Here is a 72,089-nt window from a genome sequence, read left to right as displayed (position 1 = left end):
TAGGAGGGATTGCTAATCTATTATAAATTAATTTAAAAATATTAAACAAGACTCAAGGACACAAAACTAGGCTAAAAACTCTAATAACTCGAAACACACTTAGAATGACTCAAAATAATGAAAACAATCAAATTAGACACTAGGAACTGAAATGGACGGAAATTGAATTAAAATACTAACAACAATGAAAACTAACTAAATAATATAATTTAATAATGGGAGGTTTGGTTTTGATGAAAAGTAAATTAAACTTAAATAAATTACAGAATTGACAAAAACATGAAATTAAGGTGAAAGGATAGGTGACGGACTAGCTAGAGGGTTCTTCTCCACACATGACACATATGCAACCTAAATTGATTTTCAGTTGTTCTTTCAATAAATTGTAAATCTCAACGCCCTAAATTAACCGTGAATTGCACTAATTAACCCTCAGTTTTTCCACAAGTTATTGGGTTGGATGATTGCATACGACAACCCAAAACATTCCCTACAAGTTCCCTACATGAATTGCATAATAGAGATACAAGCAAGAATCATTAAGTTCTATAAAAAACATAAGCATTGACGAGGCACTCGTTACTATGATTTGCATGAAACTTATGCCAAGAATTTACTTAACGTGATTGTGACTAGCAACCTTCACTACTTGTGAATATAAGTTCATAACGATTAGGTGAAATTCACTTATATTCTAGCATCAAATTCATGCATGTAAATTAAGTATGCATCCTTAATCGACATACAAAAATAAGTTATAAATCAAGCAGTTAAGCAAATTAAATCACAACTCAGAAATCACAACTGAAGGTAATCAATTCATATTACAAATATATTCATGGCTTTGAATTATCCTCTAGCCAACATAAATTTAATTACACATTATTAAAAACAGAAATAAAAGAGAAGTTTGGAAAAATTAAACCGAAAGAGAGAGTGGGCATCTTGCTGCTTTCTTCACTGGCGTCCTCCCTGTCTTCTTTCCGTCTCTGGCAGCCTTGCTGCCTTTCAGGCTGCAAAACCGTCCCTGCTCCTCGCGTCAGTCTTTCACATGCGCCAGTCTCTCTACCTCTCTCCCCGCTGTCCGTGTCAGTCTCTCCTGCTTTTTCTTCGTTTCTGCGTGCTGACCCTGTCCTTCTCACCATGCCGCGCCTTGGGCCTCTCTCCCCGTTCTCACTCCTCCCGTACTGCCTTCTGCCTTTCCCCGTACTGACCACAATTTCCCCGTGCTCACCTCTCTCCCCGCGTCTGCTTCTGTCCTCTCTTTATTTTATTCTTCCACGTTTCTTCTTATTTCTGCGCCTCTCTCGCTGCCAAAGGCAGCGCCTCTTCTCTGCGAGCTGCCCAAAGGGCAGCCCCTTTCTCCCGCTCCCAGACCCCCTCCTTACATCCTGTCTTCTCCCTCTTATCTTCCCGCTGACCTCCCACTTATTCACTTTCATTTTTTATTTTATTCCTTCCCATTTTTCCACTACCGTCCCATTTCCTCCAGCTGCAAAAGCAGCTATTCCTCTCTCCCACCGACGCTCTCCCTTCTATTTTCTGCTATTCTTTCTGTTCCACTACCTTCCCACTGTCTCCCCACTAGCTGCAAAGGCTTATTTCTTTTTGTTTCTTTTCTTTACTCACCAACTGCAAAACACTTCAATCTTAGATATATCATATAATTTTTAATGCATACCTAATAAATTTAGCCTAACTTCTATAACCTATAATCCGTGACAGAATTCTACCAATAACCCATGACAGAATGAGAACGACTAAAGCAATTTTCGACGAATTTATTATTTAAAACTCATTTGTGCCATTTTTATTTTCTTTGCATAAACAAATCCTATAAACACAAAAATAACGTAAATAGCTCAAAAATATAAGGAACTAACTAAGAAAAGACGAGTGAATTGGAAGTAAAAATATATATAAATATGATCCGATCATTTCCTCAAACTGGGAATCTCCAAGCTAGGTCGAAAACCCCTTTGAAATTTCTGGAGTTGAAGACCGTCTCCATGGCTTAAGCAGCCATTTCCATTTTCAATTGGAAAACGCGGCCATGGAAGAGCAGCTCTTTTTTCCAGATAATGATCTAAAGTAGAAACTCAGTTATGGTCTACCTTATCAACTGTTTGATGGGGGTTATATGTCACGCCTCGTTCCCGAAATACGTCTTGAATTGACATATGACGCAAGAATGTTCATGTTCAACTATCATGCATCACTTCCGAGACATGATAAAAAACAAACCAATGACTCAATATTGTAGTATCTTTTCCCGTTATTTTATAACCGTATCTAACTTTTGTGTTATACTGCCTATGTACCCAAAGACTAGATCAAGCCATGCATAGTTTACCAATCCAAACGTTTTCATGGCTTATCTAGTGGAAAAACATAGAGTTCTAGAATCACTCAATAGAACTCCCCAGGTATGAATCACTAGATTCCAAACTACTTGACGAACCATATAACAATCAGCATTGTCATTTTGTCTTTCACATGTCATAATATTTTCCAACAACAATTCCATAGTCACAACAAATAATCGATTCCATGAATCAAAGATGCAGAATATTAATATTTAACTACATTGACAACCAACAAGATCAAATATCTCTTCACTAATTTTAATAAAGCCAACATCCATAAGGTTTGCAGGATTTCCCTACCTAAAATCCAAAGTAATAGCATTGTAACCCTAGTTTACAAACACAAGCAAAGACCTTGAGCAACTTCTATTCACAAGAACCTAACATTCCGGACTAACTCAATGGAATCAAATAGAAAATGGGATTCTGAATCATGCAACGAAATCCATAAGAAATAGGATTCCAAATCACTCAACGGAATCCAACTAGCAAGTTGTCGCCTATAGCAGATTTACCAAGCAGAACCACTCCTTATAAAACCCTAGATAAGCAGTGATCACCTATCGCAGATATATTAAGCACGATCACCCCTAGAATGCATATGGTCCCCCATCACGAATTAACCAAGCATGCATCTAATAATGTGGTCCCCCATTGTGGATTAACCAAGCAAGACCATACTATAGTACTTGGCAGTGATCTTCCTTTGTTATGTGTATGGTCCCCCATCATGGATTAACTAAGCAGGTACACAAAACATGATCACCCCTAGAACACGTATGGTTTCTTATCGCAGATTAACCAAGCAAGACCACATCCTCGAATACTAGGTGGTGTTCACCATTGCGGATATTTTAAAATATATCTTTTACAAATAGGGCCATTCAATAATCAAGCTAGTTTTAATTCTGATTCAAGTGAACTAGTAAATAACGTTAAATAGAATTAACATCTTTCCTACTATGATTCCAGATAGTTTAGTAAACAAGTTTAACATGAATATAATTCTAATTATGCTCAACCCAATTTCTCCTTAATTCAATTCCCCTCATTTTGATTACAAATTAATAAACAAGCCATTAATCTATGCCAATCCTTTTTTGAACAAATTGGGTCCTTCAAGCTACCAATACTTATTTGGCATACTATATTCTCTTTAAAGAAATACAATAGGGCTTCAAATGTATTAAATTGAATGTATATTTAACATTACTGTCGATGAAATTATGTACTATTGCCCGACGAACTGTACCTATTTCTTCGGGCAAACATTAAAATAAAAAAAAAATTCTTACTTTTTTAGTTTAATTTCAAACGGTTGAAAGATAATCGAATGTGATGATCAAGTCCCTTTTATCTATGATATTAACTTTAGACTTTTGGTTATAATTTATTTGTACTTTTTACACATCACTTTCACTTAATGAATTCGTCACCCTTCAGGTGTCAACTAGCATGTCGACTTTGATGTCCACGTGAATATTCGAGTAAGGGTGTGTCAACCTAATGGCAAAACGTATTATGGGTGGCCTGGAAAGCTCATAGAGCATGAGTGGCATAAAAGCCCAAATTACCTTACGGCAAACTACGTCTTATTCTTTAGGGTAATTTTGTGGTCTACTCACAACGTCAAGGGTAAAACCATCATATTGAGCATATAATCTACGTGTCTTTGTCTTATTGGATGTGTGTTGAACCGTATATTTTTACAAAGAAAACAAAAAATATAAAAGAAGTGGAGTAGATGTGGAGATGTGGGGGGATTGTAAATGCCTATTTTTAAGGGGTGAAAACAGTATGGAGGTTGTTGGTTTTTATCCCTATATATATATAAAGTGGGATAATAAAATCCCTTCATAATTGGAGACGTGGGTGGTTTTATACGAATATGCCACTGTGCAGATTACGTGGTAGCACTCACCCACTAACCACAACTTCTGTTTCCACCGTTCGCCTATAAAAGGCATTAAGCCAAAAGCAAATTGGGAAGAAAAAAAACAAGAGGAGGTATGCTGTAGAAATTGAGAAAGGAAAGAAGCAACGAAGTACTGCCGGGAAAGAAGACGAAGTAATTCCCTTACCTGTGATTCCGAACCAAGTCTTTCAAGGAGGGAGAGCAAACTACAAGCAACAATCAGAAGGTACAAAACCTATGTTTCTTGTCTCTTCATTTTCTCTCCAATAAATTTATTTTGCAGGCAAGTGTCGTCTTGAGTAAACTTTGGCCAGCAACACAAACCTATACGCTAGCAACTGCCGACGTCAGACGGAAGCCCAAATGAGATCAACAACCCTCGCTACCACGTTGTCGACACCTTCGACTTCTCTACAATCCTTTGCCAAGATCCTAGTACCAGCAGTGGCATCAACAAGGAAAAACATTACTGTTGATGTGCCTTCGCTGTCATCAGCACCGTGCAACCTGTGATGCCCAAAGAAGTTTCTTTCCAAGACATGGCGATGACTCTAGCACTACTACCATTGCACCAAATCTTCTAAACCGTTACAACATGTCCAAGCTACTCAAATGCGCCAAAAAAAATATGGCACCGAAGCTGATGACGACAGCGGCACCATTGTGATCAAGCTCTTAAAGTTACAAAGCCTCGAAGGCAGCCGCAGGATCCCATTAGGCAAGAGCCCAGACACGAAAAATCACTACTTCATCATTGTGCCAATTTGCCATCTTCTATCTGCAAGCCCAACGACGCAGCATGCTCCATTTTCTCACCGATGGCATAAAAGAAAGTGGTTATGAACAAAGTCCTCCGCCGTGAAAACAATAACCGTAGTGGCTGCCGAAGTTAAAATGGTTGCTACTGCTCCATTTTAGGATCTCATTTCGAAGAATTTGGCGGTTCCTACTGCTTCGTTTTAGGAGCTCATTGGGAAACTTCGAATCAAGAGGAATACGACTCGAAGAATTTGGCACAAAGTCGGATAGAGAAGTCACACCAAAAAGAAGGATGCTTCCAGCAAAGAAAAAAAACCCACCACAGCCGTTATCTTGGAGTTAAGAAGAAGAGGGGTGGTTGACAATAAAGAAGAAGAAACAAAGTCCACCTAAATTGGTGCCTCTGTTCCGCAAAGAAAAAGATCATTGGTTATTGAAGTAGGAGAACGCGCATCCGTGGTTCGAGATGTCGACAGAAAAGAAAATTACTTGCAAAAATTACAAAAGGGTTCCCGTTCGAACCAAAGTCTCTTGTTGGTGCCGCCGCTGTCCATGTTTCACGCTCTCTGCCATGATGCCTTCTTGAATTGCTAAGAGTGGTATAGATCACTCGGATGAAACTCGAATCCAAAATCAATCCTGCAATTCATTCCTACAAGAAGTGCTATCTACCGTCTTGTCGAGCCATTACTGACCTAGCACGAAAGCCATTAAAGACCTTGTCGCTATAAATGAAGCAGTCCAAAAATGGCAGCAATAAGAAGTTTTCTTTCGGTATAAATGTGAAGAGAGCAAAAGAACCTAAGAACTCCATTCACCGCCGTCGACATCAAAACCTAGAGAAACATCAAAATCTTGGTATAACCTATTGATCATGGTGTTCTTCCTTGACAGAAACCTGAAGAAAGCCCAATCAAAGAAAAATGGGCGTTGCTTGTTGCTGACAAAGTTTCTTTCAAATTCTATCTAAATTAGGAATTGGAAGAAATGATCTCCAGCAAGCAAATAAAAAGGTGAAGAGGTGAAGTTTGTTGTGACTCTAATTAAAGACTGGATTGATCCTACAAGAACAAATCCAAACAGGAAGTTGTAGCTTGAATTAATTCATGGGCATTAGTTCATGGACAAACGAGAGCTTGTTTTAAATAAAATAAAAAAAGCTTAGCACATGGTGATTTCCAAATGAGCAGCTCACCGTTAAATGTTGGTTCAAAGTTTAATCAAAAGCATGGAGACAAAAGCTACAAGCCAAAAGCAAAGGAAGGGAAAGAGTTTAAAACTCAAAAGGAAAGACAACTAAACAAAAGTCTTTTTCACTAAAAAAAAAAAAAAAAAGGGCCAACTTTCATGCTTTCAAAGACCTATTTCAAATAGGATTGAATTCCTACAAAACCTATTTGAGAAGGAAGCTGCAAAGCAAGAGGAAAAATAAAATACCTCTCATGTGAGTTTATCACAAGTATGACCTCCATCAAGTTAAAATTAAACATGGAGCAAAAAATTGTACCAAGCCAAAGTCAAATGCCAAACCAAATATTAGTGGGTTTATTACAAATATACCCATTAATTTCATTTGACAAATGAAGTAATATAAAACCACAAAAGCTCTTCAATAATCATCCAACCATCAAGTTTTCTCATATGGCACAAAGCCACTCAAATGGCACGAAGCCACATCAAACTTCAAATGGCATAAAGTCGGTTCAAATTACAAATGGCACAAAGCCACTCAAATGGCACGAAGCCACATCCAATTTCAAATGACATGAAGCCGCATCAAATCCAAAAGACACGAAGCAGCATCAAATGTCTAATGGCACAAAGTTATGTCTTGCTCCAATTTGCTTAAAGTCCTCGCCCACACGAGCTAAAACTGCACAATGCATCCAAAGCTCTAATGGTTAAAAGTCTTCGCCCGCACAAGCTAAAAATTGCACAAGGCATTAATCGCTTTAACGGCTTAAAGTCCTCACCCGTACGAGCTAAAACAAGCTAAAATTGCAGAAGGCATCAAAAGCTCCAATGGCTCAAACTCCTCGCCCGTACGAGCTAAAACTGCACAAGGCATTAAACCCCAACAAATACATCATGAACTACAGGTGACTTAATCCCTCAACGAGGGTACGTAGGCAATCTAAGGCTTGACCTAGGTGCAGTCGCAAAATCAAATAAACACCTAAATCCCCAAATTACGATTTATTCAAATTAGAATCAAAGGGTATTCATTTCCCAAGAGAAGGGTTGTAATTAATAGGTGCGTAGCCTAGAATGGGTCGAACTCAATTTAATAAAACCATCTTCGAAAAATGAACGAGGGTGAAATTGTGTCGAGTAAATTATTGGTTTACATATTGTGTACAATTTTTGCTCAACAATGTGGTTAATTTATGTCGCCATAACAAGAATCTCCAATAATATAGAAAAGCAATCCAATCCCCAGTTGGATTAGGTTTTCGTGTCTTGAGGAGCAAATAGGTCTCCTTCGACAAGGTTGCGGGCCTTGCCTACCTTTTAAGAGCCCAACAAGATGTGGTGGCATCGTGGGTCCGTTTGTTCAGCCCAACACTATTAGAGCTATTAGTCCATATTTGGATTACAAATGTGCATTTACTTCTATCCGCCTTACTCTGGCTAGTGAAAATTCATAGTCCCACACTTAAGGTAATATTTTTTTCTTTCATTCAGAAGCTTTTTTCCCACTAGGTGTTTGGTAACATGGCAAGGTTTTAATGTAACACCTATATTGGGCTGGTCATACCTTTTAACGTGAATGCCGATCGCCACTTGATCATCTCAAGCATCTATATTGCATGACTCACTCTTTTCTACTTTGGTTTTTTGTCCTATTGATATTCCCATGGTTAAGTTTTGGCACCGTTCTAAAAATCCATCCTACGCGCTAGGCTGTTGGTCACCGTTCAGATTAATTCATAGGTGTTTGAAAATTAAGAAAATGAGCCTAGACCTCCTTAGACATCCGCCTAGCTCGCCTAGGCGCCCGCTTAGCCCACCTAAACCCACCTAGGCACTTGTCTAGACCCGCCTCACCTGCCTAGGTCAGGACTTTCACTTAGATAGAAAATCGATAATTTTCATTTTGGATTTTAATTTTGTTCAATAAATTGTAAGAGACTTGTTTAATATTTAGGTGAACCAATTATATACTTGTTCTTCATATTTTCAATATGTTATAATATTTTAATCTACATATCATTTTATTGTGCAATTTATATATCCTAATACAATTATGTATTTTTGTTGGTATAAATAGGCATTGATTTATACGATATGTAATAAATTTACTTAAATCCACCTAGACTCCTGCCTAGGCTTCGCCTAGCCGCTAGGCCCCAGCCCACAGTGTGGAGCAAAAAATGATCAAGAAAATTATAGAGGCGATACGTGGATTTTTGGATGAAAATGACAAAATTACCCTCAAGGCACACCAGGATTCCCACACGCATGCAATGGACAATAACAACTCAATTAAGGAATAGTCAAAGGTGATCAAAATGATATTTATGCAAAACCTTATCATCACTCCTCATCAAATCTTTACCCACAAGGTAACTCCTAATTATTCTTTTCAAATTGGGATTCAATACCAAACTAATTGCAAGATATTATTTGACATAATATCTTGCAATTAGAGCCAAAATTCCATCATAAGTGGCCAATCCCTATTTCTCCAAATAGGGACGGCCACACCCCTATATATAGCCCCATATTTATCCAAAAACCTAAGTTCATTCTTTCCCTAAAATTCCCTAAACACTTTCTCTCTCAAATTCTAACTTTGCTATCGAAGATTCTTCTACCAAAGCCCCCCCCCCAAAATTCAGCGTGGGCGCGTGAGGCTTTTAACCTTAATCTTAAGTGTTATTATTTTGCAGGTGCATTTTCGTCAAAGGAGAATAAGGCAGAAATTTGCATCCATAAATTGGTGCTTTCATTGAGAGTCTTGATTCACATCTCGAATAAGACTCTTGCATTCAATGTTTCTAATTTTTCGTTCACTTGTAGATTTTCCCACGCGTTCCTATTCTTAGATTTTTTTTTCTTTTTTTTTTATATAAATTCTTTGAAATAGCCCTGGGGAAGAAAGACAATGACGAATAATTTTGGAACGACGACGAATGGTACTCTATATGGATTTTCACCCACACGGAAGACTGATGAGTGGAGGAATGGCAGCCACCATCGCTGCCAACAACGACCCACATGGAGGCAACGTGTAGTAGTAGGTCTCTTACGTTATTTCTATCCATATAGCCCTTGTTGCCCAATCAGAAGCCCAGGACCATGACGGCCACGGAGTTCCATAATGCGGTTTAAGCCACAAGACACAGCCAAGCAATGAGCCTAGCTGATGCCTAGAAGCAAGCTTCCAAAACATGCTGATCTAGGAGCCCATTTGTAGGCCCAAGGTGCTGATCTCACACGGCAGCAGGTGGAAACATTTCCAAAGGGCATAGCTTCCCAAATCAGGAGCCCAAGCCCCAGGCACCGTAGGCCTCCCTACATGTGAGCGTAGCAACGGTTGTAGCAGCAATCCCATGTGGAAGCAGCCTATTTCAGCAGCTTCCCAAGCTCAATCAGCGCGTACTTCAGTAGCCCAGTGGGTTGACCTATGCCCCAGACCCACGCTTACGCGCCCTGACCCGGATTTGCGCCTTTTTACGATTGGGGCAACCCATTTTGGTGATCCGGATGCATTTTTTCAATGGTTTTTACCTATTTTATGTATATTTGGCCTATTTTAGTTCAAATCTCGCGCTTGAAGTCCATTACACTTCCACCACTCAAGGAGACGCATACCGTCCAAGCTCTTCCAACCTAAAATGGCAAACAACACTTGTCCTGACAAGTCATATAGTTAACAAGCGCCCTCATGTAGCAGACGACCTTGGTGAATCAACTCTTGCAGCATATCGAGATGCAGCGTGACCTAGACGAGGTGTCCCGAAGTAAGGACAATGGCAGACGACGAACCTCTCCAACAACGTCCTAGCAAGCAACCACTCAACTAGTTATGAACCGAGTGTTCTGGCAGTATACACTCCCACCTAGGCTCCCGAGATAGCGTATACTCTCGTCTTAGTGTGCGGAGGAGCGTGCACTCTCGATTAAGCCTACATACGAGCATACATTCACGGTTGGGGCCACACTTCGATAATCAACATGAGCAACCTTCCAGGTAAAGTTTTCATTCGCGACTTGGCATGCAATGAGCATCCTCCACCTCACATCGGAATAGGCAACACGACGGACGGAGAGAAACAGTCATTCAATTAGGCTTAAGTTCAACTGGCAGCCTAAGAGAAATTCGCTCGCCTGCTTGAACATATGGAAGAGCAACCTAGACCAGTAGGTCACGACTAGGGGCAGCCGAGAGCTCCACTACCTCTAGTAAAGGAAAATCCAGGAAAAAGTAAAGAAGCTCATGACCGAGCGATTGCTCGATTTTCAACACCACAAGGTCATTGACAAGGCATTAAGACGAGACATGACCAACATAAACAGGTCACCTTTCACAGACGTAATCGAACAGGCAAAACGTCTACGTAAGTTCATCATGTCGCATTTCACATTATTAAAAAAGGATGCAGACCCGGAGAGACACCGAAAACACTACCGAAGCGCAATGATCCTTTATCGGAACAACGACATTTTCATGTGCACGATATTCGCCACCACTCTACAAGGCGAGGCGCAAGATTGGTTCCACACCCTACCGCCATAATCCATCCAAAGTTTCGGCGAATTTTCTTTGGTTTTCACTAAGGAGTTTTCATCATATTGCTCAATCAAGAAGAAGTCTGACCACTTGTGGGACTAGGCTCAGTGAGCAGACAAGGCACCCGAGCAGCCTCGAAAAGAATCAACAGTAACTTAAAAGAAAGAGGATGGAAAGCCGTACAATAACAAAAACAGGCAGAAGGCCAAACACAAGGACTAATCCTCTACTAAAGGAAGCCCAAAGCCCAAGAACTACTCTAAGTTCTCAATCGCGATCCACCAAATCCTCCGCGACATCAAGAGCGAACCATGGTTCAAGCTACCAAAACAATCAAAAGGAGATACCTCTAAGTTGGACCACACCAAGTACTGTGGATTCTATCGAGGTCCCGATCACACAATTGACGACTGCTACACTTGAATGAACTACCTAGAAAAGCTGGTGAAAGAAGGCAAAGTCGACGGACACTTAGACAAGCCAGCTATGCAGCCTAGAAGGAACGCAAATGCCGATAAAGATTCGCCAACTAAAACAATTTGGATCAATGGCATCTTCGTCGAATTCGAACAATTAGGGGCAACCAACAGCTTCAAGAAGAGGAATATCCAGCAAACTCTACCAGTCTCACAAGTCTAGAAAGTCAACACTCAACCTGGACGCATCGTTGGTTTCACCGAAAATGATGCCAAAGGTGTCAACTTCTCACACGACGACGTACTAGTGGTATTTGTCCAACTTGCCCACACTATAGTTGACAGAATAATAGTTAACAATAGGAGCATAATTAACCTACTCCAACTCTCAAACATTTAGTGGATGGGCTTGGAAAACACAATCATACGCCGAGTGGAGATACGCACCAGATTCAACGGTTACACTTTGATTGCCATCGGTAAAATTACACTCAACATGAGAACACCACAAGTGATCTCAAAGTAGACGTTCACAATAGCTAGTGACCCATCTCCCTATAACAGGATTCTAGGTCGGCAGTGGTTAGTGAAACTAAGCACGGTAACCTTTATTGAGTATCAGAAAATCTGATTCCTTATCCTGGGAGGAAGAGTCGGAGAGATCAAGTCAAAACAGGCCATATCTCGATGATACATTGTTCAAGTACTAAAGGAGTCAAAGAATAAGTCATTTACCCCCGTAGAGGCTACTGAAGTGTAGAAAGACAACTATACCTTAACCGAAGATGAGTCAAGAGATGCCAATCACATTTTTCTTGACCTAAAGTAGCAGTCATACCATATCAACAACTTGGCGGAAACTTTCGACATCCTTAGAAAGTACAAGATGAAGCTTAATCTCACCAAATACACATTCAAATTATCTTCAGGCATTTTCTTAGGCTACCTTGTAACCCAACGAGGAATCGAAGCACATCCCAAGCAAATCCAAGAAATCCTAGAGATAAAGCCTCCAACTTCCTTGAAGAAGATCCAAAGCTTGACAGGACGAGCAGCCACGCTTAACTGCTTTTTCTCACGGTCCACCGATCGATGCAAGCTTTTTTTCAAAGTAATCAAGATGGCACAATGAGACAAATGGAATGATGAATGTGAAAGAGTTTTCCAATGCCTTAAAAAGTATCCCACATCACCTCCCTTACTATCCAAACTGGATGTAAGGGAAAACTTATACATCCACTTAGCAGTCTCGAAAGTAGCAGTGAGCTCTGCCCTTACACGAGAAGTGTTAGGGGATTAACTACCTGTATTCCACAGTTCAAAAGCTCTCATCGATGCGGAAACCAGCTACTAAAAATTCAAAAGCTAACTTTGGCGACATTTGTTGCAACCCAAAAGCTCAAGTTATACCTTCAGACGCACGCAGTCATCCTCATGATGCACTATTTCACCCAATCCAAATGCGCAACAATAAAGGCGCAAACACTAGTGGATGTAAAGTTTTCTGACAAACATAACAACTCATCCTAAAAGGCGCGCCAAGGTAGACGAACACTAAAAGGACACACTCGAAAGCAAGTTTTGTCTTCGTCACCTTAGAAGATTCTACATAGAAGCAATATGTACCGGCAATTGAGCACCACTTCATGCTGCGCGTCACACGGCCCCAACCGACCCTTGCTCTATAATTCAGCTCTAGAGTGGCTCAATACCAGCAGTTGAGCATCTCTTGCTGCGTGTAACATGGCCTCAACTTTACGGCTACCTACCATGCCTCATGCCTAGCATAGGCGATGCAACAGAGTGACCTAACGACGCCTCGGAGGCAACCGAGCACACCCTAGCCACGCCTGCTTTACCCGATAGAGACTTCTAGCATTTGCACGTTAATGAAGCATCCAACTACAATGGCTCGGGAGCAAGCATTGTCCTTGTCATCCTAGATGGTTCGATGCTCGAGCAGGCAATCATTCTAGGCTTCAAAGCATCTAACAACGAAGTAGAGTATGAAACCTACTAGCAGGCCTCCGAATGGCAAAAGACTTGGCTGTGAAAAATTCCTAGCTAATCACCAGCCAGACTACTGGGGAGTACATAATAAAACATCCAAAAATGGCGCAGTACCTAGAGAAGGTACGAGAGCAACTTGAGGCATTTTAGACTTACACCCTTACTCAAGTTCTGTGGGCGGACAACGCTTACGTAGAAGCGCTAGCCAGCCTAGGCTTCGTCACCACCAACTCAAACGCATTATTCTGGTGGAATATCTAAACAAGCCAAGCATAGAGGCAGAGCCAGCAGTCGAGGTGTTACAGGTTAGTATAACTCCAAACTAGCAAGATTTCATTATAGACTACCTAATTAATGGCACACTCCCCATAGAAAGATTGGAGTCTAGAAAGCTCCAAACAAAGGCAGCACATTACCACATGTGGAACGACATTCTTGTTCAAAGATCCTACATTAGACCACATTTCCGCTGCTTAGCGCTTTCCAATGACCTAAATGTTATAAATTCAATCCACGAAGGTGTTTGTGGAAATCACTCATCAGGCCAATCCTTAGCGCATAAGGCTCTTAATGTAGGCTACTACTGGCCTATTATGCATCAAGACGCTAAGGAGTTAGTATAAAAGTGCGACCGCTGCCAACACTACAAGCCGGTATCAGCACTGCCTGCCAGCGAACTACACTTGCAGATGAGTCCTTGGCCATTCATGTAGTAGGTAATCGACTTGGCAGGGCCAATGTTGTTCGCTATTAGTAGCATAGGCATGATGATTGTGGCAATTGACTACTTCACCAAGTGGGTGGAAGCAAATCCCATGATAACCACAACTCAGACGGACGTAGAGCGCTTTATATGGAGGAATATCATTTGCCGATTAGGCATCCCTCAATCCATCATCACAAACAACGGCCTACAATTTGCAGGCAAAGATTTAGCAAAGTTCTTCCAGAAATATGGCATCAAGCATCACATGTCTATGCCGAGGTATCCTTAAGGCAATGGGCAGGCTGAAGCATCCAACAAGATGATTCTCAACTGCATCAAGAAATCCCTCTCCGACAAGAAGGGAAAATGGCTAGACGAACTTCCCGAATGTCTATGGGCGTATTGCATAACCAAACGACGAGCAACTGATGAGACTCTTTTCTCTTTGACATTTGGTTCATAAGTAATCATTCATCCTAATGTCATCGTGCCAAGTATCAGCACTCTATTGCCAAACACTGAGCAGAACAAAAAGTAGATGACCATAAACTTAGATCTGGCAGAGGAGAAACGCGAGAAGGTCATCACCCATATCATAGCTTACCAGCATCAAATCCTCTTTAGCTACAACAAAAGGGCCAAGATTCGGCAGTTACAGCTTGGAGATCTAGTCCTAAAAAAGTCTTCATCACTGCCCATAGAGAAGGCTAAAAAAATATGGATCCCATCCGGGAAAGTCCGTACAAGATTAGCAGAATAGGTGGCAAGGGTAGTTACACCTTCCCCACCATGAATAACAAAGAGATCAAAAAATAATGGAACACTTACAATTTGAGAAAGTACCATGCGTGACCTCTCGCTACATTAAAGCCTGAAAACTCAAGCAACTCGATGGGCACCACCTCATAAGCCGAGGACTATCCAGTTGTTATGTTGTTCCTACCTTACAATTAAGTTTTCGTTCGTTTCACTCACTTTTCAATGAGGAATTCAGAAGTAATCTACAACTTGGCATGGCTGTGTGCTTACAACAACTTATCACTCCTACACTTCAAGAAGACCACACTCTTCTTAGGGACTTATTATAAGAATTACACCCTTCTAAGGACCAACCATGCTCTCCAATGCGAGAGGGTAAACCAATTCCCTGACACCTACTTGGGTTTGCTCTCCAATGCCGAAGGATAAACTTACACTCCAAATATCCAGACGTGGATGAGTTGGGTTGCCCTAGTGTAAATGCATGCATAATGGCTTGCACCGGGATTCCTAGAAGTAGCCATAATGGTCTTTTTCAAGGCTTAGCTAACTGAATGATTTTGGGTCTCTTAGTCTAATCCGTGGGGAACCGGGCCTCAGTGACGGATGAGGCACATTACGCAGTACCCCTTATGAACAACTTCCCTGGAACCTTAAAGCTGTTACCGAATGCACTAAGGTAGCTTACAATTTCCAGAAGAATGCCTACGGCTTACTCTTCGAGCAGTAAGCCACGCTAAACTTATACAACCGCACATTTTTTGTGAAAGGTTAAACAGTTAGTGTGCATATATGATGTTCTATCCATTGCCGACATGCTACGCAGTCAATAAGCTTCACCTCTGCCAAGCGCGGAATGATCGTTTAGATCTACACTAATTCCTAAAGTGTTGTGATACTTAATACGCAACCTATTGAATTGGTTACATAAAAAGCAAGGAGTTATCTCGAACCTTTGCTTACGAAATTCCATACAACCGCGTACTTTTGATACGCAAGGTTAGTGAATTTCATGACCCAAAAATATTTAGTATGTTGTGATGCAGGCCACATAGCTCAAAGGATTGAAGAAAGCCAAGGTTAACAGCCAAGTGGTCACGCGGACTCGTCTGCTCTGTAAGTAAAGTGTCTGGTTGCTAACCCTATGGCTAACAACTTTGCAAAAGTTCTACACCAACACATGAGGAAGCTTATGCTACATGGGCTTGTCTGCTTATAGAAAAGTAGCACGCCTGTCGCTGGTCTAAAGGTCAAAGGTTGGGCATAAACAAAAGAAGCAAAGATAAAGAAAAGTAAAGGAAGCAAGTTTATTAAATTTTCAAGCAAAATTGATAAACAAATAGCAAAGGTTGAAGGAGTTCAAGCAAAGAAAAAAACAATAAGGAAAACAAAGAAAATCTTAAAGGCTACATAGAAGACTACTCTTCAGTAGTTACTCGGTCGCCAAAGTTTCAGCAGTCGCAACATTCTCAGCAGCGACATCATCTAGCGCTTCACCCTCGGCTACTCCAGCTTGGGAACCAACTTCTCAAACTACTTCACCAATGGAAGCCTCAAAAGTAAAAGCAAGCAAGTCTTCTGGAGAAGTAGAGAATGTTTCAAAGTCATTCCTAACAAACTCGAAGTTAGATGGCCTACCAAAAAGATGATCTACATAACCCAACTTGTAGAAATCGGCTTGACTCTAAACAAGTAAAGCCTCGAGCCTAGCTTTCTCACCCTTCAGCTGCTTGTTCTCCTCGAGTAAACCAACACAGATGTGTTGCAGCTCATCCACTTCCTTTTTCAAATTTTCGTTGATCTTCAGTGCACCTTGGAGTTCCAACATTTGGGGTTCATGCCTATCGACGACTTTCTTGAAGTGGATCACTTGATTATAAGCAACAGTTAACTCTTCACCATTTGCGTAAGCAGCAAAACGAAGCTTAGAAACGGCACGCTCAAGATCTTAAATCTAAGGTATATAACAGTCAACCTCCTTCTCTGCACTTTCATACTTAACTTAGATCACGTCAAGCCTAGTCTTCAAGTCAACGATCTCCTGGCGAGTGGTCTCAAGCTGCAAAGAAGTGGGGGCAAAGATATTGGACCCCTTCAAAGCGATGAGCTCAGACTCCAACTTTTTTATCTTCTCGGTAGAAGAATAAGCTTCAGCTGCCATAGTCTTTGCCATCTCCTTGGCAGCCTTGGTATCTTCTTGGTCAAAGAGTATAAACTCGGCTGCCAGAATTGTCATTTTCTGCATCATAGCAAGCAGAGCAGTCCTTCTATATCGGTCATATGCTTCGCAAAGGAACTTGGGCAAATAACCCTTCTAACGCTATCAACAAGCTTGCCATACGTGTCCATGTCTTCAAACAGATCTGGCTTAAAAAACGCATAAAACTCAGCAGCTTCTCTAGAAATAAGCTTGGTGGATTTCTCACAACTGCCCACTCGAACATTCTTATCTTTCTCAAAAGGTAAACCAGTCTCAGTAGCAAGAGGAATAGGCTTTGGTGCCACTTTAGCAGCAAAGTCCACTTTATCGCCCTTCATAGTAGTGATCCTCTCCAAATATGAACTGGACTTAGCTCCTAACAAACGTCTTTGTACATACTTCGGCATTGGGGGCATGATAAAACCTTTACACTGAGCAATCCTATCAGCAATCGTACTAGCCATTTTTGGCATGGTAAGTATCACAGGCTCAGATCTAGTAGCCTCATTTTTCTTCCCTTTAGAAGAAGTCAAGTCAATCGCAGGTCTCTCAGCAATAGGGGACCCTCATAAGCAGCGGAGGAAATCTTCAATTTTTTCTTAACCGACATCTCTTGAGCAGACAGGGAAGATCTCCCACCTTCATTCATAGTAGGCTTCACGACAACAATCAGACGAGCCAATGCATTCGCCTTAATCCTCTTTATCTTCTCTCTCGGGAGCAGCCCACCTTTCTCCCGGCAAAGATGACTGAGCAGCCAACGCCATTCACGGTACTTAACAAGGGAGCTCAACCCATACTGGTTTTTCCCTCATTTTTTTCTCTTGGACCAGTAGGTAGGAAGCCTGCATGCCTAGCATTCTAGCAACCAATGAAGCATGTGACCTTCTTATTTCTCTCAATCGTTGGCCTGGCCCGCATCAGGTCCAAGAGCCTAAAAGACATGAGCCATGCGGCTTGCCTAGCAATGCGGCCCAATGCCTCAATTGCCGCCCCAGCTGCATAACTGCCCTTGGCTCTAGCCAAGCCAAGCAGCCCAAGCAATAGTATATGCCACAACACTTATCGCCCCATACCTAGCCGAATCTTGGCCCCTGCCAGCCGACGTGCCACACCACATCTACAGCTGCCCCGCAACAACACTATCCAAGAAGAAGACAAGGAAAATTAAATTTTTCTTACCTCGGTGCGACATGGAGAAGATGAAGAAAGCAACGAAAGATGGTCCTTTGCACGGGCAAGTGTAGAAGATTGCTAGGGGAGGGGGAACAAATATCCTCTAACTTTCTCTCTCTTGTATGGTAGAATAAATTGCGCTCTAAAGTTGATTTAATCATCTACTTAATGTAGACTTAATAGACTTTAGAAGTGATTTATTTCCCTTTCCTAGAAAGATCTAATTTCCAATTAAAGATGGAATCTACATTAAAATAAAAAACAATCTTATGTTTCCTAAAGCAAGAGAAGATCTCTACACCTGCTACCCTTTCCTACGAGCAGCCCAATAGGTATGGGGACATTTGTAGAGCAAAAAATAATCAAGAAAATTATGGAGGCGGCACGTGGACTTTTGGGTGAAAAGGATAAAATTACCTTCAAGACACACCAAGATTCCCACGTGCATGCAATGGATAATAACGACTCAATCAAAGAAGAGTCAAAGGTGATCAAACTGGTATTTATTCAAAACCCTCTCATCACTCCTCATCAAATCTTCACCCACAAGGTAACTCCCAATTATTCTTTTGAAATTGGTATTAATTACCAAATTAATTGCCAGATATTATTTGACATAATATCTTGCAATTAGAGCCAAAATTCCACCATAAGTGGCCGGTCCCTATTTCTCCAAATAGGGCCGGCCACACCCCTATATATAGCCCTACATTTCTCCAAAAAACTAACTTCATTCTCTCCCCAAAATTCCTTAAACACTTTATCTCTCAAATTTTAACTTTGGCATCGGAGATTCTTCGTCCAAAGCCCCCCCCATTCATCGTGGGTGCGTGAGGCTCTTGGCCTTAATCTTAGATGTTATTATTTTGCAGGTGCATTTTCGTCAAAAGAGAAGAAGGCGGAAATTTGCATCCACACACAGCCTGACTAGTGCTAGTGTCTGTTATAACCTTAGTTTGGTGAGAATGTATTTTTATATGCACCCGTAACTTAGATTCGCCTGTATTTTTATACGCACCCCAACTTAGATTCGCATTGCCTATGCCGATCAAAACTACACCAATCGCTCATACACTTCGTCTGCAGCCTTGATGAGCCTACTTATTAAGTTCTACAAACTCAAGAGGGAGTGTTGTATATACTATTGATTAAATATGTGATTGTGTAAACTAGAAATAGAATTCAATAGAATTTTAGAAGATCAAATCTTTGTATAAGTAAAGTCAAGAAGAGATACATACATCATCAAAGTTGAGCCTCTTCTCCCTGTTATCCCTCTCCTACTTTCACCCTCTAAATTTGTTCTTTAGCAAAATCATTTTTATATCAAATCTGGTAAAAATACAAAGTTTGTACCAGCCATGGCCGCGGATACAGACCTTACCTAAAACAAAAATCCTCCGATATCCGATGACATCGGCACAGAATCATATGCTTGGATGACAATCCAATGCATGTTCATATTTTATAGGCATCAAAAAAAAAAAAAGTATTCGTTTTTTATATTCCAACAAGAAAAGAAAGTAGATATTTCACATATCATACCACCAATAATTGATAAAGGCAAATCAACTACCAGCAAATAAAGAATCAAACAAGAAAATAATTTAAGTTAATACAACGGGGAAGAGGATGGGCGTAGGGACCTCGTTTCAACTTTTATTCAGTTTTCACAGAAAACAGTCCAATGAACGGAGGAGGATTTTCTCCCCTCTTAATTTCTTTCCCATTCCCTTCCTTTCTATTTGAAAGGTTCCGATTTAATTACGTCAACATCTTATATTGATTTTTTTTATAGAGACAATAAGACAAAAAAAATATGTAAGAGGAAGGGAGGGAATGAGATGGGAATAGAAGGGGAGAAAATCATACTCCCCAATGAACATCGTAAATGATTGAATGAGTCGTATTGGGGGGGAGAGAATGACTACATGAAACTGATTCACTTTTATTATATTTTTATTTGATAATTAAATGTATGTAGATAAGTAAATTTCGATGAAATACACACTCATTAAAACATTAGATTTTAACATGACAAGGCTTACATGATGATATACACCGTGTGTCTCACAAATCGCACACATCGCACATGACTCATCAAAACTAGACAAGTCATTAAGAATTACATGCATAGATATTTGGAGGAAAGTAATCAAGAAAATTTTAATTTATATCAAACAAATTAATTGAGTTAAAATGTCAAAAAAAGGATTGCCAATTAAGTATGAAATGTTGTTGATTTATTTGATTTAATCAAAGATTAATTGATGAAGTCAAGTCGCGAATCAAGTTTCAAATCAAGTCTTGGGTCTTTCGTCAATTAATTATAATTCAAAATCAAGCCTCGATCAAGACTTAGGAAGCTTATAAATACGGGGCTCAAAGATAAAGAAAGACCCTCCTAGAAATTCATTCACACACCTGAACACTCAAACACTCGGAAGATTCAGAAAGCTCTCTGCATCCTTAGGAAGAACCATCAAGCACCACTACACGTGCCGATTCTTCCATCACCACAAGCCAACTTGCGGTATTCGTTTATTTGAGATAAAGTTATTACAACCCTCATATCAACAACCACCTACAAATGCACTTATACAACCCAGAGATCGAAATAGAGGATTCAAACTTTGTAATTAGGGATTGTAACCCTACATTTACATTAAAATAAAATTTATTTTGTATACGTGTTCTTGTTTGATTTGTTACAGAAATTTCATGTTTACAGTGTCATCCTTAATGGTAATCCTATGTCGTATAAGTTGTTCATAATTTATGTGCGTTTTTATTTGGGTAGACTGTGTGTCGGTCCAGTTGTATAAAGATGATCTTACAGTCTTTTTATATTTAGCATTCATTGCCCTCACATGATCTTAGGCCAAGTGACACATAAACAAACCCAACAAATAACAAGTACAATTTTTCCTTCACTTTTATTATTCTAAAATATTAAATTAAGACTTATTAGTTTCTTATGAACTATTTTATGGTCAAATCAAAAGTCTTCCTCATGTTCACTGTGAAGCTTTCTCTTAATTTTTGTTTTGATAGAAGCTTCCTCTTCATTCAATGGTGCAAACCATTTATTTTCAAGTCAATTAATGTTTATTTTTATAATAAAAGTTCTATTTCAAAAGTGTTTTTAAATAACTAAAAGCGCTATTTAAATGAAATGTGTTTGAAATTATTATTTAATAAAGTACAAGTTGATTTTGGAAAAGTGTTTTTAGCGGGAAACATGTCAAATGTTTTTGGAAATAAAAAAATATTTTTGCTTAAAGCGCTTTCAGTCTTCCTCTTCACATGTAAGTGAAGGGTCTTAAATTCGATTCTCATCAAAGAAAAATTTAAACCACGTTAGCTCACTTTCCCCCTTATTAGGGATAATATCGTTTGTTCAAAAAAAAAAAAAAGGAAGACATTTTCAATCATTTAAGAGCACTTCCTAAACAAGTCCAAAGTTATTTTGATTGGATATCATTAAGGCACACATACGTGACCAAAGAAATAGTAGTGGATACATGCAACTACGAAAAGAAAAAAAAAAAGACTTTAAGAATAGATTTTTTTTTTTTTTTGATAAATGATAAGATAATTTTACAGTTAGTCATTTAAACCACGGAATAAAAGATTCAAACACAAAACTTTAAGCACAAAAAAAAATATTTTTAAATAACTGAGCTACAAACTATTAGCTGAGGATAGAGAGTTTGTTTTATGAAAAACAACATTAGAAAAGTATCCCAAAAAATCATAATTTAATTTGCCAAAATAACGAAGATTCCTTATCTGGAAAAGGGGTGGTCTAATTAGTTTATTTTTGGTATTTGTTATTATTATTTGTTATTTATTTTGATCGAACATTATATATATTTGTCTCCGTGTTTAAATTTGGCATTTCATCATCGGCGGGTAAGCGCTGCTCTGCACTTCAGCCTTAATGACACAAAAGAACAAACCACCATCTCTCTCTCTCTCTCTCTCTCTCTCTCTCTCTCTTCCCTTTTATTCTATTCTTTCCCTACTCTGTCTCTCACATTTCTCTTGAATTTTTTACATTACAGTTTAGGTATTGATTCTCAGACAACCTCCCTGCCTCTCTTCTCTTTCTGTGACTTGTGGTGGAGGAGTTCTCATTTGATATATCTTTCCAAGAACCACCACCGACCTGGTTTTTCTCTCTCTTCCTCTCTCTCTCTCTCTCTCTCTCTCTCTCTCATCAGGGTCAGTGTTTCTCTAATTCTTCACTGCATTTTTGCTCTTCTTATTTTTTTTTCCAAAATTTTCTGACCAATTATTTTTATCTGAAAGAGAACTGAGCATGGATTTCATGGTTGACTTGTTCCTTGTTTCTGATTAAATGGGTTTTTAGGTTTCTTTAATTGCTTCAATGAAGATTCAAACCTTAGTATCTTTGTTAATTAGGTTGGATTAAAACGCAGTGTAATGTGGGCAAAAGTAGAATTTGATTGAGGATTAAAGATTGATGCTGGTATTTAAGTGCTGCTGGGAATCAAGGGTTTGAAGCTCTTACTGGGGTGCTGTAATTATTGTTGATTTATCAGAATATTAGAAATTTAATATTCTCATTTAAGCAGTCTTAGGTCTCTGGGTATTTGACCAGAAAGAAAGAATAGGACCAGTCACTTTCACACAGTGTCCCTAACCTTCTGTTTGGTTACTGAGAAAGAAGAAAATAAAAGGAAGTAGGATTCGATTTTACTTGTGAAATGATGAAAATATTACCATAATTAATTACTCCATACTTCTGTTGGGTTCTGTTGCATTGACTTTCTCAATCTTTGGTAAATACTGAAAGTTCAAGTCCAATTGCTTTATTTGTTTGCGGGTTCTCTGGGCTTCCAGATGAGTGTAAAGCCACATCCATCACTATTTTTCAGCTTGATAAAGTAGTTGATCTCAAATAATATTTGATCTTAATTTATTTTGTTCGATGTTAAGTAGGTTAATTAGCACACCAGCATGAGTTAAGGGAGTTTTAATGCAAAAACTTGGTAGCTTGGGAGTAAATCAATGCTCAATTTGGAAGTACATTGAAATAGATACAGTTTGTTTAGATCCAAAATCTCTAATCTTCCCTCGTTTATGTTCTTGTGATGCAACACATGCAAAATAATCATTTAGATGTCATTTAGAAGACTGGATTCATCTCAAATCCTATGAAATTAAATAGGTCTGTTTCCCTGAAGTGTCAAAAGTGTTTACCATTCGTTCAAATTTTTATATCAAACCGAAAAAAATTGCAGAAAGAGGGTCTAAATTTTTCAATTGAGTATGTTTTTTTTTACTCAATCAATTTTCAATCGGTATTTACACTCTTGTTTTTGCAAGGATTGAGCGGCTTATTTATCATTTGTTGGTTCATAGACATTGTGTTTTAGTAGATTTAGTTTTCTTAGTTACCTTTATATTGGAACTTTATATTCGACAAAGTCACACACTGGATCACTTTATATATGTATTCTCTGTTATTTAGCGTCTCTGGTTCCTTAGTTTTTTTTCTCTGGAATGTAATTTGATTAGAACAAGGTGCTTTGCAGGAAAGAAAATTATAGCACATGATGCTAAAGAATATGATGGAAGAGAAGCAGTTAGATCTTAATCAGCCACTTCTGTCTGTAAGACGATATTCACCTACAGTAGTCTCCTCAGAAGCTGATGACAAAAGGAAGGCTGATAAGTCACTGCCCAAGCTACCTCCTCTTCCATTTTACAAATCAGAATTGAAATCAGGTCCGGTGAGGCATCCAGGTACTGTTCCTTTTGTATGGGAGCAAATCCCCGGAAGACCCAAGGATGAAAGAAATTCACAAACTCAGGGTCTTGAACGGCCTGCCACTACACCGAGGCTTCCGCCTGGAAGGGTTTCAATTGCTAAGAAGCAAGCATTGGATAAAGGTTCTAAACGCACTACAGCTGCTCAATCCCCAACTGGACATGTACTTTCCAATTCTAAAAATGATTCAACCTTTGATACAAAAGAAGTTACTAAGTGTGACAGCTCTAAAGAGGGGATGGAGGATAAGGATATTTCCGATTCAGAGGATGGTGATGAGACCTATTTAGATGCACTTGACGCACTTTCGAGGAGTGAATCATTCTATTATAACTGTAGTGTAAGTGGTTTGAGTGGACTGGATGGTCCAGATGTCAAACCAACTGGAACCTTCTCGACAGATCCACAGACTCGCGATTTCATGATGGGTCGGTTCCTGCCTGCAGCAAAGGCTATGGCTTCAGAAACACCTCAATATAGTACCAGGAAGCAACCAGTTGCTCGAGAGCAACCAATTTGTCAAGAGCAACCAAGAGGGATGAAGGTCGCCAGTGGGAATAAGCAACATCCACTTAATCAATATAAGCCAAATGATTTGCCACATAATGTTCAAGATATAACTGGGGACAAAAGTGAGAATGAAGGTGATTATATAAAGATCTGAAAATTTATTCGGTAACGTTTGCGAGTCATTTCCTTGATTTCACTTAAAAAATTATTTTGTCTTCTGAACCTTGTTCCAGGTATGAGAGCACAAGCGCAATTACCCATTTCTTCAGTTAGGAGTGTGCGAGCTAAATCTTCCTATGCCAGTGCTTACAGAGAAGCTAAAAATGAGGTATTTTGCCTTATTTACGTGTGTTTCCCCCAGTTTCTATGTGTTATTATTACGTCAAGAATCTTTATTGAACAGTTTCCATATTTTCTTTAGCATTCTGGGGGCGATGCTTGTGAACAAAGATTAATGAATGGACATCAGGAAGCTGTGATACCTAAAGATAAGAATGATTTGAAATGTGAATCCAACCAGATCACCAAAATAAGTGAATGTGAGAAATTAGATGGGTCACCTGTACACAGGCGTCACCAGGGTAGTAACATATCACCCTACCGAAAGGAATGTTTTCATCATGAAGAAAAAGGTTTTCTTGGTATTCCTGAAAAAGCAAAGAACTTCAGAGAAACTAGTAGCTCTGGAAAGTATCGAAAAGGCCACAACAATTTTAGGGAAATATTGGCTACTGAGAATATTGCTGAATGGAAAATGGGCCCAGGGAGTCCTGTAGTTGAGAAGACTCTGTATATTGATTCTGTGCATACTGTAAAATCTCCGAATTCAAATTCACATTCCTCAGATACAAAGGGCAATATCATTCAGTACAGAGGGAATGATAATGAAATTCCTGAGAAAAGTAATGAAGTGAAAGAAACCCCTTCGGCAGAGTTTTCACTCCAAGATATTGAGCACTTGGGTGATGGAAATGAGAAGGCTATAGTGCCGTTTCAAAGTTTGGAGTTTCCTGACTCCAGCTTTCTATATTGGTCTGGCAGATCCAGTAAGGATGATCAAACAGATATGAGAAACGGTTCCATATTCGATCAGGATTCCAGCAGATTTGCAAGCTTAAAAGTGGTTGACCAAGAAACAGTCAACTTGAAAAGCCAACATTTAGAGAAATCAGTTCACTGGAAAAATTGTAATGGCCTTACTCGGGACCTTATTACATCGACAAGTGAAAAACTGAATGATGAGAAAAAGAGTGATTTAAAAGGCCAACAGCCTAGAAAATCAGGAACAGAAGAAAGTTCGCATAGCCATGGTCAGATTTCTATTACATTGACCAGCTCAAAAGTGGCCTACAGGGGAAAGATTGATTTAGAAAGTCGACGACTTGTGAAATTTGGTAATCAGGAAAGTGCCCGGGGCCACAATTCACGACTGCCTCTTGGACCACCTTTACCGAAATCTCCATCAGAGTCTTGGTTAAAGCGCACCTTACCTAGTATTTCCTCGAGGAGCTCGTCTTCACAGTATTCTTCTGGTTCACAGATTTATGCTAGTGGTCAGCCTTCGAAGACGTCCTCTCTTGATCCCAAATGGGAGACAATTGTTAAAACTTCTAACACACACCATGGACATTGGCGGTTTTCAGAGGTAATTCCTTAACTCTTCACCTTAACTGCTTAAGTTTACCTGTTTGGTGATGGGATTTGTTTATGAAACTCAGTTTATATTGTCAGGACCTTCTGACACCTATACCGGAAGCTTAGAAGTCGGATGTTTATCTGAAGCTCACCGGCCTACCTGAATATCCATGCTTTCTATGGTTGTAAAGGTGCTGAATATAGTTTTTTATTTTCACTCTTTCTATATGTTTCTCTCGAATGTGTTGCCTTCATAAGTTTATACCCAGAAGTCAGTACATAATGAAAACTGTATATCAACAAGCCCATTTCGTATCATTTTTTTAACTTAACTTTCTTTTAGTGGGATTCTTGTGTAAAGCGAACCAACAGATGTATTTGTTTCTTCATTTCCTTAATAAAAGAAAACTCATGTAGTTTGAGCCGCTCTCATATCTGCGGATAAATCCTTGCGTGGTTAAATTTAATATTTTTGTTGAGTTGATGCGGTTTTAGAATGAACATATGAGTTTGATTTGCATGAAATTCCAGGCTTAATTTCTTCCGATCGATTATTGAGCACATTTTGCGGCTAGTTTGAGGGGGAAGTATTTGTTTATGTTTTGCTTCAAAAGCCTAGGATTCTTATGCAGCGTTGCTAAGAAACTGTTGCAAAAGTGAATCATTATCACATCAGTGGGGTTGCTATATGTGATGTCTCGTGTATTCAAAAGGAATAGTGATTAGGGGTGGATTCGGTACGGTTATTGTACTAAAACTCTTGTACCGATTATTATATCAAATTTTCAGTATGGCAAAATTTATTACTATTACCGTACTAAACTTTTGGTATACTGAAATTTGGTATACTCCAAATAGTTCGATTGACATGGTATGATAATGGTAATTGCACTTTGTTAAACATATATATATATATATATATACACACACACACATGTCTATAGCGATTGGCAATGGTGAATCTAGTTATTTTTTCTTACAACATGCAGATCGCACCTACTCCTTCCGTATTACAAGAATGTTCATAAGCCCAATTAACCTTAAATCAAAATCAATTAAAAGAGATGGATGAGTGTGGAGTCGACGGCGGAATGGAAAAGTTTTCAAAGAGAGAGAACCTGAGTCACTGAAGTAGTATTTTTCTGTTTTTTTTGGTTTCTGCCATTAGTTAGGTCAGGTGGGGAATCAAACCAAACAAATATTATAGGTAATATTATAAACATATATATATATATATATTATATAATTTATATATTCTATATTATTTTTTTTTGTATGATACGATAATGTCGTGATAATGATATTGAATACCAAAACTGTACCATAAAATTTTGGTTCGGTACAATACGGTGCCATTAAGGATAAGCAAAAAATCAGTCTGATACGGTTAGCAAGTCAATTAGCACGATAATTTAGTAATAGAATCCACCCCTAATAGTGATGCTTTTGGGTCAGTCGGCCGGGCACGAATGTGTTGATGTGTAGATGATTTTGCAGATTATTTCTTTAGTGAGTTCTTGATGATGTAATATGGACAATTGGAATAATCCAATTGTACCAACTAGTTTTAGTGGTTAGGTGAGTCTTAGCTCAAGCATGCGTAAGACTCCCAACGCCCTTCACGAACCACCTCCCAACATGATCACCTAAAATCACCATCTAGAACTCCAGAATTGATGAAGCAAGAGGCTGCAACATCCTCAAAGAACCAGCAAGAACCGCCGCCATGAGAACAAGGAAGCACGCAGGGAGAACCCACGAGCAGCATCACCGACAAGGGTGAACAACAGGTAGGAGCAATAATGATCAACAAGACCCGAGCTAAAGTTCTACACACCCTGCCAAATATGCGCGACAAGTCGCGATAAACGTAGGCGGTAACCGACCGGAATTGAGGACAGAGGTGGTGGAACCAAAAGATGTAGACGATGGAGGGGGATGGGTCAAAGAGGGGGTATGGGTCAAATGAGGGTGGATGGGTCAAAGAGTATGGAGGAAACGGGGGAATGGGGTTTAAGTCTCAAAAAGGTGAAATCAAAAGCAAAAGGAGAATATAGAGGATGAGATCGTGAAAATTGCAGGGGAATGGGAGGAAAATTTGCAGGCAACTGCAAGAGCAAGAAAGAACTAAAACCAAGCAAACCACTGAAACAAAACACGCATTAAAAAACATGGGACTGGACGCAGATCAAAGAGAACGAAGATCACTCACACGACGGTGAGAAAGTCTCTCACGGGGAAGAGAGAGAATTTTTTTCCTTCTATAATATTTCAAGGCTCTCTTGTCTTTTGTAACGGTCATTGACTGTGTGTGATGATGAATGCAAAGAACATTCTTAGAAAATTCTCTCTGCCATCTTCCTCTTCATTCCCAGAAATCCAAAGAGGAAATCCTTCAATCTTGTTCAAATCTTTTCATAAATCATATACGTACACACATACATACATACAAACACTAACATGGCTTCAGAGTTAGGTTTCTTTGCTTAAATGGGCGTTGAATTTATGTATTTGTTGTCTAAAATCTCAAGGTGAATCGAACCCAGGAAACCTCTCGTTTCTTCAAATTTGTGTAAAAACCGAACAAATCACACCAACCAACAACTCAGCCAACCAAACTTCAATACGCAAACCAATCAAACTTTAATATACACACATACCAAAATAGGCAAACTGTACAAGATTACCATAGTAGAATTTAAAATTGGTACCAGGTGGAATAACCTACAATTTAAAATCTATATATGTACTTATCTGACTAGTAAGCAACACTCATAAACTAATATCAGATATGTTAGTTTACTCATAGCGGAAGGAGTTAAATTAAAGCTCAGTTTACTAAATTGTTCCTAGTTTACTAAGATCCATTTAAGTGCACAATTTAACTTTGACAATCTTAGTTGCATGGACTTATCTCTTTGCAAATAATGACGAACATATAACACAAGCAAATGGTAAGATAAGTAAACCAGAAAAATGATAAATTGCACGGGATGTTTTTGGCTGGAAAAACCCACCTTTGGGTTAAAAAACTGGGGATTCTCCACTGAGTCCAATTCACTAGTGAAATCAAGATTCTTACAAAGTAACCCTACTAGTGAAATCAAGATTCTTACAAAGTAACCCCACTAGTCAAATCAACTTATGCAAATGATGTTATGGTGAAGTTGATGCAAATCAGGATTCGATGTCTAATTAGATTCACCAGTCAAACACTTGAAAGATGAAATTGACGCGAATCCAAAAAGAGGTCAGCTCAAAATTTTGAAACTAGAAAAGCTTGACCTAAAACAAAGATCAAAATTACATAAATAATGCAGCCCTAATATGGAATGATCTGGGTATCTAGTGCATGAATGTGATTTTGTGGCTACGGTTTTCAAGTGAGAACAAAGGAGCAGCTCCTAGCTGAATACAATCATTCTCAAAAAAAATATAAAAAAAATAAATCTCCTAGCCAACTGAAAATGAAACCCTAAATGAAGATTTTATAGCAGGCTTTGTTTCAAACAAGAAAGAGGACAAGAAGAGACACGTGTCATGTGCAAACACAATCTGAAAAGATCTAGAGTTGAAAAACACTTTTGAGAAAAAAGCTGTCAGAAAGCCCATGTGGATTGTCTTAAAGTGTGTACCCAGCTCGCATGAAAGCATCGAGAAGTTTTGACCAAACAGAACCACTAGACAGAATGAACTGAAAATAATGGCATAAAATGCATATGTATGAATAAACCTTTGATGAAAGAAATTAAGCACTTAAAGTGATATTTCCAGCAGTGTGATCCCAAAATAGCAATTAAACCTTATATCAAACTAGGGCATCTGTGGTACAATTTACAACATTTGACAAGGGAAGCCAGACAATAAAACTAGACTTCACAGAATTCACGCTCCAAATGTGCATTTCACGCTTTGTAATAATCTACTGAATCACCTTTGAAGTCGTGAATGAAATGGGGAATAAATGAATTCATCAGGAGTTGGAGTCGTGAAGGAAATGGGGAATAAATGGATTCATCATGGGTTGGAATTATGTACTTTTTTTAAGTGGATCTGTTTTAAAATATTTATTTTATTACTTGGACTGATGAATTTAAATTTCAATCGCTAGATTTTTTTTTTACCATTGGATTTGAAAAAGAAAAAATATTTGGACTGTTGGATCAAATTCAAAGAGTGCCCAAACAAAACTTTGATCTGGACCGTTGATAACCAACGGGCCAGAAATCGAACGACTGCGTTTGAACCAAATTTGCTGGGGTCCCTACCATGTAGGGCCGAGCCGTCGATCACTACCCCTCAGTCTTCCGCCAGTTTTTTTTTTTTTTTCCTTTTAAGTGAGCCCCCATACAATTTGGGTCTACCAAATAGAAACTAAAATTTGTGTTTTAGTTTGGGTCCAAAGCCAAATTTTTGGGTTTTAATTCTCCTTGTTGGATTGAATTTTTTGGGTTTGGGTTTGGGTCTCCTTATTGGAGTTGGTCTAACATGGCAGGATCGGGCAGTGGTGGGCTACAAATGGCAATTTTCAACAGCTAGAACCATAAATTTTGGAGTATAAGGATAAGAACTATATTCAAACCTCACGACCTCTGGGATCTTGTCGAAAAAGGGCTTGAAAACCCATAATCAAAGAAGGAGAAAAAAGAGCTCATTGACGAAATTGCAAATCGTCCACCCTCTCCACTCTCTCTCCAACCATCTCTCACCCCACTCCGACAAATTAAAGTGATTTCTTCTCATAATTTACACTTTTGCAGGTTGTAGATTGAAAATTAGGGTTTTGGCTACTTGCAGGTTAGGCTTTTGTTTAATTGCATATTAAGGTTGTAGATTAGTTTTTAGGGTTATAGATTAGGGTTTAGGGTTGTAAATTAGGTTGAATACTGTGTATGGTTCCCCAGTGTGGATTAACTAGGCGAAATCATAGGTAAGCCAATAGTGTGGTCCCCAATGCGGATTAACCAGGCATATGGTCCCTCAATGCTGATTAACCAAGCAAAACCATAGGCATACCCCTAATAGTGTGGTCCCCAATATGGATTAACAGGCGGAACCACCTATGGAAGTGATATAACAAGGTAAGCAATGACTTGCCAATATGGATTAACCAGACGGAGTCACCCTTAGAATGAGTATGGTCCCCCAATGCAGATTAACTAGGCAGAACCATCCATGTACCAGACTGCTACATGGTGCAATCACATCATCACACATCATAGCTAATACATTAATTCGACATGAACCATAATTGTAAACACGCACACTATCGATTCAACGTGACAAACAAATACCTAATCACATTGACGTACAAGTTTTACGAAATAATTCTAATATGGTCCTCAACTAATCACTTCATTCTCATTGCACATTATTATTCTTGTCATCTAGAAGTTCGATACACACGTATATTCCGATAAAGTGCCACTCGCACGTAAATCGAGATACACATCCTCTAGGATGGCCCACTAACCAAGGTAGGCCCACTAATCTCATTGGATCTTTAAAATGCTAATTATATTACTTAAGAACAATTCGGGATTTTTGATCAAAAGTCAACCCTCGATCAACATGGTCAATGAAAAAGTCAACAACCCTTTGTAATTCAATTCGAAAAATTCGTACGTCAGATTTCCAATTCGTAAGTTTATACGACCCTCAAATAATAAATGCAATAACATACTAAAAATTGGTGATGATTCAACAGTTAGATCTTTGTTTACTACAAACGTCAAGTGGCGGACCTTAACAGGACTAAGCTCAAATTACGGAACTTCATCAAACGGATGCCAAAAATGGAATCAGAGTATCGAATGTACCCAAGAAGGGCCGAGTGGTTTCTCAGCCCATGCGTCGCCGCACGTGGTTGCTGGTGGCCACAACTCGCCAGAAATTTCATTAAACACCAAAATGGTTCAAATTACACCAAAATGAAGATCATGAGAAGGTGAGTAATATTATACCTTTGTCAGGGTCCAATTCTGCCGGAAAATGCTTGAAACCTGTGAGAGATGGCTGAAAACCCTAGATATGGGTGACTTGGACTTTTTTTCAAGAAAGACAAGATTGCGCTCATTAAATTAGCATGCTCTCAAATACTTTCACGCGCAATCAACATTCTTGAAGATCCAAGCAGTTGACTACTACTACTTAAGGCTCCCCTGCTCGTGACGTGGAAAAGTCAAAAGCATTAAAAATATGATTAATTACTAAATCCTGTCTTTAATACATTCTCAATTGAAGATCAACTCCATGAAGTAAGCAATCCCTATCACAATAAACTATGGATACTTCCATCATTATCCCAAGATATTATCTCCTAATTAATATCTCGGGAATATTCTTTCCTCATTCATCCAACTGATGACACACCTTAGCCAATCAGATGCAGCCATGTGTAGAACATACCCTAGCCTTATGGCCGGCCTTTCCTCTTATAAATACCTTCATCTCCACCAAATTTTGGTAAGTTTTTGTTACGCATACAAGCCCTAAACATCCAATCTTTTCAGAAGCATTGACTTAGGCATCGGAGATCCATTGGCCAAACCCCCCACCTTGTGGGCGCGTAAAGCGTTGGTCTTGGATCAAAGGTGCTAATTGTTTTATAAGTACAAGTTCATCAAAATTGAAGACAGCGGATTTTTTCTACCAAACCTCTCAACTTTACCTTGTGAATCTCGTTTTGTTTTAAACACCTATTTACAACCCATTTGCAGTAGATTCCACCCAAGTCCCAACCTTATTTTAAGCCATTGACTTGAATTCAACTTCCATTGCAGCTTGCCAAAGAGTAGCCTGTGAACTTTCCATTGCTGCTTTATGCATTGGAATCATCATCACCACCTATATCATATTCAACTTCCTGCAAGTACACCAAGTAGTCATCTGATATAGCAGACATTTTAGGTATTGCAGATTTCCTTGTTTTCCTTGGTGCCACACTTTGAACAACTGGTGTGGGATTAGTGGGTGCCACAGCTTGTGTTTGAACAATATTTTAGTAGCTTTCAAATTGTCTAGGTAAACTGTAACTCGCTCCACACGTGAATCAGTTGACTGATCTTGTGACTATAAAGGTAAACTTTGCAAATAATCATTAACCAACACTAGTTTCAAGATCATATGGGACCTTATCTGTTTATAATTTTTTGTCTCTGACTTTGATGTCAATTTTTCATTTCTTAGAAAATAATATAGTATAATAGTCGCTTAGGAGTAGGGATGGCCACAGTTTGAATTGGGGACAGAAATATTATATCTATCAATAACCACGAAAATTAACTAAATTCATAACCGCAAATTAACCATTGGGGATTATACCCATTGGGTGACGGATTCCTCATCATTAACGGTTTTATTCATCTTTGTCAATACAAAAAATATATTTGTTCAATTGGTGCACTATAATTTAGTGGATACTAATGTCGTTATTAAATATCCACGTCCAATCATAAAAAATATAACAATTTTTTTTGGAGTTGTTCATGATAAGCCAAATATCATAAAACATTCATGATGTTGACTGATCTTTGCTATCTCCCATAAGCACCATTCAATTCTCATCGATTTTGATTCAAAGCTTTTGACCTTCCCCACACAATGCAACTTTTGTGCTCGCACAACGCAACTTTTGTATTCTTGAGGTAATGAAATTTTTAGAACGTTAATAACAGTTGTCTAATATTATATAAAGGAGACTAGTGAAATTTCTCCTTACTTAGGAGACTAGTAAAATTTCTCCATTTATAAAGAGCATTAGGTTGGAATTTTGCGAATGATGAATTTGATACCAATGAAAATCAAGCCGCTCTAGCCTCACTGGGCAAAGAATTAAGCCAAAGAATGATTCAAAGAGGACCGCCCACAGAAGCCAACAACTCTTCTAGTTCAATGGGAAGTCAGTGAATCGGACTACAAGGGTGTATTTATTATGTACAAGTCAAATGCGCAACTTACAGAACCCAAAATTATTGCCACTCTTGTACCCCGCAATGGTTCCTATCTTGACAAAAAAGAAGCAAATTTGCCAGAAATGTATAAACAAGAATTCTCACGTTCTAATGACAGGGCCCTTGTACAGCCCTCGGCGAATCACAAAGTTTTCGGGAGGTTGAAACTCTTCTAACCAAGTCACTTGAGGCTCTTTAACTCCATCAAGCTCAAGATCGCCTTCATTGCAAACAACAAACAAAAAATACATATCAATATCAGCAACCTCGACAAAAATGTACTTGCCTGTTACCAGATATCCTGAACTCACACCAGAAACTCTATCATCTCAACAAGGTAGCGAATTTCATTACCAGGCAGATCTTTTCTTGAGGACTTCCGGTAATAACTGCAGTGTCGTCCATCTTCGGACGAGTAAGGCGGAGCTAGGATGTCAAATATGGCGCAGGGAGTTATAGCTCTAAAACTATGGATATTGCCTCCTGTTGTCGGATAAAGAACTGTTGGCGGACAAGGCGCGGTCATGTCAGTATCTTTGACCAGCTTTGCAGGTCTTGCTGCAAAAACTCACAGTTTTTAGTTAAAAGAATTTAGAAAAATTAATGAAATCATAATAACCAGCTTCCCACAATGTAAGCTAACAGTTGTACCTAGGGTTGGGTGGTACCCCCAGACTTTCAAAATATGATAGAAAGATTGAAATGAAAAACAAAAAAAATTAAAAAGACTTCACGCGAGCCTCGTCATCTCATGTAAAAATCTCTAAACGCATTAAGCAATAACCTCTTAAATCCCATCCTCCTGACAGGCATACGACATTGGCCAATAGGGATGAAACAATAAACCCATCTAGTAATTTCTTATTTCAAAAGTTACATTCAAAATTTCCAGTTTTTGGGACCTTTTGATAACCATTTCATTTTTACTTCGTAGTTCACTTATTGGTTAGAAATAAAGAGAAACACAAGGAAGAAAAGAGGGATGAATAAGGATAGTTAAAGGGTGGTGGGAAGGATGTGGAAAAAATGGACGTGTAATGGCGTAGAACATAAAAACTAAAAACTAAAAACTGAAAACAATTTTATACAGGTTTTCACTTTTTAGTTTTTGGTTTTCTCTTTGTATGCCATCCCATGTGCATTTCTCCCCCCTCCCTCCCACCACACTCTCCACATTCTTGGTTCCTCTGTCCTTCCATCTACTTTCTCTGTATCTCTAGCAAGAAAATGGAACTAAACTAAAAATGAACTGATCAAACGGGCCCTTACCTTAATCTTAAGGGTTTAAATCTTTGAAAGTATTTTATGTTTGCATAAATGACAGAGAAAATACAATATCTATGTAAATTACAGAAGAATTTAATCAAACACCGTAAGGGATAATTTTCCAAATATGAATAGATCAGGAACTAACCATGTCATTCATCCTTCAACATTTCTTAGGTGAGATCTGTATTCTAAACAATTAAACAACAACAACAACAACAACAAAGCCTTTTCCCACTAAGTGGGGTCGGCTATATGAATCCTAGAACGCCATTGCGCTCGGTTTTGTGTCATGTCCTCCGTTAGATCTAAGTACTCTAAGTCTTTTCTTAGAGTCTCTTCCAAAGTTTTCCTAGGTCTTCCTCTACCCCTTCGGCCCTGAACCTCTGTCCCGTAGTCACATCTTCGAACCGGAGCGTCAGTCGGCCTTCTTTGCACATGTCCAAATCACCGGAGCCGATTTTCTCTCATCTTTCCTACAATTTCGGCTACTCCTACTTTACCTCGGATATCCTCATTCCCTATCTTATCCTTTCTCGTGTGCCCACACATCCCACAAAGCATCCTCATCTCCGCTACACCCATTTTGTGTACGTGTTGATGCTTCACCGCCCAACATTCTGTGCCATACAACATCGCTGGCCTTATTACCGTCCTATAAAATTTTCCCTTGAGCTTCAGTGGCCTACGACGGTCACACAACACGCCGGATGCACTCTTACACTTCATCCATCCAGCTCGTATTCTATGGTTGAGATCTCCATCTAATTCTCCGTTCTCTTGCAAGATAGATCCTAGGTAGCGAAAACGGTCGCTTTTTGTGATCTTCGCTAGATTGCTCCGGTCATTAGTGTGGATAAGTATATAAATGGATAGAGATAGGAAAGCAAACACAAGATGTACGTGGTTCACCCAGATTGGCTACGTCCACGGAATAGAAGAGTTCTCATTAATTGTGAAGGGTTTACACAAGTACATGGGTTCAAGCTCTCCTTTAATGAGTACAAGTGAATGATTTAGTACAAATGACATTAGGAAATATTGTGGGAGAATGATCTCGTAATCACGAAACTTCTAAGTATCGGAGTGTGGTGTCGCCTTGACTTGCCTTATCTGTCTCATAGGTAGATGTGGCATCTTCTCTGGAAGTACTCTTCCTCCATCCAGGGGTGGTATCTTTAACTGGTGGAGATGCACAAGGTAATGTATCAATTTCACTTGAAGCTTACTTGTAGTTTCAAGCTTGGTCAAGCGCGATACAAACCATGTAGTAGGAGTCCCCCAAGTCGCCGAGCTAGGGGGTCTGCTGAAAGAGGTGACAGACAAGGTAAGCAATCAGAGCTCCGACTGATTGTTCACCTTCTCCCCATCTTGCAGCAGCATGAAGGATAAAGAGAAGAAAAATGAGAAGAGATGATATGAGATACTTTTGCTTTTGAAGAAGTAACTTTCCACAGGCTTATTCTTGAACTGAGCTGGAGGGTTTTCTGGTTTCCTCCAGAGTATAAGGCCGACTGAAGAATTTGAGGGTCAAAACAAGTCCATCAAATCTAGAGTACGTTCCACCCTGCTGATATGGGATACTTTTGCTTTTGACAGAGTAATGGATGTATCGGCACATGTGCTGTTACGCTTGTCTCCACATGCTTCCTTGTATCCTTCGCACTTGCCCTATCTGTTCCTCAAGCAGATGCGGAATCTTCCCTGGAAACATAAGATGTTGAAGATGAGTACTCGAGAGCAATGCCAGGTAAGTAATCAGGTAAGGGGTTCCAGGCAGTCAGTTCCTGGCTGGAAGCTTGATTCCAAGTGCTGACTGATTGCTCTCTTTCTCCTTGTCTTGCAGGTAAAAACAAGGCCAAAGGAAAAGACAGGGAAAAAGCATGATATGGGATACTCTTGCTTTTAACCCTGATGATATGAGATATTCTTGCTCTAGTATAGCTTGTTTGCAGAGGTATTATCGGGGGGAAAGAAAGCTGAATATTTCGAAAGGCTTCGTTCGGAGTGCCCTCTCAGATATGATGAAGGGTTGAGCATTTTTGCAGGTCTGCCTGTCCGTTGGGGATGGAGGTCGACATATATAGGAATCTCCCTAACAACAAGTAGTAATGTTATTCATTTACCCTGCTTGGTCATAGCACGGTAGTGGGAGCTGCCAGTTTCACATGTTTTAACTCTGTCAGAGCACTTTGAAAAAGTGGTCTGTGGTATCTGGCTCTCGAGATTCGGAGAACGATGCCTCTTCGATTTTTGAGAAAGCAATCATGCTGGGGGTCTGGCTCTCGAGATTCGGAGAGCAGTGTCTCTTCGATTTTTGAGGAAGTAATCATGTTGGGAGTCTGGCTCTCGAGATTCGGAGGGCGGTGCCTCTTCGATTTTGGAGCAAGCAATCCTGTTGGGAGTGTTGTCTCGAATGTGAGTAAAGGTTGGGCATGTTTGCTAGTCTACCTTGCCCCGAAGCACAAAGGTTGACACACAGGGACTTTCCAATTATCTAGCAATGGTACTGTTCCTTTACCCTCTCTTCGCTTTTGAGAAAGTAGTCATGTTGGGAGTCTGGCTCTCGAGATTCGAAGGACGATGCCTCTTCGATTTTGGAGCAAGTAATCTTGTTGGGAGTGTTTTCTCGAATGTGAGTAAAGGTTGGGCATGTTTGCTAGTCTACCTTGCCACGAAGCACAGAGGTTGACACACAGGAACTTTCCAATTATCCAGCAATGGTACTGTTCCTTTACCCTTGTGGGTAATAATATGGTAGCTAGACCTTCAAAATTTATGTGTCTAAACTTTGTTAGTGCTGTTTCTTTGCTATTCTTTTACCTTTCTTGGTCAGAGCGATGTAGTGGGAGCTGCAAGCTTCACGTGCTCAACTTTGGCAGAGAACTTTGGCAAAGTTATCTGTGGTACCCATGAGCTATTGTTGCGTGTGGGAAGTGGGTGATTGAACAGTAAGATTCATGTGCTTTCTACTTCACCAGAAGTCTTCGACAGAATGCCCATAATTTCTGCAAAGCTGAGTGTGCGTGTGACAGGTGCTGACAAGGCTAGAATAGTAGGTGAATCTTCGATTTCTGAGATCGGCCCTCGTGGTCTCTGAGCAGCCCAGCTTTTGAGAAAGCGAGCACCTTTTCGATTGATTCGGAGAACGATGCCTCATCGATTTTTGAGAAAGCAATCATGCTGGGGGTCTGGCTCTCGAAGATTCGGAGAGCAGTGTCTCTTCGATTTTTGAGAAAGTAATCATGTTGGGAGTCTGGCTCTCGAGATTCGGAGGGCGGTGCCTCTTCGATTTTGGAGCAAGCAATCTTGTTGGGAGTGTTTTCTCGAATGTGAGTAAAGGTTGGACATGTTTGCTAGTCTACCTTGCCACGAAGCACAGAGGTTGACACACAGGGACTTTCCAATTATCCAGCAATGGTACTGTTCCTTTACCCTCTCTTCGATTTTTAAGAAAGTAGTCATGTTGGGAGTCTGGCTCTCGAGATTCGGAGGACGGTGCCTCTTCGATTTTGGAGCAAGCAATCTTATTGGGAGTGTTTTCTCGAATGTGAGTAAAGGTTGGACATGTTTGCTAGTCTACCTTGCCACGAAGCACAGAGGTTGACACATAGGGACTTTCCAATTATCCAGCAGTGGTACTGTTCCTTTACCCTTGTGGGTAATAATATGGTAGCTAGACCTTCAAAATTTATGGGTCTAAACTTTGTTAGTGCTGTTTTTTTGCTATTCTTTTACCCTTCTTGGTCAGAGCGATGTAGTGGGAGCTGCAAGCTTCACGTGCTCAACTTTGGCAGAGAACTTTGGCAAAGTTATCTGTGGTACCCATGAGCTATTGTTGCGTGTGGGAAGTGGGTGATTGAACAGTAAGATTCATGTGTTTTCTACTTCCCCAGAAGTCTTCGACAGAATGCCCATAATTTCCGCAAAGCTGAGTGTGCGTGTGACAGGTGTTGACAAGGCTGGAAAAGTAGGTGCCTCTTCGATTTCTGAGATCGGCCCTCGTGGTCTCTGGGGAGCCCAGCTTTTGAGAAAGCGAGCGGCTCGTCGATTTCTGAGATCGGCCTTCGTGGTCTTTGAGCAGCCCAACTTTTGAGAAAGCAAACGCCTCTTCGATTTCTGAGATCAACCCTCGTGATCTCTAAGCAGCCCAGCTTTTGAGAAAGCAAACGCCTCTTCGATTTCTGAGCAGGCGCCTCTTCGATTTCTGAAGCTCCGTCGAGTGCAGATTTTTATAGGGGCTGGCATTAAGTTCCAAAGCACACTTGAATCTCCACTAGTAGAAGCTTCATTCTTGCACTTCTAAGATCTTGATTTGTCCGACCTCTTCTCTCTTCAACACCTTTGAAAATGTCTGGCCCCTCCGACCGTCGTTTTGACTTGAACCTTGTTGAAGAGGCAGCCCCGCCTTCTCCAGACAACATATGGCGCCCATCCTTCGTCTCCCCTACTGGTCCTCTTACCGTTGGGGATTCCGTGATGAAGAATGATATGACCGCTGCGGTGGTGGCCAGGAACCTTCTCACTCCCAAAGATAACAGACTACTTTCCAAACGGTCTGATGAGTTAGCTGTTAAGGATTCGCTGGCTCTCACTGTTCAGTGTGCAGGTTCTGTGTCTAATATGGCCCAACGCCTATTTGCTCGAACCCGCCAAGTTGAATCATTGGCGGCTGAAGTGATGAGTCTCAAACAGGAGATTAGAGGGCTCAAGCATGAGAATAAACAGTTGCACCGGCTCGCACATGACTATGCTACAAACATGAAGAGGAAGCTTGACCAGATGAAGGAAACTGATGGTCAGGTTTTACTTGATCATCAGAGATTTGTGGGTTTGTTCCAAAGGCATTTATTGCCTTCGTCTTCTGGGGCTGTACCACGTAATGAAGCTCCGAATGATCAACCTCTGATGCCTCCTCCTTCCAGGGTTCTGTCCAGTACTGAGGCTCCAAATGATCCCCCTCCGGTGCCTTCTCTTTCTGGGGCTCTACCGACTGCTGAGACTTCTCCTAAGCAACCTTTGTGAAGGCTCCCTCTTGTGTGTTTATTTTGACTCATGTATATGTACATATTTGTAGCTTATCGGGGATATCAATAAATAAGCTTTCCTTCATTTCAACGTATTGTGTTAAATACACCAAAGCCTTCTTCGCTAAGTTCTTTGAATTTTCTTTTGTTGAAGCTTGTATGTTGAAGCTTTCTGAGTGGAGCATGTAGGTTGGGGTAGTGTTCCCTTAATTTCCCGAGTGAGGAAAACTTCTCGGTTGGAGACTTGGAAAATCCAAGTCACTGAGTGGGATCGGCTATATGAATCTTAGAACGCCATTGTGCTCGATCCTGAGTCATGTCCTTCGTTAGATCCAAGTACTCTAAGTCTTTTCTTAGAGTCTCTTCCAAAGTTTTCCTAGGTCTTCCTCTACCCCTTCGGCCCTGAACCTCTGTCCCATAGTCGCATCTTCTAATCGGAGCGTCAGTAGGCCTTCTTTGCACATGTCCAAACCACCGTAACCGATTTTCTCTCATCTTTCCTTCAATTTCGGCTACTCCTACTTTACCCCGGATATCCTCATTCCTAATCTTATCCTTTCTCGTGTGCCCACACATCCAACGAAGCATCCTCATCTCCGCTACACCCATTTTGTGTACGTGTTGATGTTTCACCGCCCAACATTCTGTGCCATACAGCATCGCCGGCCTTATTGCCGTCCTATAAAATTTTCCCTTGAGCTTCAGTGGCATACGGCGGTCACACAACACGCCGGATGCACTCTTCCACTTCATCCATCCAGCTTGTATTCTGTGGTTGAGATCTCCATCTAATTCTCCGTTCTTTTGCAAGATAGATCCTAGGTAACGAAAACGGTCGCTCTTTGGTATTTCTTGATCTCCGATCCTCACCCCTAACTCGTTTTGGCCTCCATTTGCACTGAACTTGCACTCCATATATTCTGTCTTTGATCGGCTTAGGCGAAGACCTTTAGATTCCAACACTTCTCTCCAAAGGTTAAGCTTTGCATTTACCCCTTCCTGAGTTTCATCTATCAACACTATATCGTCTGCGAAAAGCATAGACCAAGGAATATCATCTTGAATATGTCCTGTTAACTCATCCATTACCAACGCAAAAAGGTAAGGACTTAAGGATGAGCCTTGATGTAATCCTACAGTTATGGGAAAGCTTTCGGTTTGTCCTTCATGAGTTCTTACGGCAGTCTTTGCTCCTTCATACATATCCTTTATAGCTTGGATATATGCTACTCGTACTCCTTTCTTCTCTAAAATCCTCCAAAGAATGTCTCATGGGACCCTATCATACGCTTTTTCCAAATCTATAAAGACCATGTGTAAATCCTTTTTCCCATCTCTATATCTTTCCATCAATCTTCGTAAGAGATAGATTGCCTCCATGGTTGAGCGCCCTGGCATGAACCCGAATTGGTTGTCCGAAACCCGTGTCTCTTGCCTCAATCTATGCTCAATGACTCTCTCCCAGAGCTTCATTGTATGACTCATTAGCTTAATACCCCTATAGTTCATGCAATTTTGTACGTCGCCCTTATTCTTGTAGATAGGCACCAAAGTGCTCGTTCGCCACTCATTTGGCATCTTCTTCGTTTTCAAAATCCTATTGAAAAGGTCAGTGAGCCATGTTATACCTGTCTCTCCCAAAAGTTTCCACACTTCGATTGGTATATTGTCTGGGCCTATTGCTTTTTTATGCTTCATCTTCTTCAAAGCTACAACCACTTCTTCCTTCCGGATTCGACGATAAAAAGAGTAGTTTCTACACTCTTCTGAGTTACTCAACTCCCCTAAAGAAGCACTCATTTCATGTCCTTCATTGAAAAGATTATGAAAATAACCTCTCCATCTGTCTTTAACCGCGTTCTCTGTAGCAAGAACCTTTCCATCCTCATCCTTGATGCACCTCACTTGGTTTAGGTCCCTTGTCTTCTTTTCCCTTGCTCTAGATAGTTTATAGATATCCAACTCTCCTTCTTTGGTATCTAGTCGTTTATACATATCGTCGTAAGCCGCTAACTTAGCTTCTCTGACAGCTTTCTTCGCCTCTTGCTTCGCTTTTCTATACCTTTCACCATTTTCATCGGTCCTCTCCTTGTATAAGGCTTTACAACATTCCTTCTTAGCCTTCACCTTTGTTTGTACCTCCTCATTCCACCACCAAGATTCCTTTTGGTGTGGGGCAAAGCCCTTGGACTCTCCTAATACCTCTTTTGCTACTTTTCGGATACAACTAGCCATGGAATCCCACATTTGGCTAGCTTCCCCCTCTTTATCCCACACATATTGGGTGATTACCTTCTCTTTGAAAATGACTTGTTTTTCTTCTTTTAGATTCCACCATCTAGTCCTTGGGCACTTCCAAGTCTTGTTCTTTTGTCTTACTCTTTTGATATGTACATCCATCACCAACAAGCGATGTTGATTAGCCACGCTCTCTCCTGGTATAACTTTGCAATCCTTACAAGTTATACGATCCCTTTTCCTCATTAGAAGAAAATCTATTTGTGTTTTTGACGACCCACTCTTGTAGGTGATCACATGTTCTTCTCTCTTCTTAAAGAAGGTGTTGGCTAAGAAGAGATCATATGCCATTGCAAAATCCAAAATAGCTTCCCCATTCTCGTTTCTCTCCCCAAAACCATGACCACCATGAAAACCTCCATAGTTGCCTGTCTCCCTGCCCACGTGTCCATTTAAGTCTCCTCCTATAAATAACTTCTCCGTCTGAGCAATTCCTTGCACCAAGTCTCCAAGATCTTCCCAAAATTTCTCCTTCGAACTCGTATCCAACCCTACTTGAGGTGCGTACGCACTAATCACATTGATAAGTTCTTGTCCTATTACAATCTTGATTGCCATGATTCTATCTCCTACCCTCTTGACATCTACAACATCTTGTACCAAGGTCTTGTCCACGATGATGCCAACACCGTTTCTCGTTCTATTTGTGCCCGAATACCAAAGTTTAAACCCTGAGTTTTCTAGATCCTTTGCCTTACTACCAACCCACTTAGTTTCTTGTAGGCACATAATATTTATCCTTCTCCTCACCATAACTTCCACTACTTCCATAGATTTTCCCGTTAAGGTTCCTATATTCCACGTTCCTAAACGCATTTTGCTCTCTTGAACTCTACCCTTCTGTCCTAGCTTCTTCACCCTCCCCCGTCTAATAGGATCAAAGTACTTCTTTTGTGTGTCCCGGGTAAAGTTGATAGGAGCATATGCTCCCAAACAACTTTGAGTGGAGTCGTTCGAAAAGAAGTTTCTATGGCCCCCTTGCTCATTTAACACTGCATCCGGGTGCCGATAGAGATACAGCGACCCTTGCTCACTTATCACTGTGCTCAGGCCACACAGCGCGCCACTTACGGGTGACGCCCTAGCTTTAGCGCGATTTTGTTCTGGATTCATTTTCATAAGGATTCGACGTGATCATGGAGTGCCGGCTGTCGACTACCTGACGCCCTCCCCCTCCTCCTTTATCCGGGCTTGGGACCGGCCATGTAAGACATAGGCGGAGTTATTCTAAACAATTAAAGCCTAAAAAAAATTAAAAACAAACATTATCATCCAAAACCAAGCTGACAAGTCATATCTCCCCAGTTAACAATATGACACATCCCCCTAACTCACAATCACAAAGGAATCAATTTGAACATTCCCAAACTTTGAAACACAGATGTTGAAATAGGGAAGAGAAAGTAAATCAGCAAACTCATTCATACCTTTCTGTAATAGCATTTGAAACAGTCAAAGCTAACTAAAGGAAATAAAATCGCCAAACTTTGGAGTCATTTCATCATAACGAAAAAATGGACCGCCTGCACGTGTTTTCCAACCCCTCTTAATGCAAACTGTGACATGTCTAGGTTACAGATAGTATACATTACGATGAGTCCATCGTTATCTGCATGCTGAGACTAGGTCAATATCAAGCTGGGGGGAATGTGTAATCTCCTGAACTTGCAAAATGAAACATTTTGTGTCCCTCTTTTACTACCTAAAGAATAATAAGGATAAAATATGGATAATCTAACATAAATAAAGACTCCTTGCCTCTCCTCTAATCTCCTCTAAGATCCTCTAGGCTCTATGCCATACAGAAACAGTTTGGCTAGTTGGCGAAAATCAAATACCAGATTAGTGGGAAATTAAAAGATAAAAAAATCCCATAGTTATCGACGGAAGAGATCAGAGGCACAAACAACCAGTTTCTTGTAACGACACTCTTACTAAAACTACATATAGTAGTCATTCAAATCTAAGCAACAAAGAAAAACTGCAAGCTGCTGGTGTTTACAAGCTGTCTTCTCAGCTGCTTGTTTCCATGGCATGTTTATTTGTATATTTATGTTCAAATAATTAGGATCTTAAGTATACTCATCATGATTCATATGTCTATATATTAGTATCAAGACATGAATACAACTGATCCCCGCACAATCAAACAACAAAAACAGTTAAAAGAATACCCAAATGTGGAAGCATACAACAGGCTAGATATAAACATTCACAAACAGGATGCTGTTTAGTTTTTGAAAGCATGAAAATGAGGTATTAGGTAAAGGAAACAGTACATTAACTAACATTGTACAGTAGATGAGAAATACTGTGGAAATCACACCTTCTGATGGATCCGCAGGGCCAGGAAAATCAACCCAGTCATATGAATTAACACGTATTGTACCATATATAAGCTTGCTCAACACAGTCATTCCAGGATGATTATGAAGGGGTATGATAGAGGAAGGCGGCATGCAAAAAATTCCTATCTGCCAAAAGTATAAGCAATTATTCAATACCAGTAAATCAGTTTCGTAGTCTATTTTCTTTTGATACTTGGATTTCCAATTCTAAATTTCTATGTGAACACCGACTGTGCTGGACTTATGACATTATCTTAAAACTCTAACGTTGGTTGAAGAGATTTATAAAAATGGACTTGCAGTTAATAATAAGCTTATTTTTCCTTAAAAATACAAACAAAAAAGCTTGTTTTTGTTAGGAGAATGTACAATACTAAGTGCAAAGTATTTGAAACAACTAAAATTAACATAAAATTATGAATTGTAAACAATAAATCATTTGAAATCCATGCATACCTATTTCATCTCACAGAAATACAAACTTTTATGCATTCGTTATAATTGTTCTCATGAAGTTTAACTCTAAATGAACTACAATTTCTAAATTTGAAATCTCACAATCGAAACGGAACCCAAACAATTTATAATCAATAAATGATGACTTGCAGTCGTGTACTCACAGAAAAGCTATCACACTCATGCAAATGCAGGTATTTGATTGGTGGCAGTGACTGCTGATTCCCATTACGCTCAGGCATAGCACCTGACCAATTACGCACCACTTGTGCCTCCTGTTCAAGACCTACATCTGCAGGCTTAATTTTCTCTGAAATAAAAACATCATACAGGGTTAAAAATTGAAAAAATAGAATGAATGAGGGGTTCACAATAAGATTTCACACTACTCTGTGCGGTTAGAAAGAAAAATGAGGTGCCTCAGAAATACGGTTCTATAACATGACAAAAAGGTAGTTTATGACAAGCTTGCCATATGAGATTCCTAAGCCATGGTTACACTAGACTCATTTAAGGCTCGTGCAGAAACCTTTCCAACTTGTGAAGAAGCTTGAGACAGTATCAAAGATGAACCTAAGGAATAAACTACTTAGGTGTCTAAAAATATCCAATACTAGTTAAAATATGTCTTCAGCTCTTATAGTAATCAAAGCAGTTATCTCTAGTAAAAGGTAACCCTTCATCACCAGGGAAACATATAACTTATAAAAGAGATTTTGTGGTACTAATGGCTCAAGATTTCCACGTAGGCATAAAAATTTTAATGCCTCAGTGGGCTGGTTAAATGAGTTGGGGCCGCTGATGGCCAATAAGCGTCATCACCTTTTGGAAGGGGAAGGCCAACACATTTTACAGAGGGTCAAGGTCAAGCCCAACCCCTGACAAAGGAGGGAATGTGCTATGTACATAAAATCAGACCATACCCGACCTATCACATTTTAATTTAAAATTAATCATCAATAATTATTTATCTACACTACAACAACAACAACAACAACAAAGCCTTTTCCCACTAAGTGGGGTCGGCTATATGAATCCTAGAACGCCATTGCGCTCGGTTTTGTGTCATGTCTTCCGTTCGATCCAAGTACTCTAAGTCTTTTCTTAGAGTCTCTTCCAAAGTTTTCCTAGGTCTTCCTCTACCCCTTCGGCCCTGAACCTCTGTCCCGTAGTCACATCTTCGAACCGGAGCGTCAGTCGGCCTTCTTTGCCCATGTCCAAATCACCGGAACCGATTTTCTCTCATCTTTCCTTCAATTTCGGCTACTCCTACTTTACCTCGGATATCCTCATGCCCAATCTTATCCTTTCTCGTGTGCCCACACATCCCACGAAGCATCCTCATCTCCGCTACACCCATTTTGTGTACGTGTTGATGCTTCACCGTCCAACATTCTGTGCCATACAACATCGTTGGCCTTATTGTCGTCCTATAAAATTTTCCCTTGAGCTTCAGTGACCTACGACGGTCACATAACACGCCGGATGCACTCTTACACTTCATCCATCCAGGTCGTATTCTATGGTTGAGATCTCCATCTAATTCTCCGTTCTCTTGCAAGATAGATCCTAGGCAGCAAAAACGGTCGCTTTTTGTGATCTTCCCTAGATTGCTCCGGTCATTAGTGTGGATAAGTATATAAATGAATAGAGATAGGAAAGCAAACACAAGATGTACGTGGTTCACCCAGATTGGCTACGTCCACGGAATAGAAGAGTTCTCATTAATTGTGAAGGGTTTACACAAGTACATAGGTTCAAGCTCTCCTTTAGTGAGTACAAGTGAATGATTTAGTACAAATGACATTAGGAAATATTGTGAGAGAATGATCTCGTAATCACGAAACTTCTAAGTATCGGAGTGTGGTATCGTCTTGACTTGCCTTATCTGTCTCATAGGTAGATGTGGCATCTTCTCTGGAAGTACTCTTCCTCCATCCAGGGGTGGTATCTTTAACTGGTGGAGATGCACAAGGTAATGTATCAATTTCACTTGAAGCTTACTTGTAGTTTCAGGCTTGGTCAAGCGCGATACAAACCATGTAGTAGGAGTCTCCCAAGTCGCCGAGCTAGGGGATCTGCTGAAAGAGGTGACAGACAAGGTAAGCAATCAGAGCTCCGGCTGATTGTTCACCTTCTCCCTATCTTGCAGCAGCATGAAGGATAAAGAGAAGAAAGATGAGAAGAGATGATATGGGATACTTTTGCTTTTGAAGAAGTAACTTTCCACAGGCTTATTCTTGAACTGAGCTGGAGGGTTTTCTGGTTTCCTCCAGAGCCGACTGAAGAATTTGAGGGTCAAAACAAGTCCATCAAATCTAGAGTACGTTCGACCCTACTGATATGGGATACTTTTGCTTTTGACAGAGTAATGGATGTATCGGCACGTGTGCTGTTACGCTTGTCTCCACATGCTTCCTTGTATCCTTCGCACTTGCCCTATCTGTTCCTCAAGCAGATGCGGTATCTTCCCTGGAAACATAAGATGTTGAAGATGAGTACTCGAGAGCAATGCCAGGTAAGTAATCAGGTAAGGGGTTCCAGGCAGTCAGTTCCTGGCTGGAAGCTTGATTCCAAGTGCTGACTGATTGCTCTCTTTCTCCTTGTCTTGCAGGTAACAACAAGGCCAAAGGAAAAGACAGGGAAAAAGCATGATATGGGATACTCTTGCTTTTAACCCTGATGATATGAGATATTCTTGCTCTAGTATAGCTTGTTTGCAAAGGTATTATCGGGGGGAAAGAAAGCTGAATATTTCGAAAGGCTTCGTTGGGAGTGCCCTCTCAGATATGAGGAAGGGTTGAACATTTTTGCAGGTCTGCCTGTCCGTTGGGGATGGAGGTCGACATATATAGGAGTCTCCCTAACAACAAGTAGTAATGCTATTCCTTTACCCTGCTTGGTCATAGCACGGTAGTGGGAGCTGCCAGCTTCACATGTTTTAACTCTGTCAGAGCACTTTGAAAAAGTGGTCTGTCGTATCTGGCTCTCGAGAAGTCTTCGACAGAATGCCCATAATTTCCGCAAAGCTGAGTGTGCGTGTGACAGGTGCTGACAAGGCTAGAAAAGAAGGTGCCTCTTCGATTTCTGAGATCGGCCCTCGTGGTCTCTGAGCAGCCCAGCTTTTGAGAAAGCGAGCGTCTCTTCGATTGATTCGGAGAACGATGCATCTTCGATTTTTAAGAAAGCAATCATGATGGGGGTCTGGCTCTCGAGATTCGGGGAGCAGTGTCACTTCGATTTTTGAGAAAGTAATCATGTTGGGAGTCTGGCTCTCGAGATTCGGAGGGCAGTGCCTCTTCGATTTTGGAGCAAGCAATCTTGTTGGGAGTGTTTTCTCGAATGTGAGTAAAGGTTGGGCATGTTTGCTAGTCTACCTTGCCACGAAGCACAGAGGTTGACACACAGGGATTTTCGAATTATCCAGCAATGGTACTGTTCCTTTACCCTCTCTTCGATTTTTGAGAAAGTAGTCATGTTGGGAGTCTGGCTCTCGAGATTCGGAGGACGGTGCCTCTTCGATTTTGGAGCAAGCAATCTTATTGGTAGTGTTTTCTCGAGTGTGAGTAAAGGTTGGGCATGTTTGCTAGTCTACCTTGCCACGAAGCACAGAGGTTGACACACAGGGACTTTCCAATTATCCAGCAGTGGTACTGTTCCTTTACCCTTGTGGGTAATAATATGGTAGCTAGACCTTCAAAATTTATGGGTCTAAACTTTGTTAGTGCTGTTTCTTTGCTATTCTTTTACCTTTCTTGGTCAGAGCGATGTAGTGGGAGCTGCAAGCTTTACGTGCTCAATTTTGGCAGAGAACTTTGGCAAAGTTATCTGTGGTACCCATGAGCTATTGTTGCGTGTGGGAAGTGGGTGATTCAACAGTAAGATTCATGTGTTTTCTACTTCCTCAGAAGTCTTCGACAGAATGCCCATAATTTCCGCAAAGCTGAGTGTGCGTGTGACAGGTGCTGACAAGGCTGGAAAAGTAGGTGCCTCTTCGATTTCTGAGATCGGCCCTCGTGGTCTCTGAGGAGCCCAGCTTTTGAGAAAGCGAGCGCCTCTTCGATTTCTGAGATCGGCCTTCGTGGTCTTTGAGCAGCCTAACTTTTGAGAAAGCAAACGCCTCTTCGATTTCTGAGATCAACCCTCGTGGTCTCTAAGCAGCCCAGCTTTTGAGAAAGCAAACGCCTCTTCGATTTCTGAGCAGGCGCCTCTTCGATTTCTGAAGATCCGTCGAGTGCAGATTTTTATAGGGGCTGGCATTAAGTTCCAAAGCACACTTGAATCTCCACCAGTAGAAGCTCCATTCTTGCACTTCTAAGATCTTGATTTGTCCAACCTCTTCTCTCTTCAACACCTTTGAAAATGTCTGGCCCCTCCGACCGTCGTTTTGACTTGAACCTTGTTGAAGAGGCAGCCCCGCCTTCTCCAGACAACATATGGCGCCCATCCTTCGTCTCCCCTACTGGTCCTCTTACCGTTGGGGATTCTGTGATGAAGAATGATATGACTGCTGCGGTGGTGGCCAGGAACCTTCTCACTCCCAAAGATAACAGACTACTTTCCAAACGGTCTGATGAGTTAGCTGTTAAGGATTCGCTGGCTCTCAGTGTTCAGTGTGCAGGTTCTGTGTCTAATATGGCCCAACGCCTATTTGCTCGAACCCGCCAAGTTGAATCATTGGCGGCTGAGGTGATGAGTCTCAAACAGGAGATTAGAGGGCTCAAGCATGAGAATAAACAGTTGCACCGGCTCGCACATGACTATGCTACAAACATGAAGAGGAAGCTTGACCAGATGAAGGAAACTGATGGTCAGGTTTTACTTGATCATCAGAGATTTGTGGGTTTGTTCCAAAGGCATTTATTGCCTTCGTCTTCTGGGGCTGTACCGCGTAATGAAGCTCCAAATAATCAACCTCTGATGCCTCCTCCTTCTAGGGTTCTGTCCAGTACTGAGGTTCCGAATGATCCCCCTCCGGTGCCTTCTCTTTCTGGGGCTCTACCGACTGCTGAGACTTCTCCTAAGCAACCCTTGTGAAGGCTCCCTCTTGTTTGTTTATTTTGACTCATGTATATGTACACATTTGTAGCTTATCGGGGATATCAATAAATAAGTTTTCCTTCATTTCAACGTATTGTGTTAAATACACCAAAACCTTCTTCGCTAAGTTCTTTGAATTTTCTTTTGTTGAAGCTTGTATGTTGAAGCTTTCTGAGTGGAGCATGTAGGTTGGGGTAGTGTTCCCTTAATTTCCCGAGTGAGGAAAACTTCTCGATTGGAGACTTGGAAAATCCAAGTCACTGAGTGGGATCGGCTATATGAATCTTAGAACGCCATTGTGCTCGGTCCTGTGTCATGTCCTTCGTTAGATCCAAGTACTCTAAGTCTTTTCTTAGAGTCTCTTCCAAAGTTTTCCTAGGTCTTCCTCTACCCCTTCGGCCCTGAACCTCTGTCCCATAGTCGCATCTTCTAATCGGAGCGTCAGTAGGCCTTCGTTGCACATGTCCAAACCACCGTAACCGATTTTCTCTCATCTTGCCTTCAATTTCGGCTACTCCTACTTTACCCCGGATATCCTCATTCTTAATCTTATCCTTTCTCGTGTGCCCACACATCCAACGAAGCATCCTCATCTCCGCTACACCCATTTTGTGTATGTGTTGATGCTTCACCGCCCAACATTCTGTGCCATACAGCATCGCTGGCCTTATTGCCGTCCTATAAAATTTTCCCTTGAGCTTCAGTGGCATACGGCGGTCACACAACACGCCGGATGCACTCTTCCACTTCATCCATCCAGCTTGTATTCTATGGTTGAGATCTCCATCTAATTCTCCGTTCTTTTGCAAGATAGATCCTAGGTAACGAAAACGGTCGCTCTTTGGTATTTCTTGATCTCCGATCCTCACCCCTAACTCGTTTTGGCCTCCATTTGCACTGAACTTGCACTCCATATATTCTGTCTTTGATCGGCTTAGGCGAAGACCTTTAGATTCCAACACTTCTCTCCAAAGGTTAAGCTTTGCATTTACCCCTTCCTGAGTTTCATCTATCAACACTATATCGTCTGCGAAAAGCATACACCAAGGAATATCATCTTGAATATGTCCTGTTAACTCATCCATTACCAACGCAAAAAGGTAAGGACTTAAGGATAAGCCTTGATGTAATCCTACAGTTATGGGAAAGCTTTCGGTTTGTCCTTCATGAGTTCTTACGGCAGTCTTTGCTCCTTCATACATATCCTTTATAGCTTGGATATATGCTACTCGTACTCCTTTCTTCTCTAAAATCCTCCAAAGAATGTCTCTTGGGACCCTATCATACGCTTTTTCTAAATCTATAAAGACCATGTGTAAATCCTTTTTCCCATCTCTATATCTTTCCATCAATCTTCGTAAGAGATAGATTGCCTCCATGGTTGAGCGCCCTGGCATGAACCCGAATTGGTTGTCCGAAACCCGTGTCTCTTGCCTCAATCTATGCTCAATGACTCTCTCCCAGAGCTTCATTGTATGACTCAATCTATGCTCAATCTACACTGCTATTAAGAAAATCCCATCGATTTTAATGTAAAAAATGTCAACAAAACCTTTTACATAGTAATTAAACTCCACTTTCTACCAACCATTTAATCCCCAGAGTCCACCTTTTCTCTCCTTATTGCAACTTCCTTAATGCTGCATACGCAGGGCATGTTTGAGACTTAAATGGTTTGTATTAAACTAACTTATCTTAATATGAGAACTGGATGACTTTTTTGGAGTGTGATTGACAGCTCCAATACATAAAATTTTCTTAAATTTATAGTAATATGATAAGGTTGGACTGTGGCAGCCAGCCCAAGTCCAACATCAGTACAAACTGGTCAAGTGAGGCCTTCAGGCCAGGGGACATTACAAGCCTGGCCACTGGTCCCACATCTATTAGAAAACAATAAACAATAGAGTTGAGATCATTTTTCCATTTGAAGTGGTCTACTTAGTATGTTTCAGAGGCATAAAGCCAACTCAAGGACGGCATATGAAACTCACAAAGATGAACTCAAGCCTAAAAGTTGAGCAATATACATTTAAGTATTTAAACCACCACTTATGTACGACGTAAGGCTATCTCCAATCTAAAAAAGGCAATAGTTAAAAGTTAAAGTCATATTTTACTCCAAATAAGGTGGTGCAAGATGTTGAGAATATCGTGTTTAAAAATGGGAAAAATAGAACAAACTCCGGAAATCGAAAAACAAATAACCAAGATAAATAACACCAAGAATTTACATGGTTTGGCAATATGTGCCTACGTCCACGAGACAGCAACAACAATCGTTCACTATATCAATAATGAGTACAACCAATAATCTTGCCAAATCTCTAGAACTAGGACTTGACAAAAAAACCTGAAAGAATAAGAACAAGAAATACACTATCTCTTTTCTTTTCTCTCACACACACTTTGCAATATTCTCTCACTCTAATCCCTTGAGTGGCATACAATTTATTGTTTTGCTCCCTTCAATTCAAAACTAGTACAATAGCCCCTTTATATAGACATAATAAAGGTCTTCTTCAATAAGGATTATTAATCCTAATTGGAATCTAGTTATAAATCCCACTCCAATTGAGAAACTAACTCCAATTGGATAAACAACTCCAATTGGGAAAACAATTTAATCCTCTAAAACTATAATTCCTTATAGACTTAGGACAACTTATCATGGGCTGGAAAAACCTAACACAAGATACAATATCATCAATGCATACGGAGTAAAACTTGGCTTTTAACTTTTAAATATTATACATTAGAGAGGGAATAGTCAGTTTTAGAGTTATCTGTATCTTGCAAAAGTGGGGGTTCCACTGTTAATTCTAGAGTTATATTCAAAGTCAAATATGACTTTGCATATAGCACCAAAGTCATACATAACCCCAAAATTTCTGGTACATTAGAGAGGAATTGGATCAAATCTAGAGCCAAACATAACTTTTGAGCCATAATTTTCCGCATTGCGTCTAATCAGACAAAAGTGCTAAAAAAAGAGCATCAAGTTGTTAAAAATTCCTAGTTACAATTACATATTACCAATCAAACTCGCAAGAAGACAAATTGCTGATAGTGTTCCAACAAATTACTAATTAGGTTTTCATCTTGGTAGCAAGAGCATCCCACCTTGAAAACATTCATATAACATGGACAGTGGACATGTTAAGATAAGGATAAGGGTGGAAGTACATCATACAGATTATGGTCAGGCCATTAAGCATGAACTCAATGATATAGGATACACAAATTTGAGATAAGACCTGTACAATTAAGGAGTTTAACAAATACACGGGCAAGTTTCAAAATGAATAGCAACATGAACCTATATGATCACACATAAATACATGCATCAACCCGAACAAACAAACAATTTTGGCAGTTTGGCAGCTCATAGATCCTATTTTATTAACTAACCAATTACAGCTTCAAGTTAGCAGGGCACAAGGAAATGAAACATATACATAGAAATAGAGGGAGGTAACATGGTAACAAATGGGCCTTTATGTTCTTTCAAGTCATCAGTTTGGTCCTTTATGTTCCAAACTCATCAATTTGGTCCTTCATATGTCGACTTGGTCATCAATTTCATACTTACCATTGGATTCCCTTAAAATCTGTTAATGGGCTGACCCTGTGCCATGTGGATTATATAGAAAAACAACATTTTCAAAAGGATTTAAAGTTTCAAAAACCATAAAGAAAAGGGAGGTAACATGGTAACAAATGGTCCTTTATGTTTTGCCAACTCATCAGTTTGGTCCTTTTATGTTCCAAATTCATCAATTTCGTCCTTCGTCCTTCATCTGTCGACTTGATCATCAATTTTGTCCTTACCATTAGATTCCGTTAAAATCTGTTAATGGGCTGACACTGTGCATGTGGATTATATAGAAAAACAACATTTTCAAAAGAATTTAAAGTTTCAAAACCATAAAGAAAAAGAAAATTAAAAATTAAAAAACTGAACAAAAAGTAAAACCCAAAACCAGCCACCACCACCATCCTTCCCGACCTCACATCTCCAAAACCCTACACGATATCTGCTGCATCCACCCAAAACCAAAACTGTTGAAGGATCGAGGAACCGATATATGTAAACAAATTTGTTTGATTATAGTTTTCCACTACTCATGCAATCTATTTCTCACTGAAGGATACATTTGATTTCAACTACACTTGTATGCGAAAAGAAATTCACTATGTTATCTACTGCAACCTATGACTAAATTTCCATTCAACAAAGGAATGAATAGACATGTCACAGTTGTGGATGTTCTTTAAAATTTAAAAAAAAAATATATATATATATATATTTGCATAAAGAATCATGGAATATCAGAAACCTTTAAATTGTTCCAGAGGAAGTGAACTAGTGATAATGATTATATGTTAAATATGGATGTGCTATATGAGAGACCTGGATTCCTTATACCAGATAATTTAACCATAGATTACTGACCTATCAGACGTTCCTCTTGAAGATATATTCAACATCAAGTTAAAACAATTTCAGATTCTAATCAAAGAAAATCAATCAACTGCAAGCGATAAGAAAATGCAAATCAACTCACGAAGTCAACAAGGAATGGGTATATCTGAGGAAAGGATGATCCAATCTACTAAACTCCACGAATGTGTTAACAGAAGCATCTTGACATAGTGCTAAAAAGAGAAGTTCCCTGATAGTATAGCAAACTTGAAAAGCTTGCCTAAAGTATATATATTTACTTCAATGAGTTCTCATTATAGGATTAGCTTGATTAGGTTCTAAATATAATTTTAAAAATGGTTATAAGGTTCTTTTTTCTATTGGGAATTAGGAGTATGTAATGAACTTCACAAGGAGAGCAACCAGGTCACTCTGAGGAGTTCATATGTATAGTATTGTCCCTGTCAGGCGGAAGGAATATATGCAGCAGGTTTGAGGAATCGAACTAACTTATAGATCAAATCTTTTATTAAGTTCACAGCATATATGTTCTAAAGTGCTTTCAATCTTTTTCCCCGTTAGCTTCTGAGTGTGAACTTTAGATTAGTTTAACGAACTACAAATCTCAGGTTTTTTACATTTTCTAGATGTTTAGCTACTGATTCATGTGTTTTAAGGGTATTGCTGATTTGTAGTCTTCGGTTTCTTAGATTAGCAAGTTAGCTAAACTCAGCAACAACTCCTTTCCAGTTTATAACTGAGTGGGGAGCACTTCAATTGGGCGGTCGAATAGAAACTGCAAAACTGTCCCGGAAACCCGGCATATTTGTTTCTTTGAGGTTCTCAAATCAATATTTCTTGCTGAAAACAAACAATTCGCTTTTAAAAAGCATTGCTGTCTGTCTCAAACATTCCAGCTAGGCATGGCATATAATTAGCACAGCACAATAAGAAGCAGCAGAAGAGAAGCACAACTAGAAAAATGTTTGGATTGATATATCAGGATATTAAAGAACCACTTCTCCATACCTAGTTTGAGGCGAACTCTTTCAAGGGCTTCTTCTGACACAGGTCCAGTCGGCGAAAATGATGATTTGCAAACATTATACAGTCTCTGAATATAATATGGCATGATGCAAAGACGGTACCAACTTAACTGAACGGACTAGAGCCAAAAAATCGTTAAGCCGATAACGTCTTCGCAAGGAAACTTATTGATTGCAATCCCAATTCAAATCCCAATAGGGAAAAACCTTGTTGCCTTTAAATCAGCATATCAAAACTCTCATTTTGCAACCAGAGAAGCAATAATGAAACTCCATAGCAGTAGTTCGATTCCGTGTCAGCTAATCCTATCTATGAGCACCTACCCAACAACAAAAACAATACATATGAAGCAAGTGTTAGTCAAATTCATTGTTTTGATCAATTCTAAGCAACCCAACAAATGGGCAATGTGAAAAATAAATACAAAATTCATGCATATACAAGTAAGACCCATTTCCCAACTAATTTGAAAGTAAATAACATGAAAATTTATCACATGAAATCAGGGAAGTTACGATTTAGGACAATCTAAAAAAATTAAGAATCCATGTTGGATCCAACCCTGAAAAGCCATAACTGAGATCTAAAAGGGAGGAGAGAGATATAGATTGAAGGTACAGTACCTGAATTGGGAGAGAGAAATTGCGGATAACGTGAAAGGTGGACGATGAGGGAGGGAGGGAGGGAGGGAGGGATGGCTTCTGTAGCACTAGCGTAAACGAAGAAGCCGAAAGAAGATCTTCGCCAACGTCATTCCTTTTACAGCCCTTTTGGGGTTCCGTGTGTCTCTCTCTTTTCCACCACGTTAGCCTCAATCTGCCAAATATTCACAAAACCACCCTCCCATGTTCCTTTTTCTTTAGTGGTACTATCTTTTTTTTTTTTTTTTTTTTTTTTTTGAGGAAAGCAAAATAGCATTAAGAGGGGAAAAACCCTGGGAACCCTGAAGTCAAACAACAAGGCATCAAAAGCAACTGAGGGAGAACAACCCATCCAAATATGAAGATTCTCTAAATTATGCCCAAAAGAAGTAACGACATCTGCAACAAAATTAGCTTCCCTATAAATATGATTCTAAGAAATAGACTCGAAAAAAGAGGTCAGTCATTTGATGTCTTCAATGATAGCTCTAATACGCCACGGAATGCTACACTTTCCTAAGAATGGGAATTCTAATCGTTAAACCTGAAAACCGTGGATAGCCGCTTGAATGGATTAGATTTGGATATGAAAATTCGGGTATGGTATGGATATGGGGAAAAACCTTGAACTTTATTTGGTTATAGTTTTGGATATGGTTATAAGGGTCCACAATCCGTATCCGTCCCCAAATCCAACTTGAATATTATATATATTATTTTATTTTATTTTATTTTATTTACCAAACCCTCCATCTACTAATTCATTATACATGTCTCAAACCCTATACTATATTTATTATGCACCAAACATCATGCATGGGGCATACCAACAACCTCATCAATTCAATACTCTTATTGTTATACTCAACCAAATTAATTCATTGAATCATTTTATATATCAATTATCAAATGTTACAAGTTTATCAGATTCATTTCTCTTCAAGGGTCTCACTATCAAGAAATTGGTGCATGTTATCATGAACAACTTCAAATATATTGTTATGTTTTTTTTGTAATTGGATGTTGCTATTTAATAACGGAATTAGTATCTACTAAAATTTATAATGTGTCAACTGGATGAATATATATATATATATATATTTTTATTTTTTTTTTGACGAAGATGGATATAACCAATAACCAATTGAAAATCTGTTACCCGATGGATATGGTTATGGATAATCCCGATGGTTAATATACGGTTATGGATATGGTTAATTTTCATGGTTATGGGGATGAATATAGCATTTTCGTCCCCAAACTGAACCGTTGTCATCCCTACACTTTCCCAAGATGGCCTCAATGACAATCTTAGAGTCCCCTTAATTCTTAATCTTCTTTAAATTCCTAGACTTTGCCAATTGAAGAGCATCCCTAGCAACTAAAGCCTCAGCAACAATAATTGTGTTCTACCCCAGCTTCCCTACCCCAGCCACAGGAGGATGCCCATGATGGTTTCTGATGATGAATCCTACGGCAGCAGAGGAACCAATAATAGAGCCATCAAAATTTATTTTATGATACTCTGGTTATCCAATCTAACTTTAGAGTTGACAAGAAGGAAGTTCTTAGCTAGAGAAGAAAAAATCTTAAAGCTGCGACTAGGATTAGGCTTTATCTGCCTAAAGACAAAATCATTTATGTCATTCCACATTTGCCACCAGGCAAACAAAACTTTACTAAGAGCAGATAAGTCTTCTTTGTCAATGAAATCCAGGCTATTAAGCCAATCATTAACCGAGGGAACTAAGGAAATCACAGGTAAATTGCTGTCAATCATCCACAGCTCCTGAGCATAAGAACAATATTTAAATCTATGACCTATGTCCTCCTCACCATTATTTGAAAGATCTCACATCGTCCAGGGGAGTGATCCTTATATATATATTATCATTCCTACCTAACATGAGGCTTTTTGAGAGCTCACTGATTTCGGGTTTCATCGGAACTCCGAAGTTAAGCGAGTAGTGCGCGAGAGCAATCCCATGATGAGTGACCTATTGGGAAGTTCACGTGTGAGTTTCCAGAAACAAAACCGTGAGGGCGTAGTCGTGGCCCAAAACGGACAATATCGTGCTACGGCGGTGGAGCGGGCTCAAGATGTGGTGGACCCCGGATTGGGATGTGACATTATGAAGCTTTAAATGCGATAATTCATATTTATCTAAGACATATTCTGATCCTTGACAATTTCAGTTTGTTTAGGACTCGAATAAGGCATCTCCATACTTAAAAGTTAAAATCAAAAGCGTCATTGATAATGTGTTGAAAATAAAATATAGGGAGAAAGAGAAAAACGAGAGAGATTGAGAAAAGAGAAATCAAAGTGTCATTTCCTTCTCATTAGAATGCCCATTTATAGGCTTAATGTTTACATAGAATTGTCCAAACTAATTATATATTATATATCGATCTAGAAGTGAACAAACGTATAATAAGGGGTAAAGTGTCATTTCCTTCTCACTAGAATGCCCATTTTCGTTAAAGTTCTAAATATATGTTACTAAATTATCAATTATAATACAAATAATCAAAATAGAAAATATGACTTTACCCATTCAAACTCAATTTTTGTACAAATAAATCCACCATTGTATATTTTTACAATAAAAACTTGATCACTGGGCGCCACTTAAGCAAATTACCTAATTAAGATTGTGATTCATATTAAATATTTTTGGGTAGCCTAAGTTACACTCGATTAATAGCATTTTATACTGATGTAGGAACTAAAATGGAAAGGTTTTTTATTTGCATTTTTATTTAACAAATGATATTATTTACACCAAGGGGGAGGAGGGTGGGCTTAGTTTCACAATGTGCTAGCAATAATGTGGTTCAAATTCATTTTTGGTGAGAATCAAATTTGTATATAAAATTGAAAACAAAATAATTATCAAACACCATTATACAAGTTACAAGTAAATCAAAAAACATTTTGCCAACGAGGGTTGGTAAGGTCCTTATCTTGTGTCGCCCCCATCAAGGTTCGAGTCCCACTACAATAGTCCTCGTTGGTGCGTGATCTGTAAATTCGTACATAAATATATACAGGTGGCAGTTGAAAGTTGGTGTCACGCGTAAATCTTTGTGGCACTGGTGGTGAGTAATCAATCTTTCCTAAACTTTTGTTCAAAAAAAAAAAAAAAAAACGTTGTCATTTTATTTCCAACGTGGTATGCTAATAGCAGAACGTTACAAACTAGGTGTGGGAATAGTAGTGGCTATGAAGAATATTTTGCTAGAGTAAATGAACTACATTCTTATCGGAATTACAAACTAGGTTGTTTGATGATCATTTTATTTTCAATTTTTTATTTTTATTTTTTTCTAGGAATAGTAATTATTCTATGTTCGAAATGCCGATGAGAAATACATGAAATGTACATTTTTATATCTCTTAGTTCTTTATTTGTAGCATAGCATTAGTGAGTGATGGGTTTCAGTTTGCGCTGCTTTTGGTTCATTTTTGTTTGGTAATACATGCCTGCTATGCATGTATTATTTTGGCACGGCATCGTATCACTTTACTATTTGCATATTCATGTTATGAACTCTCTCCTTATTCAACCCTGAATTTTGTTTGGTAATAAATAGCTTTATATCTTATCTAATGCGAGTTCATATAAACCAAGTGTATATTTTGCTCAAGGTTTACTGAGATTTATTTTCCCATTTAGGTGTTCAGATATTTTATGTGTTCTGTGCAACATGAAATGTTAGTAAGAAGGTTACATGATATTCAGAAGTTTTTATTTTTTATATTTTTATACAAATAATATTTAGGGTAGGAGGAATGTAAAAGTAACATTCCTCTTTGAGTATTCAAAGATACGTATTCTTAATCAAATTACGAGCCCCATACAGGTGAAAGATTTTTCAGTGTGATCGGTACATGAAGTGGTACACTATATGTCACTAAATAAATGGTGGGATATGTGTGCTAAAAAGTTAATAACTTAAAAAATAAATTTCCCACAATTCTTATTAAAACACGTGATGTACCACTTATGTTCTCGTCACAACTAAAAATTTCTCTATAAAAGTAATAGTAAAAGATGGCGAGTGACAGGAGCTATAAGGTGGTTGGTTGTCAATTGATGTGTTGACCCCACATGCATTTACAACAAGTATTAACTCACATGCACGACTGATCTATTTTTTTTTTCTCCTTCATTTAGAGAGGTTTTCTTTCTTAACTAATACATATTGGTGGTCACTTGATTGAGCCCACACTTAACATTCAATAAACACTTGAAGAGCACGATTGAAATCATACTTGGAGAATAAGGGGAAAATGGGATGCCCACTTGAAATTGGGGAGGAGTATTAAGTGTTCCACATCATTAGATGATTGGTTGTTCATGTACCACGTAAACTTTCCCTCTCTAAACTTTCTTTCTCTAATTCTTCATCTTTGATGAATTTTATCAAATCCTTCAAATGTAGTTAATAGCAATGACCTAAAAGAGTACACCACTTGTCAAATAGACATTTGTGTTTCATGTAACGAGTGATATATGAATGAGGCTGCATTTTTGCTCATCACTCTACTTATTACTATTTGATTAGTTTAAATTTTAAGAGTTATATTTATCCACTATACAAGTTTTGAAATTTAAACTCATTTAACTGTGACTAAGAGGCGGTAGTATCACTATCACTTAACAGTGATAAATCTACAGTCTAGTAATATTTCTTTTCACTTGTAAGTGAGGGGTCTTAGGTTCGGTTCTCGTCAAACGCAAATTTGAACCACATTATAGCTAGCCTATTTTGAGGTTTAGCTTACTCTCACACTCTCTTAGTGTAGATAAAATCGTTTGTTAAAAAGAGGGGCGAACAAATCCAGTGTGTGAGGCATTCACTGTAGATTTACCCTCTGATCTCGTTTGGCACACCGTATAAGACGACTGGATAGTATCGATAATACGAAGTGGGTGTTTGGTGAGTTCTGTATTAAATAAGCACTGGATTAATCCCACTCCACTTATTTTATACCCTTCACACCCGACTATTTTTCCTCTCCTAAACCTATGTATTATTAGTCGGGTAGGCCTCTCTCGGTTACTTCGCCCCTCTCTCGTTCACTATGTCGCTCTTTAGCAGGCTCGTAGCACTCCTCCCTCTGTCACAGCGCCTGCTCACTTCGTCCCTCTCGCAGACTCGCGACACCTGTTCTCTCTCGTCTGAGATCCTTCTTCATCGTCTTCTTTTATTTCTCTCTCTGTTCCGCCCTCCTTTACACAAACAGCTCCCACCTCCTCCATTCGCCTTCGATCTCTGACAACAACAATTCCAATCGAACTTTCCATGCGTTGAAGGAAGAAGACGAAAATTCGAATTCTTCCGAATGATGAAGAAAAATTAATGGAGTGGGATGGTAATTCGGTGGGCTTTGCAGAGGATGATGAGGACGAGGAAGAGGAAGGGAGCTTGACTTTACCTGACGAGGACGAAGATGTTTCGAGCTTGGGTCCGCATCCGTGGGGATTGATTTGCAGTTGAAATTTGTGCTAGATGTTTCATCGGTGTGTGGATTGTTTTTTGTTGATCTGTGTGTGAATTTGTTTTACAAGATCCTAAAAGTTGGATTTTACCATAAATTTCTGTAATTTTTGGATGTTTTCAAGAAATTTTTGTAATAATTATATTCAAGTAATGTTGTGTACCGGAAGAGGATCCTCTCTGGATCCACTTGGTGGGGATGCTAGAAATACTTACATTCTAGTCATTCATAGTATATTATATGGTAAGTTTTTATCAGATATTATTCGTATTTAATTTTAAATAAAAAAAATCAAATGATTTTTTATCGTACGATACACGATGAATGATTAAGATGTAGAGATCCTTATGATCCCCACAAAGTGGATCCGGATGGGATCCAATCCCCTATATACCAAACATGATATAAATAATACGGTCCATAGTTTATTATTGTATTTAATGTTCGATTAATTTAATCAATACTATTCGATGATTATTTATCTTATTTGACTGAAATAATCAGTACAGTTCGAACTATCAAACGAGACCTCCTTGTTTTTGAAGCTAAAAAGCATTTGCCCATTAGAAAATTTTCATTATGATCGGAACACATATGATATATTATATATTTTTATATAAATTGTAAAAAAATTTATTTTTTAAGTTATTAATATTTTACATATATATTTCTTTATTTGTATAGTAATACGTAATGTATTTTCGGTAAAAATCCCTCCGACAAAAGAACATCAACTAATTAATTGCCTTCTTTGTCATTGTTCATTCTATGCGCACAATTGTCAAAATATAATTAGTGTGGGGAAAGAGAACCCCACTTTTATGGACAGTTTTATACACCCATGTTTCCCTCGTGTTTCGCAATCGAAAGACTACAAACAATGGAACGATGCTTGGCTGATGAAGAATCAGCAGCCACTCTTGCTCACTGACAATCACCGTTGAACACGTGCTCAAGTTGATTAAAAAGTCACAATTTGGACATGTGTCCAAATATGATTGGCAATGAGCAGAAATGACTGCTGATTCTTTCAGCAGCCAGTTAAATCCCAAAAACTGGTAAAGTGTTCGATCACATCACACAACCAAAACCAGCCACTTCTTATCCCCTTCACAATCCATCCTATTCAAATGGTAGATATCCCAATCTGCTACAATTCCAAACTTAAAAACAATGGGCAACCACAATGCTAAACATACAGAAACAGTAAGCCTCCCTCTCCCGCCCACGACGACCATGGCCACCGATCAAGCAGTTGATCATTCAGCATGGGCGCAACTTCTCGGCTCAAACAACTGGGACGGCCTCTTGGACCCTCTAGACCTCAATCTCCTAACCCTCATCCTCCGGTGCGGCGACTTCTGCCAGGCCACCTACGACGCCTTCAACAACGACCAAAACTCCAAGTACTGCGGATCCAGCCGCTACGGAAAGCACTCCTTCTTCGACAAGGTCATGCTCCAAGACGCCGCCAACTACCAAGTCTCCTGCTTCCTTTACGCCACCGCACAAGTCAGCGTCCCCGAAGCCTTGCTTCTCCACTCTCTGTCTCGCGAGTCGTGGGACCGCGAGTCTAACTGGATCGGCTACATCGCCGTAACTTCCGACCAAGTCAGCCAAGCCATTGGCCGACGTGAAATTTACGTAGCATGGCGCGGCACCACCACAAACTACGAATGGGTTAACGTGTTAGGAGCTGAGCTCGAGTCCGCGGCGTCTCTGTTGCGGCCTGATCCCACATCGGCAAAAGATCAAACCGATGGTGGACGTAGTAGTACCAGCAGTAGTGACGACGACGACAATGAGAAAGTGCCCAAAGTCATGAGGGGTTGGCTTTCTATGTACACTTCCGACCACCCCAAATCGCCATTCACGAAATTAAGCGCCAGAGACCAAATCCGGGCTAAAATCAACGATCTCCGGAAAAAATACAAGAACGAAAACCTCAGCTTATCGGTCACCGGCCATAGCCTTGGAGCAAGTCTAGCAATTTTAAGCGCCTTCGATCTGGTGGAAAATGGGGTTTCTGATATCCCAGTTGCTGCTTTCGTATTCGGGAGTCCACAAGTCGGAAACAAAGCATTCAAAGCAAGGATCGAGAAGTACCCAAATCTGAAGATTCTGCACACAAGGAACACCATCGACCTCATACCTCTTTACCCGAGTCCACTACTGGGGTACGTGGACGTCGGGACGGAGCTGGTCATAGATTCGAGGAAGTCGCCGTTCTTGAAGGAGTCGAAAGATGCGGGGGACTGGCACAATTTGCAGGGGATGCTGCATGTGGTGGCGGGGTGGAACGGGGAGGAGGGGGAGTTTAAGCTGAGGGTGAAGAGGAGCGTGGCGTTGGTGAACAAGTCGAGTAATTTTCTGAAGAAGGAGTGTTTTGTGCCGGCGAGCTGGTGGGTGGAGAAGAACAAAGGGATGGTGCTTGATGAGAGCAGTGGAGAGTGGGTGTTGGCTCCGCCGTCAGATGAGGACTTACCAGTCCCCGAGTTCTGACTCGTTTATTTTCTTCTTGCATTTTACATTTGTTTTTGTTTGTCTGAATCTTGATATTAGTTTCTAATAAAAAATTGCTTGTGGAGATTTCTCGTTTCTACTTTAAAAAAAATAAATTAATAATTACGAATAAAAAATAAAAGTAAAAAGAAACCGAGAAAAAGATGTTTTAATAAGAAAATGTTTTTATTGCCGCTTAGTATTATGTTTAGAAGGATAAATATTATGTGCCTACAAGAAACTAAGTGGGTTGGTCGTAAGGCAAAGGATCTAGAAAACTCAGGGTTTAAACTATGGTATTCGGGCACAAATAGAACGAGAAACGGTGTTGACATCATCGTGGATAAGACCTTGACACAAGATGTTGTAGATGTCAAGAGGGTAGGAGATAGAATCATGGCAATCAAGATTGTAATAGGACAAGAACTTATCAATGTGATTAGTGCGTACGCACCTCAAGTAGGGTTGGATACGAGTTCGAAGGAGAAATTTTGGAAAGACCTTGGAGACTTGGTGCAAGGAATTGCTCAGACGGAGAAGTTATTTATAGGAGGAGATTTAAATGGACATGTGGGCAGGGAGACAGGCAACTATGAAGGTTTTCATGGTGGCCATGGTTTTGGGGAGAGAAACGAGGATGGGGAAGCTATCTTGGATTTTGCAATGGCATATGATCTCTTCTTAGCCAACACCTTCTTTAAGAATAGAGAAGAACATGTGATCACCTACAAGAGTGAGTCGTCAAAAACACAAATAGATTTTCTTCTAATGAGGAAAGGGGATCGTATAACTTGTAAGGATTGCAAAGTTATACCAGGAGAGAGCGTGGCTAATCAACATCGCTTGTTGGTGATGGACGTACATATCAAAAGAGTGAGAAAAAAGAACAAGACTTGGAAGTGCCCAAGGACTAGATGGTGGAATCTAAAAGAAGAAAAACAAGCCATTTTCAAAGAGAAAGTAATCACCCAATGTGTGTGGGATAGAGAGGGGGAAGCTAACCAAATGTGGGATTCCATGGCTAGTTGTATCCGAAAAGTAGCAAAAGAGGTATTAGGAGAGTCCAAGGGCTTTGCCCCACACCAAAAGGAATCTTGGTGGTGGAATGAGGAGGTACAAATAAAGGTGAAGACTAAGAAGGAATGTTGTAAAGCTTTATACAAGGATAGGACCGATGAAAATGGTGAAAGGTATAGAAAAGCGAAGCAAGAGGCGAAGAAAGCTGTGAGAGAAGCTAAGTTAGCGGCTTATGACGATATGTATAAGCGACTAGATACCAAAGAATGAGAGTTGGATATCTATAAACTAGCTAGAGCAAGGGAAAAGAAGACAAGAGACCTAAACCAAGTGAGGTGCATCAAGGATGAGGATGGAAAGGTTCTTGCTACAGAGAACGCGGTTAAAGACAGATGGAGATGTTATTTTCATAATCTTTTCAATGAAGGACATGAAAGGAGTGCTTCTTTAGGGGAGTTGAGTAACTCAAAAGAGTGTAAAAACTACTCTTTTTATCGTAGAATCCGGAAGGAAGAAGTTGTTGTAGCTTTGAAGAAGATGAAGCATAGAAAAGCAGTAGGCCCAGACGATATACCAATCGAAGTGTGGAAAGTTTTGGGAGAGACAGGTATAACATGGCTCACTGACCTTTTTAATAGGATTTTGAAAACGAAGAAGATGCCAAATGAGTGGCGAACAAGCACTTTGGTGCCTATCTACAAGAATAAGGGCGATGTACAAAATTACATGAACTATAGGGGTATTAAGCTAATGAGTCATACAATGAAGCTCTGGGAGAGAGTCATTGAGCATAGATTTAGGCAAGAGACACGGGTTTCGAACAACCAATTTGGGTTCATGCCAGGGCGCTCAACCATGGAGGCAATCTATCTCTTACGAAGATTGATGGAAAGATATAGAGATGGGAAAAAGGATTTACACATGGTCTTTATAGATTTGGAAAAAGCGTATGATAGGGTCCCAAGAGACATTCTTTGGAGGATTTTAGAGAAGAAAGGAGTACGAGTAGCATATATCCAAGTTATACAGGATATGTATGAAGGAGCAAAGACTACCGTAAGAACTCATGAAGGACAAACCGAAAGCTTTCCCATAACTGTAGGATTACATCAAGGTTCATCCTTAAGTCCTTACCTTTTTGCGTTGGTAATGGATGAGTTAACAGGACATATTCAAGATGATATTCCTTGGTGTATATTTTTCGCAGACGATATAGTGTTGATAGATGAAACTCAGGAATGGGTAAATGCAAAGCTTAACCTTTGGAGAGAAGTGTTGGAATCTAAAGGTTTTCGCCTAAGCCGATCAAAGACAGAATATATGGAGTGCAAGTTCAGTGCAAATGGAGGCCAAAACGAGTTAAGGGTGAGGATCGGAGATCAAGAAATACCAAAGAGCGACCGTTTTTGTTACCTAAGATCTATCTTGCAAAAGAACGGAGAATTAGATGGAGATCTCAACCATAGAATACAAGCTGGATGGATGAAGTGGAAGAGTGCATCCGACGTGTTGTGTGACCGTCGTATGCCACTGAAGCTCAAGGGAAAATTTTATAGGACGGCAATAAGGCCGGCGATGCTGTATGGCACAGAATGTTGGGCGGTGAAGCATCAACACGTACACAAAATGGGTGTAGCGGAGATGAGGATGCTTCGTTGGATGTGTGAGCACACGAGAAAGGATAAGATTAGGAATGAGGATATCCGGGGTAAAGTAGGAGTAGCCGAAATTGAAGGAAAGATGAGAGAAAATCGGTTACGGTGGTTTGGACATGTGCAAAGAAGGCCTACTGACGCTCCGATTAGAAGATGCGACTATGGGACAGAGATTCAGGGCCGAAGGGGTAGAGGAAGACCTAGGAAAACTTTGGAAGAGACCCTAAGAAAAGACTTAGAGTACTTGGATCTAACGGAGGACATGACACAGGACAGAACACAATGGCGTTCTAAGATTCATATAGCCGATCCCACTCAGTGACTTGGATTTTCCAAGTCTCCAACCGAGAAGTTTTCCTCACTCGGGAAATTAAGGGAACACTACCTTAACCTACATGCTCCACTCACAAAGCTTCAACATACAAGCTTCAACAAAAGAAAATTCAAAGAACTTAGTGAAGAAGGCTTTGGTGTATTTAACACAATACGTTGAAATGAAGGAAAGCTTATTTATTGATATCCCCGATAAGTTACAAATATGTACATATACTTGAGTCAAAATAAACAAACAAGAGAGAGCCTTCACAAAGGTTGCTTAGGAGAAGTCTCAGCAGTCGGTAGAGCCCCAGAAAGAGAAGGCACCGGAGGGGGATCATTCGGAGCCTCATTACTGAACAGAACCCTAGAAGGAGGAGGCATCAGAGGTTGATCATTTGGAGCTTCATTACGCGGTACAGCCCCAGAAGACGAAGGCAATAAATGCCTTTGGAACAAACCCACAAATCTCTGATGATCAAGTAAAACCTGACCATCAGATTCCTTCATTTGGTCAAGCTTCATTTTCATATTTGTAGCATAGTTATGTGCGAGCCGGTGCAACTGTTTATTCTCATGTTTGAGCTCTCTAATCTCCTGTTTGAGACTCATCACTTCAGCCGCCAATGATTCAACTTGGTGGGTTCGAGCAAATAGGCGTTGGGCCATATTAGACACAGAACCTGCACACTGAACACTGAGAGCCAGAGAATCCTTAACAGCCAACTCATCAGACCGTTTGGAAAGTAGTCTGTTATTTTTTGGAGTGAGAAGGTTCCTGGCCACTACCGCAGCGGTCATATCATTATTCATCACGGAATCCCCAACGGTAAGAGGACCAGTAGAGGAGACGAAGGATGGGTGTCATATGTTGTCTGGAGAAGGCGGGGCTGCCTCTTCAACAAGGTTCAAGTCAAAACGACGGTCGGAGGGGCCAGACATTTTCAAAGGTGTTGAAGAGAGAAGAGGTCGGACAAATCAAGATCTTAGAAGTGCAAGAATGGAGCTTCTACTGGTGGATATTCAAGTGTGCTTTGGAACTTAATGTCAGCCCCTATAAAAATCTGCACTCGACGAAGCTTCAGAAATCGAAGAGGCGCCTGCTCAGAAATCGAAGAGGCGTTTGCTTTCTCAAAAGCTGGGCTGCTCAGAGACCACGAGGGTCGATCTCAGAAATCGAAGAGGCGTTTGCTTTCTCAAAAGCTGGGCTGCTCAAAGACCACGAAGGCCGATCTTAGAAATCAAAGAGGCTTGCTTTCTCAAAAGCTGGGCTGTTCAGAGACCACGAGGGCCGATCTCAGAAATCGAAGAGGCACCTACTTTTCCAGCCTTGTCAGCACCTGTCACACACACATTCAGCTTTGCGGAAATTATGGGCATTCTGTCGAAAATTTCTGGCGAAGTAGAAAACACATGAATCGTACTGTTCAATCACCCACTTCCCACACGCAATAGTAGCTCATGGGTACCACAGATAACTTTGCCAAAGTTCTCTGACAAAGTTGAGACACGTGAAGCTTGCAGCTCACACTACATCGCTCTGACCAAGAAGGGTAAAAGAATAGCAAAGAAACAACACTAACAAAGTTTAGACACATAAATTTTGAAGGTCTAGCAACCATATTATTACCCACAAGGGTAAAGAAACAGTACCACTGCTGGATAATTGGAAAGTCCCGGTGTGTCAACCTCTGTGCTTCGTGGCAAGGTAAACTAGCAAACATGCCCAACCTTTACTCACATTCGAGAAAATACTCCCAACAAGATTGCTTGCTCCAAAATCGAAGAGGCACCGCCCTCCGAATCTCGAGAGCCAGACTCCCAACATGATTACTTTCTCAAATATCGAAGAGAGGGTAAAGGAACAGTACCACTGCTGGATAATTAGAAAGTCCCTGTGTGTCAACCTCTGTGCTTCGTGGCAAGGTAGACTAGCAAACATGCCCAACCTTTACTCACATTCGAGAAAACACTCCCAACAAGATTGCTTGCTCCAAATCGAAGAGGCATCGCCTTCCGAATCTCGAGAGCCAGACTCCCAACATGATTACTTTCTCAAAAATCGAAGAGAGGGTAAAGGAACAGTACCACTGCTGGATAATTGGAAAGTCCCTGTGTGTCAACCTCTGTGCTTCGTGGCAAGGTAGACTAGCAAACATGCCCAACCTTTACTCACATTCGAGAAAACACTCCCAACAAGATTGCTTGCTCCAAAATCGAAGAGGCACCGCCCTCCGAATCTCGAGAGCCAGACTCCCAACATGATTACTTTCTCAAAAATCGAAGAGACACCGCTCTCCGAATCTCGAGAGCCAGACCCCCAGCAAGATTGTTTTCTCAAAAGTCGAAGAGGCATCGTTCTCCGAATCTCGAGAGCCAGATCCCCGACAGGATTGATTGTTCAAAAACCGAAGAGGCACAACTTTCCCAACTTCAAGAGCTGGATCTCCTTGGATAAAGCTTGTCTGTAATCTTCACACGCAACATCAGCTTTCCAGATACCACATACCACTTTTTCAAAGTGCTCTGACAGAGTTAAAACATGTGAAGCTGACAGCTCCCACTACCGTGCTATGACAAAGCAGGGTAAAGGAATAGCATTATTACTTGATGTTAGGGAGACTCCTATATATGTCGACCTCCATCCCCAACGGACAGGCAGACCTGCAAAAATGCTCAACCCTTCCTCTTATCTGAGAGGGCACTCCCAACGAAGCCTTTCGAAATATTCAGCTTTCTTTCCCCCCGATAACACCTCTGTAAACAAGCTATACTAGAGCAAGAATATCTCATATCATCAGGGTTAAAAGCAAGAGTATCCCATATCATGCTTTTTCCCTGTCTTTTCCTTTGCCCTTGTTCTTACCTGCAAGACAAGGAGAAAGAGAGCAATCAGTCAGCACTTGGAATCAAGCTTCTAGCCAGGAACTGACTGCCTGGAACCCCTTACCTGATTACTTACCTGGCATTGCTCTCGAGTACTCATCTTCAACATCTTATGCTTCCAGGGAAGATACCGCATCTGCCTGAGGAAGAGATAGGGCAAGTGAGAAGGATATAAGGAAGCATGTGGAGACAAGCGTACCAGCACACGTGCCGATACATCCACTACTCTGTCAAAAGCAAAAGTATCCCATATCAGCAGGGTCGAACGTACTCTAGATTTGATGGACTTGTTTTGACCCTCAAATTCTTCAGTCGGCCTTATACTCCGGAGGAAACCAGAAAACCCTCCAGCCCAGTTCAAGAATAAGCCTGTGGAAAGTTACTTCTTCAAAAGCAAAAGTATCCCATATCATCTCTTCTCATTTTCTTCTCTTTATCCTTCATGCTGCCTGCAAGATAGGGAGAATGTGAACAATCCGCCCCTGATTGCTTACCTTGTCTGTCACCTCTTTCAGCAGATCCCCTAGCTCGGCGACTTGGGGACTCCTACTACATGGTTTGTATCGCACTTGACCAAGCCTGAAACTACAAGTAAGCTTCAAGTGAAATTGATACATTACCTTGTGCATCTCCACCAGTTACAGATACCACCCCTGGATGGAGGAAGAGTACTTCCAGAGAAGATGCCATATCTACCTATGAGACAGATAAGGAAAGTCAAGACGATACCACACTCCGGTACTTAGAAGTTTCGTGGTTACGAGATCATTCTCCCACAATATTTCCTAATGTCATTTGTACTAAATCATTCACTTGTACTCACTAAAGGAGAGCTTGAACCTATGTATTTGTGTAAACCCTTTACAATTAATGAGAACTCCTCTATTCCGTGGACATAGCCAATCTGGGTGAACCACGTACATCTTGTGTTTGCTTTCCTATCTCTATCCATTTATATACTTATCCACACTAATGACCGGAGCAATCTAGCGAAGATCACAAAAAGTGACCGTTTTCGCTACCTAGGATCTATCTTGCAAGAGAACGAAGACTTAGATGGAGATCTCAACCATAGAATACAAGCTGGATGGATGAAGTGTAAGAGTGCATCCGGCGTGTTATGTGACCGTCGTAGGCCACTGAAACTCAAGGGAAAATTTTATAGGACGGCAATAAGGCCGCGATGTTGTATGGCACAGAATGTTGGGTGGTGAAGCATCAACACGTACACAAAATGGGTGTAGCGGAGATGAGGATGCTTCGTGGGATGTATGGGCACACGAGAAAGGACAAGATTGGGAATGAGGATATCCGAGGTAAAATAGGAGTAGCCAAAATTGAAGGAAATATGAGAGAAAATCGGTTCCGGTGGTTTGGACATGTGCAAAGAAGGCCTACTGACGCTCCGGTTCGAAAATGTGATTACGGGACAGAGGTTCAGGACCGAAGGGGTAGAGAAAGACCTAGGAAAACTTTGGAAGAGACCCTAGGAAAAGACTTGAGTACTTGGATCTAACGGAGGACATGACACAAAACCGAGCGCAATGGCGTTCTAGGATTCATATAGCCGACCCCACTTAGTGGGAAAAGGCTTTGTTGTTGTTAGTATTATGTTTAGAGATATTTCTCTTTACTTGTAAGTGAAAAGTTTTATATTCGATTCTCGTCGTGAATTTGAATCACATTATTACCAGCTCATTGTGAGACTAAACTCA

At 40.1% G+C, this 72,089-nt stretch overlaps 3 protein-coding genes across 5 annotated transcripts; 2 read left to right on the top strand and 1 right to left on the bottom strand.

Moving 5' to 3' along the window:
* The first annotated feature begins 21,943 nt into the window (after positions 1-21,943).
* On the top strand, positions 21,944-26,435 carry LOC103444076 (uncharacterized). Of its 3 annotated transcripts, none has more exons than XM_008382985.4 (5): positions 21,944-22,218; positions 23,609-24,488; positions 24,588-24,682; positions 24,776-25,999; positions 26,086-26,435. In XM_008382985.4, the coding sequence occupies exons 2-5, from the start codon at positions 23,627-23,629 to the stop codon at positions 26,113-26,115; spliced, it is 2,211 nt and encodes a 736-aa protein (XP_008381207.3). In that variant the 5' UTR covers positions 21,944-22,218; positions 23,609-23,626; the 3' UTR covers positions 26,116-26,435. The 3 variants fall into 3 exon arrangements, with proteins under 3 accessions (XP_008381207.3, XP_008381206.3, XP_008381208.3); XM_008382984.4 differs by having other exon boundaries at positions 21,944-22,271; XM_008382986.4 differs by having other exon boundaries at positions 22,060-22,271; positions 23,609-24,476.
* Positions 26,436-33,758: 7,323 nt separating this feature from the next.
* On the bottom strand, positions 33,759-56,768 carry LOC103444075 (plant cysteine oxidase 4). The gene is made up of 6 exons (XM_008382983.4): positions 56,473-56,768; positions 55,832-56,168; positions 45,501-45,646; positions 44,859-45,006; positions 34,296-34,499; positions 33,759-34,161 (listed from the first exon to the last, which is right to left on the bottom strand). The coding sequence occupies exons 2-6, from the start codon at positions 55,932-55,934 to the stop codon at positions 34,043-34,045; spliced, it is 720 nt and encodes a 239-aa protein (XP_008381205.1). The 5' UTR covers positions 55,935-56,168; positions 56,473-56,768; the 3' UTR covers positions 33,759-34,042.
* Positions 56,769-61,561: 4,793 nt separating this feature from the next.
* Positions 61,562-64,588, top strand: LOC114819544 (phospholipase A1-IIdelta). Its single transcript, XM_029088639.2, has one exon. The coding sequence runs from the start codon at positions 63,173-63,175 to the stop codon at positions 64,499-64,501; it is 1,329 nt and encodes a 442-aa protein (XP_028944472.2). The 5' UTR covers positions 61,562-63,172; the 3' UTR covers positions 64,502-64,588.
* The last annotated feature ends 7,501 nt before the right edge of the window (positions 64,589-72,089 follow it).

Source organism: Malus domestica, chromosome 09, assembly GCF_042453785.1.
Source record: "Malus domestica chromosome 09, GDT2T_hap1".
NCBI lineage: Eukaryota > Viridiplantae > Streptophyta > Magnoliopsida > Rosales > Rosaceae > Malus > Malus domestica.
Note: the sequence above shows the minus strand (reverse complement) of the source record. Positions and strands in the feature narration are given on the sequence as shown.

Bases quoted from the DNA above. Each gene is read 5' to 3' on its own strand.
- LOC103444076 (XM_008382985.4), top strand. From the start codon at position 23,627: ATGATGCTAAAGAATATGATGGAAGAGAAGCAGTTAGATCTTAATCAG. The intron at 24,489-24,587 runs GTGATTATATAA...ACCTTGTTCCAG, and splicing joins GGACAAAAGTGAGAATGAAG to GTATGAGAGCACAAGCGCAA. The intron at 26,000-26,085 runs GTAATTCCTTAA...TTATATTGTCAG, and splicing joins GACATTGGCGGTTTTCAGAG to GACCTTCTGACACCTATACC.
- LOC103444075 (XM_008382983.4), bottom strand. From the start codon at position 55,934: ATGCCATATTATATTCAGAGACTGTATAATGTTTGCAAATCATCATTT. The intron at 45,647-55,831 runs GTATGGAGAAGT...TTTTTATTTCAG, and splicing joins AAGAGTTCGCCTCAAACTAG to AGAAAATTAAGCCTGCAGAT. The intron at 34,162-34,295 runs GTAATGAAATTC...TTTGCAATGAAG, and splicing joins CTCAAGAAAAGATCTGCCTG to GCGATCTTGAGCTTGATGGA.
- LOC114819544 (XM_029088639.2), top strand. From the start codon at position 63,173: ATGGGCAACCACAATGCTAAACATACAGAAACAGTAAGCCTCCCTCTC.